Source organism: Malania oleifera, chromosome 1 (genome assembly GCF_029873635.1).
Source record: "Malania oleifera isolate guangnan ecotype guangnan chromosome 1, ASM2987363v1, whole genome shotgun sequence".
NCBI lineage: Eukaryota > Viridiplantae > Streptophyta > Magnoliopsida > Santalales > Ximeniaceae > Malania > Malania oleifera.
The window spans coordinates 134,452,317-134,524,405 of record NC_080417.1 but is presented as its reverse complement, the minus strand read 5'-3'; the positions used below and the strand labels follow the sequence as shown (position 1 = coordinate 134,524,405).

General features: G+C 33.9%; 4 protein-coding genes across 4 annotated transcripts; all 4 read right to left on the bottom strand.

The window, feature by feature from the left end:
- Positions 1-3,834: 3,834 nt before the first annotated feature.
- On the bottom strand, positions 3,835-4,302 carry LOC131149143 (protein GRIM REAPER-like). Its single transcript, XM_058099290.1, has one exon. It carries the CDS (start codon positions 4,300-4,302, stop codon positions 3,835-3,837), a length of 468 nt encoding a protein of 155 aa, XP_057955273.1.
- A 26,046-nt stretch (positions 4,303-30,348) lies between these two features.
- LOC131149138 (protein GRIM REAPER-like) lies at positions 30,349-35,591 on the bottom strand. The gene is made up of 2 exons (XM_058099276.1): positions 35,147-35,591; positions 30,349-30,419 (listed from the first exon to the last, which is right to left on the bottom strand). Exons 1-2 carry the CDS (start codon positions 35,589-35,591, stop codon positions 30,349-30,351), a joined length of 516 nt encoding a protein of 171 aa, XP_057955259.1.
- Positions 35,592-42,922: 7,331 nt separating this feature from the next.
- On the bottom strand, positions 42,923-43,390 carry LOC131149135 (protein GRIM REAPER-like). Its single transcript, XM_058099261.1, has one exon. It carries the CDS (start codon positions 43,388-43,390, stop codon positions 42,923-42,925), a length of 468 nt encoding a protein of 155 aa, XP_057955244.1.
- A 16,453-nt stretch (positions 43,391-59,843) lies between these two features.
- On the bottom strand, positions 59,844-60,311 carry LOC131149127 (protein GRIM REAPER-like). The gene has a single exon (XM_058099248.1). The coding sequence runs from the start codon at positions 60,309-60,311 to the stop codon at positions 59,844-59,846; it is 468 nt and encodes a 155-aa protein (XP_057955231.1).
- Between the last annotated feature and the right edge of the window lie 11,778 nt (positions 60,312-72,089).

Sequence of the window (72,089 nt, the reverse complement as noted above, 5' to 3'; positions counted from 1 at the left end):
TAATCGTTTTGCTACCATAGTCAACTTAGTCTTTGCTCCTACATCTTTTGTAGTGACTCAGAAAATAATAAGAATAAGAAAATAAAGAAAAGGGGATTTTTGGTTTGGTGTGGACCAAACAGTTGACGGTTTGGTGGGGGTGTAAAAAAACCGTCGACGATTTTGTTATTACCACAACTAGGTTAAGGGTAAACGATGAAAATTGGTTTGGTTAAAGACCAAACCGTCGATGGTTTCAGAGAAGCCTAAGAAAATCGTCGACTGTTTTTTCCAGGGATAGAACACTATTTAAAGGCCGCATGTCATTTTTCTTTTAAAATTACAAAAGCTCTCTCTCTCTCTCTCTCTCTCTCTCTCTCTCTCTCTCTCTCTCTCTCTCTCTCTCTCTCTCTCTCTCCCCTCATTTTCTCACCCCAAACACCCCAAATCGACGATTAGACTCCATGTGTAAGGCCTAGAGGCGATCCTCGTCATTTTAACCAGGGCAGAAATGTGTTTAGAGGATCCCGAGCACCACTCCAAAACTGAGGTAAGAGAGTTATTTTTAAGTTTAAATAGTTATTGGGATTATGTGAACCTAGGAATATTAGAGTGGTATGCATTCTGGGATTGAGCTGATAAATTGGGATTTGTGGATTACAAGGCTTTGATACGAACGCCGCAGGCACGAGTTTGGGGCTCCTGCGAGCATCTCCTCAAGGAATGAGATAAGGGTGATAAATATCTAATTGTTTGGAGTTTCATTAATAAAATAGAGTATGTAGGTCCGGGGAAAATGTAAATGTAATATTATTTTGGGGTTACATGATTTTAGGGTTTTTGAGTTTCGAACACCACGAGCGTGAATATAGAGTTTTTAGCAGACCTCTTCATAATCAGGTAAGGGGAATAAGTTAAGCCAGTTAATTTTAAGAATTTTATCAATTAAAGTATGACATGTGTTTATGAGATTTTAGCATATGATTTACTAGATATTACTGAATATAAATTCTAGAGTATAAGATTTGAATTTTGCATCTGTTATATGTTTGTGAAAATTTAGAAATTTTGGAATACATGAAAGTTTTATAAATGATATATACTATTTTTATATAGCAAGAAAATACAGTTTTACCCATATAGATTATAGTATAAGAGTTTCATTTAAATTGTGTGGCATGAAAAATATCAGATATAGTACAAAGATTTAATACAGAATTTTATACAACTATTATCGAACCATGATATTATAGCTTTTTCAGAACCATGATTTTACAATCATTACAGAACCATGACTTTTAACTTTTACAGAACCATGATATTATAGTTTGTATAGAACCATGATTTATAGTTATTACAGAACCATGATATACAATTATTATAGAATCACGGTATTACAGTTTATATAGAATCATGGTAAAACAGTAATATACAGAAATAGTATTATATAGTATTAGAACCTTGATGGACCAGAGTAGATCACAGAGCATGGTACCGTAACTAATACAGTATAGATAGTGCAACTATACATCTTAGATAGAGTATGGTTTTGACAGTCGATTGTGCCTCTATGAAGAGTAGAGTTGCTCCCTGGCAGTCCGAATCAAGTTGAGCAGGCCAATCATACTACAGACATATTGTAGTTTGACTTAACCTGTTAGGCCAGCCAAAATTAAGTCCAGCTCACGGGCCGCACAACCCAATCATGCAAAGTTAATTCATAATTACAATTATTCATTCAGGGAAGCTTTCACAATTATATAAATAAATGTATATAGTTTTACAGAGAACATGAACTATCTATTAAAGTCAAAAGTATGTTCAAATAGAAAGCTTATTTTAAAAGGTATATGTGTGAGTTATGATATATTTTATATTGAAATGTTATCACAGTTACAATTGAATTAATAATTGTGTTATTCAAGTAAAACTCATTTGCCACACACTAGTTGTAACTTATTCCGTCTTACTGAGAGGTATCTCACCCGGAATTCTAAACATTTCAGGTGATCCAGATAGGCGTGCGGAGCAAGCTCCTAGATAGAGGGGACTTTAGTACTACCCTCGCTGAAGGGTAAGTGTTGTATTAGGAGATGTATTTTGAATTGTCCCTAGGAGTTTTTGTAGATTTTTTGGGAGATGTATATGTATGTTTTGGGAAATACTAAAACTTTGGTATTGTAAATAAGGTTAAAGTATTTTTTATGTTTTCTGCTGCATAGATGGTACGTTTTATAAACAGGTATCCTCAATACCACTGTGGATCCAAGATGTTATAATGAATAGTATTATGGGTATGAGAGTAATGTTATATTGTTGCAGAATATATATATACATACATACATACATACATATATATATATATATATATAAAATACCTTGAAAATTAATTGACTTGAAGACCCAATTGATTCTCAAATTAACTAGCATATCTGGTCTAATTGTTTTAGATCAACTAATTGACATTATCATAACCAAAAAAAAAAAAAAAAATTTATTTTTTTTAAAAAAATTACTTGAAAAAATAGAAAATACTAAAAAATTATAAAAATATCTAGTAATTATAATACTACAAAATATTTACTAGATGTAATTTTTATAAAAATTTAATGACTAAATATATCATAAAACAAATAAAACATAGTTCAATATTTTTAAGTTCACGTACCTTATCAAACATGGTGTTAAAGAAAGATAAATAAACTTTAAAAATTTATTTTTTGTAAATTAAAATTATAAAGTAGGATATTAGTTCTTCTATGTGTAAAATATGAATGTTAAATAGATAAAAAAAATTCAAATTTATATTAATTGGTTTACTATGATGTGTTCACCTAACTTTTCTTGATAATTTTATTCAAATTGTTATGTTATTAAATATGGTATTCAACCAAACTCAAAAAGTAAGCCACAAATTGACCAATTGTCTAATCCAAATCAATTTTTTTAGATCAAGAAAAAAAAATAGTCATTTAATTTTGATGAAATGTATATAGAAAATTTTTTGTAGCAATATAATAATTTTAAATATTTTTTTTGAATTATTTGCATTATTTATTTATTTCTAAAGTTTTAATTTTTTAAATTAATAATTTAATTATGTTGTGATGCTTATGTCAACTTATTGACTTGGCTTAGCTGCTAGGTGTTCAATTCATTTATGAGTTTAATTCTCAAAATATATTCCAATTAATTAATCAACTTTTCCAACTTAATTTATTAAATCAAAATTTAGTAGAAGGGTAAACTTATCAATTTATTAAGGATAAAATACAATTTTTTGACCAAATTTAATGGTTGATTAATAGTCAACTAATGAAATGTTTATTTTGTCAATAAAATTAAACCTTAGGGGTTTTTTGGTAGTTTCTCAAAAGTGAGGGGGTGCTGCTGAATTTTATCCAAATAATAATAATAAAATAATAAAACTTAAAATTTCACCTTTTTAAAACAAGTTGAAGCTTACCTAATAATTTTTTAAAGTTTTTGACATAACTAATGAGGACTTTATGCAAAGACTCCTTTCTAACAATGTTATCCTAATATAAAGCACATAAAGGAAGCGAGGAAATAACTAATGAATTTACAAATGCTTATGATTTAGAATAATAATGTCTTCCATACATCAACTAATCAATCTTCGTGCATAAATATTAGTCTTACTTTCCAAATCAATACAATAATTAGACAAATCAACATATTCATATAGGCAATTAAGGAGTAACAAATAATGTACTCACTTAAATTACAAAAAAAAAAAAAAAAGAATTAATTTTTTTTTTCAAAAAAATAATAAAATTAAATATTTACACATACAAGAGTCCTAGCTTGTACATATAAATTCTTTTGGTTTCTTCATGAAGCATATCCGCACGAACCCTTCTCACATTTAACCCCCGAATCGCATGCTTTGTTGCACTTGCCACAATGAAGATCATTGAAACCGACATTGGTGCATTTACCCTCACAACAAAGTTGTCCAAAACCACATTTGTGTCCGCATATCCCACAGTTGTTCTTGTCTTGAAAGACATTCCGACAATGGTTCTTACAACAAAAAAGGCGGCTAGCACCATTATTTGCTGAAATTCCATTGCATATGTTGCTACTAACACCACAATGTGTACCTTTCTTTACAACACTTGCTAGAAACCGACCCCTCAAGGATCCGGTGTTGATAAACGGGGTATCGATTACGTACTCTTCAAAGTCTTCGGCATCATCGGCGATCAAAGAGGCCATTGGAGAGGGGGAGGCTAGTAATGATAGAGGGAGAGTAAGGGTAAGAAGGATGGCTGTGAGTTTGACGAGAGTGGCAGCCATATTCACTACTGAAGAAAGTTTAGAGTGGTGGTGAGGCTGTGGAGATGGGGGAGAATAGGTTACTGAGTATGGACCAGTTGACGGATGTAAGCCAAAGGAGGTAGTGGGTATTTAAAGCTTGAGGTTTTGGGATAAAAAAAATTCCTATTGGGAGCAATTGGGAAAGTTGCAATCCCACATGTAACAAGTTCCAATTAGACCTGAGGCCAAGTGGTCGTTGCATTAGTCCAAGTTCAGTGAGTGGGGTTGGGCAGAGCCCTTTGAGTCAAAAACTTCAGCAGCAAGAGGCAGCAGCAGCTTGGCCTACGTACGTCTGCCATGCATACGTTTGCATGTTGGGTTTGCATATCCAATTCCAACTAATCCATTTTCCAATCCATATTCTTCCAAACTACAAAAAGTTTTATGCTAAAGTTTTTGAATTCTAAATTTAATAAGTGGTAAGGAATATAGGATGGAGGAGAGGAAATGCATCAGTTATCTTTCCTTGCATAACTCAAAGACACAAAAATCTCCAATGAAGAGAAAAATGATGGGATGGAATAAAATAGAAAAAAAAAAGTATTAATATATCTACTTATAATCTAATATTTTTTTCAATTCATTAAATATTTACTGGGCAGCATCAATCACATACTACTTCATCTTGTGTTATATCCCACCCTCCAATGTATAGACCCACGAGAGTCTCCAGTGCTGCACTCATTCAATCAATCATATTAGATTGAATGGATAATTGGCTTTTATTTATAGAAAAGGCACAAAAGGAAAGAATTTATTTTTTATATAGCCCCTTATTAATATAGTTAAAAATGGAATGGAGTGTCTCCTGACTATCTATGTGAATCAAAAGACGATAAGGTAAGGATTATATCAAATGGGAAGGAAATAGAGGTATGTGTTAGATAGTGATCTATTTGGATTTTATATGTTTATATCCTTTACTTATGAAATGAAAAGCAATAAAAGAAAGATCTTATTATTCTTATATGGGTGGGCCTCCTTATGACAAATGCTTATGCAAAAGTATCATTTTGAGGCAATGCATGATTTTTGGGAAGTGGCTAGAATCAAAATTAGCCCACTCAGAAATGCCAGATTTGGAAAGATAGATTGACTTCTTACTGTGCCTAGAACACATTTTCCCTCACCCCCACAACATTTGTTGTGCCGGACACCCCACTTGTGCCAAACACTAATAATACAACTAATGCTATTGAATATATAAAAAATAAAGTAATGCAGAAACTAATATTAAAAAATAGTAAAAAGAACAAGACAATAATTTAACGAGGTTCGGTATAGAATTACCTACGTCCTCAGGCGCCAACGATCAATCCACTTCTTCTTGACAAAGTACAACTTTGAGGTGTGCTTTACAAAAGGAGAGTTGAGCTCTTTATATAGCTTCAACCTCAAGTCCAAAAAGTACTTCTCACCAATGTGGGAAAAATAAAGAAAAAATTCAAAACAACTTTTCTACCAATGTGGGAGAAAAAACAACAAATCTCAACCTTAATAATAAATTCAAAAAAAATTTTAGTCACCGACATTCTCTGGAGTTCCACATCATCGACGTCTTCCAAAAATATTCAGACTTGTAGGATATTGATCAAATCCAAACAATGTTTGAACTTGATTGTTATCACAATCTTGGTCAACATATCTGCGGGATTTTTGGCTTTAGCAATCTTCTCAAGAAGTATCTTGCCTCCATCAATAATATCCTACACAAAATGAAACCAAACGTTGATGTGCTTCGTTCGTGCATGGTAGAATTGGTTATTTTCTAAATGAATAGCACTCTAACTATCACAGAACACAACAATGTGTTTTTGAATAACTCCCAAATTTTCAAGTATACCCTGCAATCAAATAACTTCCTTAACAGCCTCTGAAACTGCTATGCACTCTACTTCTGTTGTAGACAAGGCAATGATAGACTATAAGGTAGATCTCCAACTCACTGGACCATTAACAAATGTAAAAACATATCTAGTAGTTGATCGACGTTTATCCATATTTCCTGCAAAATCAGAATCCACATATCCAACAACCCGTTGATCAATAGTATTATTTTTTCCAAATACTATACCAACATTAATTGTATTCATAATATATCTCAAAATCCATTTCACAGCTTGCTAATATCCTTTACCCGAATTATGCATATACCTGCTCACCATACTAACAACTTGTGAAATATCAGGTCTAGTACAAACCATTGCATGCATTAGACTACCAACAACACTTGCATAAGGAACATGTGATATATACTTACGTTCCTTATCTGATTTAGGAGATAAAGCTGCAGTAATTTTGAAATGAGGAGCAAGAGGAGTGCTTACTGGTTTTGACTGCTCAGACATGGCAAAACTCTGTACTACCTTCTTCAAATACTGTTTCTAAGATAAACTAACTTTTCCTCTCATTCTGTCTTCGCAAATCTCCATGTCGAGTATCTTCTTTGCTTCACCAAGATCTTTCATCTCAAACTCTTGAACATATCATAAACATACAAGAGTAAATATATAAAAGATCCATTTTATAGTCTAGGAAAATAAACACAATGATCATGTTAAGAGGAGTGCTTGATGAAATCGTTTGTACCATTGTCTTGGAGACTGTTTTAAACTATACAATGATTTACCCAGTTTACATACCCAATTTTCTTTTCTAGCAACTTGAAATCCATCTTACTGAGTCATATAGATTTCCTCTTCCAAATCACCATATAAAAATGCAGTTTTTACATCGAGTTGAACAAGTTCAAGATCAAATTGTTCTACGTGCCAACAAAATTCGAACGGAAGAATGTTTAACAACTGGACAAAATACCTCATTATAATCAATGCCTTCTGTATGTAGCCCTTAGCTACCAATCTAGTTTTGAGGCGAACATTATTTGCATCTGGAAATTATTCTTTCTTTACATAAATTGTAGTGACCCGAAGAATAATGTTACAATGAGGGTAAGCTTCGTCAACGAGAAGATACCGAGAGAGGACTATTGGGAAGTCTGAAATTCATCGACGATGGGGGTAGGTTCATCGATGAACTTTCTACAGGAATCGTCGACGAGGTGACGTGGTTCGTTGATGAATCCCGCAGTATAAATAGTGCTTAAACTTTGTTTTACGCAGAAATTTCAGCGAATTCACACACTCTCTCTCTCTCCTTTACGACCCTTCCCTCTTCTCTCTTCGATTACGGCCTCGTTAGTCACTGAATCGACTATCTGAGGCCACCACGATGCTTCTGGTAGAGTTCTCTACAAGTCTATTGGAGTAGATCGTCGGTGGGACGAAGTTGGAATTCATTCCAAATCCAGGGTAAGGTATTTTATTCGGAATTTGACTTTCCAGCAGTTGTAGGAAATGTTGTAGATGTAGAAATAATGACATTTTGTTCTAGGATATATGATTTTCAGGGTGTTGAGTGGAGAACCTTGCGGGTGTAGGGCCAATCTCAGTAGGGGGATTTCAACAGAAATTAGGTAAGGGAAATATGCTATGCTAGGTAGTTCTAAAATAATTTCCAGTATGAAATGTATATTTTACTAGGTTATTATTCACAGCAAGATTTTATACAGTTTATTAATTATGAATATTATGTATTAAATTATTGTGTGACTTGAGAATATAAATATAGTACAGAACCATGTTTTACAATATTTTAGGGGTATGTTTTACAGAATATATAGTCAGTGGTTATGTTGTATAGTAATTACAAAATACCATGATTATACAGTTTTCAGTACCATGACTTACAGATTACAGTTCAGTTCAGAAATACAGTTGAAACAGTTACAGTTTATTTCAGTGTCATGGTTATACAGTTATTACAGAATCATGGTAAAATCAAATAGTTGTATATACAGATGTATTATATAGTATCAGACCCTGTTGGACCATACAGCTTATAGAGCACGGTATCGTAACTACATATATTTAGTTATTCAGTTCAGAGTGCAACCACCTATTCAGATAATACGTGGTAGTAGGTCGATCGTGCCCAGACGTAGACAGGCTCCCCATCAGTTATGGGTTGAGGAGTGGCCGATCTGACTGAGGGAGTTTAGTGATTTACCCTGGTCGACCAACCAGTGTAGATCCCGCCTACAAGCCGCACAACCCTGTCATGAGAGGTTAAATCATGATACATAGTTATCCACAGGAAAGTTTTCAGTTATTATTATGTATATACAAATTTACAGAGACAGAGTATATACTTATATACATTAGAAGTATTTTGAATAGCAACCTAATATATAGATATGTTAAGCAACATGGGAATGGTGGTGGTTTCTATTATTTGTATTGAATTTACAAATCCAGTTATACATGATTATATAGAAATAGATTTTCATAATATTGTAACTCATTTGCCACACACTAGCAATAACATATTTCGTCTTACTGAGCGTTGGCTCATTACATTACTTTAACATTTTTCAGGTGATCCAGGTAGGCAAGCAGACCAGGCGAGCAGATAGAAGGGCCTCAGTATTGCCCTGACTGTAGAGTGAGTATTTTAGGAGCATTTTTGTATGGCCCTTGCCAATTGAGGGTATTTTGGGGAAATAGTCATATTTGTACATTTTGGGAAATATCCTAGCACTCTCGTATTGTATATAATGATATATGGTTATGTTTATTTGATTTCCGCTTCTCGCTGCTTAGGTTAATTGTTGGGTTTAATACAATTTGGTATCAGAGCATTTTAAATGTTATAGTAAATAAAAAAAAAAAAAATCTGTTAATTTAGAAGGTTGTTACATAAACTCATTTACAACCAATTGCTTTCTTACCCTTGGGCAGCTTAGCTAACTCCCAAGTTTGATTCTGATGAAGAGACTGCATTTCTTCATCCATCGCTCTTTTCCACTTGTCTGATTCAGAGTTCCTCATTACTTCTTTGAAAGTGTAAGGAACATTATCATCCACAACTGGAAGTTGCATAGGCCACCATATCAGTATACCGAGCAGGTTTTCGAATTTCTCGTCTTAGCCTCTGAGAAACAATTGATTTTTGTTGCTGGGAAGATTCTTGGATTGAAATCTCCTCTTCTTGTACACTATTCCCCACCGTAACTAGAGAGTTACCTTATGTGGTCTCATTTCTCACTGGGTTTCCCAAAATTATCTCAACCTCCGCCTGTTGTTGAGTACCACTGGTCTTCTCTTCAATTCATGACTCATTGTGTATTGTTTTCTTCATCATCACAAGTTCATCAAAAGTCACATCTCTGCTTAAAATCATTTTTTTCGTCTCTATACACCAAAGACGATATCCTTTGACTCCTGCACTTATCCCCAAGAATATTGCTTTCTTGACTCTTGGATCCAACTTAGATTCTTTAACACGATAATAAGTCATAGTACCAAGTACATGTAAATAATCATAATCACTAGTAGGCTTTCCAGACCATATCTCATAGGGTGTTTTTCATCCTATTGTAGATGATGGTAGAAGGTTGATGATATGACACACATTTCTAATGGTCTCAGTCCAAAACCTTTTGTCCAACCCAGCATTAAACAAATTGTGAAGTGTCGAGTAATACCTTCATCCTAACATGCCTTTATAAATGGGTCATTCCTGTATTCACCACCATTATCTAATCCAAGCCATTTAATCTTTCTTCTAGTTTAAGTTTCAACTAATTTTTTCCACTTAAGGAAAATATCACACACTTCATTTTTATGCTTCATAGAATACACCCAAACTCTTCTAGAAAAATCATTGTTGCGACGTGTAATAACCTGCTAAATATTTTTTTTTTAATATACATATAAACTGATATTTACACTGCTCTGTTACCTGTTGATATAAATCTAACTATAACCTAAGCAGCGAGAAGCTGAGATCACAAGAATCCACAACCACATGTATACAATACAATACCAGAGTGCTAAATACTCCCAAAATATAAATACATAACTGAACTAGGGCTACACAAAAATACCCTTTTTCCCAAAAATGCTCACCCTCCTGGCAGGGTAGCACTGTAGCCCCTCTACCTGCGAACCTGGTCTACTCGCCTAACTAGATCACCTGAAAAATGTCAATTTATTGGGATGAGACGACGCTCAGAAAGATGAAATATCCTATTGCTAGTATGTGGCAAGTGAGCTACATGCTTGTAAAATTTGATTCAGAAAAATACCATAAATAAAACAACTAAATAAAACCTGTATACCTGCTGCAAAATAAATCATACCTAGGTTGCTTAACATAAACTGATTTTTCTGAATATTATTTTCATAATACTACTAATATCTATAGGTAAGACTATTTTATGTAAAGTTGATCATAAGTATATATAATGACTAAGAAAAATCCCTAGATAGATAATTGAAAGTCATGATTTAACCCCTCATGACAAGGTTGTGCGGCCCGAAGGTGGGACCTAACCTGGCTAGCCGACCAAGGTAAGTCAACTGAACTCCGACATTCAGATCGGCCCCCTCAACCCATATCTGATGAGGAGCCTATCCACAACATAGGCACAATCGACTTTTGAATACCACATACTATCTAAGTAGTGGTTGCACTCTAAACTGAATATAGCTACGGTATCATGCTCTACTGGCTGAATATGGTCCATCAGGGTCTGATACTATATATAAATAACTGATATTTGTAAAATATTGTTTTTATTATAATTTTGTAACAACTGAAATAACCATAACATTATATAAACCAATCTGAATCAACTATAATAACTGAATATCTGCATAACTGAATAACTGAAGTATCTGATTAACTGTAGTAACTGAATATTATGGTTCTATGGTTCGTAATCATCATATTCTAAAAATACTGTAAAATACAAGTTTCTGTATGTATACTGAAAGTCAGGGTATTCTGAAAATTTTATAAACTCTGTACTGATCTAATATTAAACTCATGCCACACAACTAAATATCAATATTATCATGTTCTGAATGTAGTGACCCGAAGAATAATAGCATTTTAATAATAAGAGGGAGAGAAAATAGATACAGAAACAGAAGGAAGTCGTAGACTTTCGTTGACGACATTGCATTTTGGAGAATAAAATAAATTGAAGAAATTACAAGACTCGTCGACGAATACAGGGCTTCGTCGACGAGTGGTTAAGAAATTTCATCAACGAATATAGGGTTTCGTCGACGAGAAAATACCGAGAGAGGTTTCTGGCTGCTCTGAATTTCGTCGACGAATACAGGGCTTCATCGACGAATTTTATGAAAGACTCGTCTACGAGGTGACATGTCTCGTCGACGAATCTGGCAGTATAAAAGGAGGAAAATCAGGATATTTGTCATTTCCCACATCACTCTCTCTCTCCTCTCCCTCTCCCTACGTTTCCCTTTCCCTTCTCTCTTTGATTCTGACCCCACCACTCGTCGGATTGACGATCCGAAGCTACCACGATGCTCCTGGTGGAGTTCTCTACAAATCTACCAGAGCAGATCGTTGGGAAAACAGAGTTGGAATTCATCCCAAATCCAGGGTAAGCCTTTTTATTCAATTTTTGATTTCCTAACAGTTATAGGAAATGATGTAGACTAAGAAATACTAATATTTTGTTATGGAATATTACGTTTTCAGGATGTTGGGTTGGGAACCCTGCAGGTATAAAGCTAGAATTATATAGGGGCTTTTCAAAGCCAAGGTAAGGGAAATATGCTATGCTAAGAATTTTTATAAAGTTTTCAGAGATTTTATAAACATATATTCCTATCAGTTTATTATTTAGTTTATACAGAATATGAGTTAAATGTTTGTGTGGTCTGAGTAGATTTTCATGAAATAAAATAATTTATATAGTTTTGTGATGTATCATACTGTATTGAGTACACAGTTAATAATAGTATATACAGTTTATATAGCTCCTTCCAGTATGTGGGTTGCACAGAATATACCGATATAGATTTATATTCACAGAGAAATGTACATGCATATGCAGCTTTTATATGAATAGTTCATGAAACAGATATATACGTATATATACATATACATGTATACAGATACTCAGATCGGTATTTTATATTACAGTTTTATACAGAATAGTAATACAGAGTTATAGTATTTCATGTTTCCTATTACCATAACATATAGTGTATATAGACAGAATATATAGACAGAGTATACAGATAGATATACAGAAGTAGCATCGAGATGCTACGGATACAGTATATATAGATTACAGTATTACAGCACAAAAAGATAGAGTTATGGTAATTTTGGAAATATGATGAAGAAAACAGTAAAAGAATATATATATATATATATATGTATATAGTATCAGATCCCTGTGGAGAGATTACAGACAGATACAGTACAGATACAAATTATAGAGCACGGTACCGTTGCTTTATTCAGATAGAGTGCAAGCACGGATCTTAGATAGTGTGTGGGTACCGTCTAGCCGAGCTCGCAGAGGATGCAGCTCCCTAGTACACTGGGTAGAGGGGGCCGGTTAGACAAGGTAGTAGCCAGTCCCGCGCCTAGGAGAGGATGCAGTTTGGCCGGACTGAGGTAATGTAGAGTATATTGACTTATCTAGAGGGCCGACCAAATAGAGTCCCGCCTACGGACCGCACAACCCTATCATGAGGGGTCAAATCATGATGTACAGAGTCCCATGGAAGAAGCACAGATATGTATACGTATACAGTATTACAATATATGATGAGTATAATATGATATTACCAGTATGAAAAGTAGATAAATAGACGATAAAGTATGTTTTAAATTGTGAGAGAAAGATATGTTTTACAGATGATTTATTACATTGCAGTTCGGTTATTATTTTTAAAAAGTATCTTTAACTTAGTTGCCAGACACTAGTAATAGCATATTTCCACTTAATGAGCGACGACTCATCCCATTACTCTAACATTTTTCAGGTGAGCCAGATAGGCGAGCAGATCAGGCTCGCGGATAGAGAGAGTATTTGGTCGCCCTGGTTTAGGATGAGTTTTTGACAGAATTGGGTATATTTTTGAGTAGATGATGATAGAAGAGCATTTTTGTACGACTATAGTCTGTATATCCTAGATTCTGGTATTGTATAGTAAACATGTGCATGGTTGTATGATATATGTTTCTGCTGCTTAGGGATGGATGTGAATTCACAGATGTATATATTTATAAAAGTAGTATGAATTTTGAGGTTGTTACATTGAAAATTTTATATATGGTCTGAATAATAATTTGCTAAAACATATGATTTGTACTGAATCATAATAGAATTGCCTAGCATAGCATATTTCTCTTACCTAATTCTTGCTAAAATCCCCTACCTTGACGGGTCCTACACCTACGGGGTTCCCCACTCAACACCTTAAAAGCAACATTTACCAGAACAAAATATCACTATTTCTGCAGTTACTAGATTTCCTACAACTCCTAGAAAGCCAAATATTGTATAAAAGGCCTTACCCTGAATCTAGGATGAAATCCAACTTCGTCCCACCAATGATCCGCTCTAGCAGACTTGGAGAGAATTTTTCCAGGAGCGTCATGGTGGCCTCATATCGTTGATCTGGCGACTAATGGAGCCAGAATCGGAGAGAGAAGGAAGAGAAATCGTAAAGAAGAGAGAGAGAGAGAAGAGATTTTGCTGATAATTTGCGTAAAAATTCGAGTTTAAGACTATTTATACACTGGCCTTCGTCGACGAGTCATGTCACGTCATCGATGAGGTCAAGAAGGCAACTCGTCGATAAACTTTCCACTTCATCGAAGAAATTCAGAGTCACCTAGATATATTCTTGGTATCTACTCGTTGATGAAGGACACCCTCGTCGACGAACCCAAAGTGCAATGTCGTCAATGAACACTTCGCGTTCGTCGACGAAGTCTGCTGCCCCCTACTGTTTTTGTTTCCATTTCCCTCCCTCTTTATTATTTAAATACCATTATTCTTCGGGTCATTACATGACATCCCGAATAGAACGCAACGAATAAAAATTTAGGCGTTTTGATTTTCGAAAAAATTATAAGAATGAAGTCGCCACTAACCTTTTAGTGTGGTTAGAACACTTGATTACTACCCAATTAAGGGTAGAATCGGTTTGCGTTACCAAAGTCAAGATTGAGAGTTTAGTTACGTGAGGGGAAAGTACGAGCACCCCCTACGCACCGGTTGTTACGAATGACACCTAATTAATTACAAAATTATCCCTTAGAACTGGGGTACGTAAGGCTTAAAAAACTCGTACCCTTTTCGTTGTAATCATAGGGAAGAAAATTAAAAAAAAAAAAATACTTTACAAAATACACTCCTAAATTTTGGAAATCTTATAGGATTTTTATAAGTAATAAATTACTAGTTTGGGAGGTTTTTGGAACCCAAATGGTGTCAAAAGAATGATTTGCAAGTTTCAAACTATTTTTCTTTATTTTTTCTATTTTTTTTAAATTTTTATATTTTTCCACATTTTTTTGAATTTTGAAATAACAAAAAGACAATTAAAGAAAACAGAGAAAGTCAAGTCAAAAATATTTTTAGAATTTTCTCCTAATTTTCTATTTTTTATGATTTTCTATATTTTACCGAAATTTCAAATAGATAATAAAGAAAATAATATAATACTAATACCATAAATCATAATATGTAAATATTATATATCATAATAGTCAAAATCTCTATGATAAAACCCAAGTATTAACAATCAATCCAACCCTAATGAAATACCCTAGTATGGAAATAATTAAACCCAAGAAATTATATACAATATATAAACATGTAAAGAAAAAAGAAAGAAATTATGGAAACAATTCAAGTCATGAATCTAATATGAAATATACACAATCTCAAGAGAAACCAATATGCCATAAGATGGGAGCCTTGAAAATAAATATGGAAATAAATTGAATTCTACCTAGAAATATTAAATAATATAGGAGCCTAAAATTTAATATACATCATATGGAAACCCGTAAGATCACTATACAATGATATTAGTATACAAGTTATATGTAAGTAATTGAATCCTGAACATGGAAACCAATCAAAAACCCTATATATAATACATAATCTATATGGAAACAATTTAAACCCTGCAAGTACACAAAAATACTATGAAGTGATCAAAACCCTAATAAATGTGAATATGACATAATCCAAATCCTGAAAATAGCTAAACTATAATAAAGTGAAATAATTAAACCCTATTAAATAAAAACATTAAATAATCAAGACCCTTAGTATGTACAATATCACAACGATAATAATACAAGAACAATATAAAAAAACTAAATAGAGACTAAAAGACTAATCAATACAACTGCAACCTAAATAATACGACAATAAATCCAAAACTTTAAATAATACAACTACAATAAACATGAATATATAACAATGATAAAGACATTAAATAATGCAACAATGACAAATAATAATAATTAAAACTCTATATAATGAATAGATAACAATATTGATTATGTACAATAAACATATAACAGTATTAAAAACTTTATTATAAATACATAACAATAATAATAAAAGAAAAATCTAGTAATATACAATAATAAAAACTCCTTATAATAAATACAATGAATACATGACAATGACAAAAACATTAACAATCATATCCAACATCAAATACCACTCACACATATACAATAAAAACTTAAGCTTTAAATATTAGAACCGACATATAATCATTTTGATAATAATACAAGATAAATATATAATAAAAATAGCAATACTATAACAAATACAACATGAACATAATATTGATAAACATGTATAATAGCAATAATAATAACCATATACAAAATCAAATACCACCCACACATAAACCATAAAAACCTACCCTTAAATATTAACATCTAAATGAAATCAATATATATATATGCAGGAAAAAATAAACAAATATTACAATATCTCATAATATGCTAAAATAAACATGGATATTATTATTTAAACAAATATTACACTACAAAAAAACACACGATAAAATTGAAAAAAGGTAATACGTGCATGTGTGTTTGTTTGTTTACTCTGTGTATGTGTGTGTGTGTGTGTCTTCTGTGTGTGCATGGTGCGTGTGTGTTTTTGTGTTTGGTGTGTGTTTTTGCGGTGTGTGGGGTGTTCACAAGTAGAGAACTCATGATGGGTGCCATCGGAGCTGATGAGGGCGAAGGCTGCCGGCTGTGTGGTGTGTGGCGGAGGGCGATGGCAATGGGGTGACGATGATGGCGCTGGGGTGATGATGGTCGGAGGTGTGGTTCTGTTGTGAGGCTCGTGGCCAGGCTTGTGCGACGGCAGCAATGAATGGTGGAAAGCGACAAGTACATCACGGTTCAAGGTCGTGCGGGTGTGGCTCTGCTGGGAGGTTTGTTGCCTAAAGAACGGTTCAAGGTCATGGTCGTGGACGTGGGAATAATGGTTCGCTTTGATGCTGGCGAGGAGGAGTAGGTAATCGTGCGTGATGGTGACCGGTGCAAATCTTGAGAGTCAGAGTTCCACATTTTCTACCAATGTGAAACTTTTTTACCAATGTGGTACAAAAAACAACAAATCTTCACCTTGACGATAAATTCAACAAATTTTTCAGTCACTAACATTCTCTGGAGTTCCACATCATCGGCGCCTTTCAAAAATATTCAGACTTGCAGGATATTGATCAAGTCTGAACACTGTTTGAACTTGATTGTTGTCACAATCTTAGTTAATATATCGGCGGGATTTTCAGCTGTAGCAATATTCTGCAGAAGTATCTTACCTCCATCAATAATATCCCGCATAAAATGAAACCGAACATTGATGTGCTTCATTCATGCATGGTAGACTTAGTTCGTTACCAAATGAATAGCACTCTAGCTATCACAGAACACAACAATGTGCTTCTGAACAACTCCCAAATTTTCAAGTAAACCCTGCAACCAAATAACTTCCTTAATAGCCTCTAAAACTACTATGTACTCTGCTTCTGTTGTAGACAAGGCAATGGTAGACTGTAAGGTAGACCTCCAACTCACTGGACTATTAGAAAATGTAAAAACATATCCAGTAGTTTATCAACGTTTATCCAAATCTCCTACAAAATTAGAATCCACATATCCAACAACCCGTTGATCAATAGTATTATTTTTTCTTAAATACTATAACAACATCAATCGTATTCATAATATATCTTAAAATCCATGTCACAACTTGCCAATGTTCTTTACCAAAATCATGCATATACCTGCTCACCATACTAATAGCTTGTGAAAGATCAGGTCTAGAAAAACTGTTGCATACATCAGACTACCAATAGCACTTGCATAAGGAACTTGTGACATATACTTATGTTCCTCGTCTGATTTAGGACATAAAGCTGCACTAAGTTTGAAATAAGGAGCAAGAGGAGTGCTTACTGGTTTTGACTACTCAGACATGCCAAAACTCTTTACTACCTTCTTTAAATACTGTTTCTGATACGAACTAACTTTTCCTCTCATTCTGTCTCTGCGAATCTCCATGTCGAGCATCGTCTTTGCTTCACCAATGTCAAGGCCCAAAAAATATGCTCTATTTTTTTTTATAAATAATATGATATGTCTGCTCTTATACCAAACTATAATATACACATAATCAACCTAGACCAAAGTGGGGTATCAGGGATATATGTAACGACCCGAAGAATAATGTTATTTAAATAATAAAAAGAAAGGGAAATGGAAACTGAAAACAGAAGGAGGCAGTCGATTTCATCAACGAATGCTTTGCGTTTGTCGACGATGTTGCATTTTGGAAAGGATAATCCTGAGGAATTTTTCAGCTCCTCGTCGACGAACACAAGGGACTTGTCGACGAGGGTATAAGAGGAGCTCCTCTACAAGGATAGGATTCGTCGACGAGAAGATACTGAGAGACGATTTTGGGAATCTTGAAATTCGTCGACGCGGGTTGAAGTTCGTCGACGAACTTTCTACAGGACTCGTCGACGAGGTGACATGGCTCGTCAACGAATCTTGCAGGATAAATAGGGTTAAACATGATTTTTCAATTATTTTCCTGCGCAGAACTTCTCTCTCTCTCTTACCCTTCGGTTCCTCCTACTTCTCTCTTCAATTTCGGGCCGGATTTTCGCCGATTCGAGGATCTGAAGTTACCATGACGATCCTGGGAAAGTTCTCTGCAAATCTACTGGAGCGGATCGTCGGTGGGACTGAGGTAGAAACCATCCCAAATCTAGGGTAAGGCTTCCTACTCAATATTTGAATTCTTGATAGTTGTAGAAAGCGTAGTACGCGTAAAAATATTGAACTTTAGTTCTGGAGAATGTTGTTTTCAGGGTGTTGAGTAGGGAACCCTGCGGGTGCAGGACAAATTTTCTTAGGGGGTTTTCAAGAATCAAGTAAGGGGATAAACTAAGTTAGTATTTTATGAAAAATATGTATATTGTTATAGCATTTGATTTCATGAAAATAAATATATTTTTATATGATTTATATTTGGGAAAATGCTGTTGAAAGTGATGATATGTTAAATATACGAAAAACCTATTTAGTGTGGCATGAGTAGAAATTAATATGAAATACTGTTTCTGTGAATGTGTTAATGATATGGATTTTTATAATGGAAAATCGGCGTACGGGCCAAGATTTTGATATGTTTGTCGGCGTACGGGCTGAGCTATGTATATGATTTGTCGGCGTATGGGCCGAACTATGGAAATGATTTTCCAGTGTATGGGCTGAGCTATGTATATGATTTTCCGACGTACGGGCCGAGCTATGGATGTGATTTGCCAGCGTATGGGCAGAGCTATGGATATGATTTGCCGATGTACGGGCCGAACTATGGTAAAATGTGAAATACCGACGTACGGGACGATGATTTTCATGATATACATATATATGCAAAATGATATTATTGATTTGAAAATTAATGATATGAAATATCCATGTATCACGGTTTCAATATATGTTATATGGTATCAGAAACTGGTTGGCTTGGTCTAGACTAGCACTTACACGGTACCGTTGCTATGTGTCTATGGTCATCATGATCATGATACTTGTGTTAACGCCACTTTACGGAGTGGTGTGAGATTGGATGGTCGATGTGGTTTTTAAGAAGTGTGTGAGCACCCTTGGTGTACGGACCAGGTCAGGCAGAACCATCAGACTTACAAACTGTACTTTTGACTTTGTAGTGGTCAGCTAACCATTGTCAGGTCCCGCCTTCGAGCCACACAACCCAGTCATGTGGAGGTAATACATGACAACAACCAGCTAACCTACCAGGAATGTTTTTGTATTATTATTATATGAGATGATATATGTTTATGAAAATGCAGTATGTTCTGCCATGTTTTGGTGATATATATGTTTTCCTAGATCTAACATAACAGTTTACTGAATATGTTTTGTATGGTATATGTATAACATGGAATACTCATGTTTCCACACACTAGTATTAGCTTATTTCCCTTACTGAGAGGTGTCTCACCCCAAATTTCATAAATATTTCAGGAGCCCCTGATAGGAGAGCGAGTAAAGCCCCGCTGATCTAGTACAGTAGATCTGCCCTTCCAGAAGGGTAAGTATTTTGATAGGGTCGGATGTATTTTTTGGAAATGACCCTATGACATCTTTTTTGGTTGAGTGTTGTGTATATATATACAATGATTGTAGTAACTCTGGTATTGTGATATATGGTATAATAAGATGTATATGATTATATGTTTCCTGCTGCTTAGGCTTCTACTATATGTTCTGATATATCCCTGGTACCCACGGGTCCAGGTGGGCTATGATCTGCCGAGCTTTGTGATATCGTATTTATTGTATAAAAAAATATGGAAATTAAGCAGGTCGTCACAATATACCTATCATAAATGCTTACTATCTATGCAGCGGAAAACATAAAAATACCCAAACCTTATATATACAATACCAGATTGTTATAACCTCCATATACATATATATATATATATATATATATATATATATATATACATCCCCAACAATCCATGAAATACCCTAGGGATTATACAAAAACATATCTCCCAACTCAAACACTTACTCTGAAACCATATATCAATACCACAACCACCTCTACTTTAGAGCTCGCTCCGCCTATCTACCTGGATCTCTTGAAATGTTTGAATTCTTGAGGTGAGACATCTCTTAATAAGTGGGAATAAGTTAATATCAGTGTGTGACATATGAGTTTTATATAATCAAGACATAACTATTAATTCAACTGTAACTGTAAAGATATTTCTGTGTATACATATATCATAACTCACACCTATGTCATTTTAAATACACACTTTCTATTTGAACATACTTTTAACTATGATAAATAATTCTGCTTTTGTAAATCTATGTATATATATATAACTGTGAAAACTTCCTTGGATGGATAACTATAATCATGATTTAACCTCGTATGATCGGGTTGTGCGGCTCGTAGACTGGACTTAACCGTGGCTGGCCCACCAGGTTAAGTTAAACTATATTTGTATCTGCAACTGTAACTCTGAGTATGATTGGCCTACCCAGCCTAGTCCGGACTACAAGGGGATCCTTTACTCTCCTCTGGCCCAATCAACTGATTACCAACACTTTATGTGACTCCCCGATTTCCACAGAATTTTTTTATATATTAATTATTTATCCACACCAATCGGCCACATCATCAATCTTGATTCCATGCATATAACCCGACCCACATTGGGTACCAGGTATACCAGGTCATAACATAAATAAATCACCTAGTAGCGAAAGTCATCATATATAAACAAGCCACATAAAATACACATACTAGAGTATATTTCACCTAAATCCATACACATATCCACAGTACATTCCCAAACATAAAAACCCTAAAAATTCATCCAACCTCATCTAACACACTCACCTTGTATATCAAGGTCCCTACTCCACTCTATCTGGGAGTTCTATCACCAGCTCGATCCCGGTCTCCTGAAATGTTTAATACTTAGGTGAGACACATCTCAGTAAGATGGAATAAATTATTAATAGTGTGTGGCAATATGAGTGTAGTTGTAATAATAAATAAAAGCTCTTTCAAATTGTTAATCATTTAAGGAAATAATGGTATATACATACAATCACATAGATATTCAACATAACTTTTATAAGCTTTATCCATATTTTCAAATTCATTCATTTCTCATTTCCTTATTCTTTTTATTTTTCTTCCCTTTTTCCCTTTATTTTCCATGTTTCTTTTAATAGGCCCACGAGTATCCTTAGTACCTTGTATCATGCCATGTCTGTAACTCATGACCACTTTCCTTTCACAATCCAGCCCATGGGTATCCTCAGTTTCTTGTACCATGATGTGTCTGTAACCAATGGCTGCCTTGAGGATTTTTCTCCACGCCATGCTTCCCCCCATGGTCAGGGTTGTACGGCTCGAAGGCTGGATCTAACCATAGTTGGCCAATCCGGTTAGATCAAATAATACCATAAACATATCTGTAGTAATGAATGGCCTGCCTCATACCCTGGTTCGAAACCCAGGGGGCAATATACAAGCCTACTCTAGCCCATTCGCACTACCACCCCACACGCTCCGTGAGTCTGTGTGGTTGCACTTTTCATCTGCTAGCATCGATACCGTGCTCGATATCATACCCCATCGCTAAGGTTTACATATCCATCCATCAGGGTTTTTCCTTTTCACCATTTCACTTTCTCATATTATCATTTTCCACTTTCATATATATATATATATATATATATATATATATGCATACATTGCAGTTGTTACATTGCAATGTTTACATTTCCAATATTCACATTCATTAGTCACATGTCAATTTCCACATTTCAGTATTCCCAACATTTCACATCTTGTTTCATCTCATAACAATATATACATACAAACAAAAATATATTCCATTTCACATATTTCGTCAATTCCAGCAGACATATATCAATATTCCATATTTTCTTCATTTCATAAAATCATTCCTATATTTCACATATGTAACGAACTGCTTACTTTACCATAATCGTTTTTAAAAAAATAATATTCATAATAACTAACACCTACTAAATTGAGGTAATCATGATCATCCTGAACCCATGGGTACCAGAGATAAACCTATCATTAAACTCTGATACCTAACTAGCAGGAAACGTAATTTACAAACATATCATACAACCAACCACAATACTAGAGTTCTACTAAAACTATATATATACAATCATCCATCAAAAGATCAAAAAGTATCCTAGGGTCACTTCCCAAAAATAAATCTAACCCTAACTCATCAACTCACCCTTCTGACAGGGTAGCTCAGTCAGACTCTACTATCGTGGAGCTCTATCTGCTCCTTTACTTGGATTTCCTAAAATGTTTATATAGCTGGGGTGAGACACCTCTTAATAAGGGAAATAAACTAACATCAGTTCTGTAGCAGAACTGAGTAAAACATGATTGTCATATCATAATAAAGCATACTAGATTTTTGTACATGAAAAATAATCTTATATAGCAGTACAATACTAAAATAACACCCAGGATGGATAGCTAGTCGAAGGCGGGACCTAGCAATGGCTAGTCGACCATGCTAGATCAATCATAAGTTTGTAAGTACGATGGGCCCGTCCCTCCTGGTCCCGGACTACCAGGGGAACAACTCCACTCTACACTGAAGCCACATCGACTACCATCTCCCACACTACTGGTCATGTGGTAGCATTATCATAACTCTGAACATATAACAACAGTACCGTGCTCTTGAAAACTAAACTAAACCATCCGGGTTCTGATATCACATAATAAGTTTCATATACTGAACATAGATGTTTCATATTCGATAGCAATAACTAGCATATTACTATTTTCATAAATCTTGTCATATCATACATGATTATGGCATCTGCGCTAATATGAATCACAGCATCTGCACCGGCATAACATATCATCTAAATCATGACATCTGCTCCGGCATATCATAACATACTAAATCATGAAATCTCTGTACTGTTTAACATAATATTTTAGAACATAGTTCCTGCACTATTTTATGATTTTCCTGAAAATTAGAAATACATGATTATTTTGGGAAAACATAATATTCCATTAACTTAATTTTTGTGGTAAATGTTACTCATGCCACACAATAAGGGTAATATTCAAAACATAAAATTTGTGACAACCTGCTTAATTTTCACATTTTTTTCCATAATATAATAAAATCAAAATCACAACGCTTAGCAGATCATAATCCCCCTGGACCCATGGGTACGAGGGATACATCAAAAACACAATCAGGAAGCCTAAGCAGTAGGAAACATACAATCATACACATCTCATTACACCATATATCACAATACCAGAGTTACTACAATCACTATATATATATATATATATATATATATATATATATGTACACAATACACAACCCAAAAGATATCTAAGGTCACCCCACAAAATACATCCGACCCTATCAAAACACTTACCCTTCTGGAAGGGCAGACCAACCGTACTAGATCAGCAGGGCTTTACCTGCCTTCCTATCAGGGGCTCCTGAAATGTTTATAAAATTTGGGGTGAGACACCTCTCAGTAAGGGAAATAAAGTAATACTAGTGTATGGCAACATGAGTATTCCATATTATACATAAATCATATAGAAACATATTTAGTAAACTGTCATGTCATATATGGGAAAATGTATATATCATCATAGCACGGCAAAACATACTGTATTTTCATAATCATATTTCATATCATAAAATATAATACAAAAACATCTCTGGTAGATTACTTGGCTATTGTCATGTATTACCCCCACATGACTGGGTTGTGTGGCCCGAAGGCGGGACCTAACAATGGTTGGTCGACCACTGCCAAGTCAAAAGTACAGTCTGTAAGTCTGATGGGTCTGCCAAACCTGATCCGTACACCAGGGGCACTCACACACTTCTTAAAAATCACATCAACCATCCAATCTCACACCACTTTGTACAGCGGCGTTAACACAAATATCATGATCATGATGACCATAGACACATAGCAATGGTACTGTGCAAGTTCTAGCCTAAACCAAGTCAATCAGGTTCTCATATCATATAACATATATTGAAACTGTGATAAATGGATATCTTATATCATTAATTATCAAATCAATCGTATCATATCATTTTGTATATATACGTATATCATGAAATTCATCGACTCGTACACCGGTATTTCACATTTTACCATAACTCGGCCCGTACGCCGGCAAATCATATCCATAGCTCAGTCCATACGTTAGAAAATCACATCCATAGCTCAGCCCATACGCTCGCAAATCATATACATAGCTCAACCCGTACACTGGCAAATCATATCCATAGTTCGGCCCGTACGCCGGTAAATCATACACATAGCTTGGCCCGTACGCCAGCAAATATATCAAAATCTCGGCCCGCACACTGGTTTTCCATTATAAAAATCCATATCATTAACACATTCCCAGAAAATAGTATTTCATAATAATTTCTACTCATGCCACACTAAACAAGTTTTTCATATCTTTAACATACTATCATTTTCAGCAGTATTTTCCTAAATATAAATCATATATAAATATATTTATTTCCCTGAAATCAAATGCTATAATATTATAAATACTTTTCATAAAAATACTAGCTTAGTTTATCCCCTTACTCGTGTCCTGAAAAGCCTCTAATAGAAATACTCCTGCACCTGCAGGGTTCCCCATTCAACACCCTGAAAACGACATTTTTCAAAACTAAAGTTCAGTATTTCTACGCATACTACGCTTTCTACAACTGTCAAAAAGCCAAATATTGAGTAAAAAGTCTTACCCTAGATTTTGGATGGTTCCCAACTCAGCCCCACCAATGATCCACTCTGGCAGACTTGCAGATAACTTTCTCAGGAGCATCGTGATGGCTTTAGATCGTCGAACTTGCAGAAAATCGGCCCAAGATCTTAGAGAGAAGAGTAGGGAACCGAAGGGTAAAAGAGACAGAAGTTATGTGCAGGAAATGAACTGAAAAATCACGTTTAACCCTATTTATATTGCGGGATTCGTCGACGAGCCACGTCACCTCGTCGACAAGTCCTGTAGAAAGTTCGTCGACGAACCTCAACCCTCGTCGATGAATTTCAGACTTCCAAAAATCCTCTCTCAGTATCTTCTCGTCGACGAGATGGAACTTCGTTGACGAGATCCTGAAGAACCCTCGTCCACGAAGCCCCTGTGTTCGTTAACAAGGCTTGAAAAATTTCTTGGGATTATCCCCTCCAAAATGTAACGTCGTCGACGAAATTGACTACCTCCTTTTGTTCCTGTTTCTATTTCCCCTTTCTTTTATTATTTAAATACCATTATTCTCCGAGTCGTTACAAAATCTGTTCTAAAATCATATTTCTGGTAAAATACATTAAAATCATATCCTTGATCAACAGTAGTATTCCCAAACATAATTCTACAATATAAATATTTACCTGAAATTAAATGTTGTAAAATAATAAATATATTTTCATAAAAATGTTAACTTAGTTTATTCCCTTATTTGACTTATTAAAAATCCTACAAATTAACATATCTTGCACCTGTGGTGTTCATAGCTCAACACCCTGAAATTTACATTTCCCCTAATAAAACTTCAGTATAAACTCATCTAATACCTTTTCTCAGCCTAAAAATATCAAATACTTAAATAAATATTAAAATAATCAACTTACCCAAATTTTGGGATGGCGCCCAAGTTGGCCCAACCAACGATCTACTCCTCCAGAAATGAAGAGAAACTTCTCAGGAGTAATGTGGCGGCTTTGGATCGTTGATCCGGTGAAGAACCGGGCCGGAAAGCTAGAGAGAAGGTGAGGAGGGCATATTTTCTAGAGAGAGAAAAATTTGTCGCTGCAAATCCAAGTTTAGCATATTTATAAAGTGCAGACGACGAGCCACATCATCTCATCGACAAGCACAAGAAGGCGGTTCGTTGATGAGCACTTACTCCTCGTCGACGAATTTCAGGCCCTACACACCTCTCTTGGTAATCCCTCGTCAACGAGACACATGTCCCCGTCGACATGCCCCAAAAGGCTCCTCGTCGATGAACGATCTGGCCTCACTGACGAGGCCTGCTGAACACCCTTCGAAAACTTATTTTCTCCCCTCTCTTTTAATACTTAATTCGGTAAAATTCTCCAAATCTCTACAACATATCTCTATATATATACATATACTAACATATCATGATTTCCTTGTTTCCATAAAATCTTTTTAACATCCATTTATCCTCTTCCCATTATTTTTCAGAAAATCGCGTTAATATTTCAAGTTTCAACTATTTTCCAAGGATATTAATTATCATAACAATTTTCCCAATTTTTTCACATTTCAAGTCACAGGCCACAATATTCATTTCACCATTTTTCCAAAATCATATGCCACACAGTATTTCATTTATCAATTATATAATAATAATAATAATAATAATAATAATAATAATAATTAAGGAAATTATAATAATTCATTTCACAACTAAATTAACCAGTATTTCACGAAAATTCTGCTATAATTTATTTCTCTTACCTATCTTACTGAGATGCTCACACAGTTCAATCTTGAGTCCAGGACATTTCTAACACAAAAACCTACAATTTTCATTTCCCTAGAACTTTCAACAGAATTTCAACATAATTTCCATAAAACATTTCTTAAGCTTTCAATAACCTAAATAAATTGTTATACTCCAAGATAATCAACTTACCTCGGTTTTCCTGAACTATGCCCGTAGGGTTCCAAAATTTCACCCGCGGCGCTTACCTGAGCCCTGAATTCAATAACTCTAATTCAACCTTAATATTTAACATTTTCAAATCTACAATAATTAAATAATAATTAGTCCCTTAATAACCTCTTTAACTTAATTTTGGGATTATGTCTACGACGGCCTCATGAAAAATCTGTTCTGCTAGACTTGTAAAAAATCATTCCTAAATTCTCATGGTGGTGTCCGATCGTCAATTGGGCTTAAGATTTACGAGAAATGGAGGTAAAAGTGAGAATTGAGCTTACCCTAGGAGATATGTGTACACTACTCCTATGATAAATCTGTTCCAGTAGAAATGTCGGTGGCGGAGAATGGAGTCCAGCGGTATTTTCTAATTTTCAATCAAGTGAAAATTATTTGAGAAATTGAAGGAAGTGTGAGAGAGAGAGAGAGAGACGGAGGAGACGAAGTGGGGGGGGGGTGTATTGCTTCCCTTTGAAAATTTCTTCAGAGGAAGCTTTACCTTTATAATAATAATAATAATAATAATATATTTAATTAATAAAATTAAAATTAAAATTTAATTATTATTTATTATATTTTTTAAAATTTAATTTAATTAATTTTTTTTTTAAATCAGTCCACTAATCTTGTATAACCATTTTTAGGGTTATTACACTTTAGCCCACTCAAAAATGCCAGATATGGAAAACATATATTGGCTTCTTACTATGCCTAGAACACATTTTCCCTCTCCTCCACAACATTGATGTCTACAAAGAAGAAAAACGTTTTGGAAAATTTCATTTACAAAGAATCCAAGAAACTTCTTACTCTGCTTGCATCAACTCTGGAATTTTAGACTCCACATCTTTGCCATTTTTCAAGAATGACTCCTCAGTTAAGGTCGTATATTCCCTCCTCAAATGACCCCCTCGATGCCTCCATTTTGCTTTGGTTAAGTTCCTTGGATAAAATTCTAACTCTTGAAAATCTCAAAAAGAAAGGTGGATGGTAGATAACTATTGCTATCCGTACAAATGCAACAAAAGAGTCCCCAAGCTATATCTTGTTGCATTGCAAGTTCAACTAGAAGGTCCAGACTATGCAAAGAAAGAACCAAGAGAATCCTTGGCATAGCCAAAGTAACTTTTTTTAGTAGAGCAAAACTTCACCGGGTTTGTCAAGCAAGTCTAAACACTGCTAACTACAAATTTAACTGTATAATCCTTTTGCTGCCGTAAATTCTGGTATTACTCGCTCTAAGCAGGAGACTTAATTTTAGTCTTTGCTGATCTTGCATCTTTATATATTCTTAGCTCATATAGCTTCTTTAAATAAAATGCTTAACTTTTCAAAAAAAATCATTATATAATGACCTAGTTTTTTTTTTTTTTTTGCTTTTCAATATTTGGGTGTTGAACCTTGTACATAAATTACCTGTTAATTATCAGCAACTTCAATTACCCAAAAATTTCAACAACTACAAAAGATTAATAAAAATTTCCTTTTATTTAAGCAAGTTGGAGCAAACAATTTCCTCCTCTTTAACAATGTTATCCTTATAAGGCACATCAATCATATTATAATGAAGAAAACGTAAGGAGCTAATGAATTTAAAAATGCTTATGATTGTTTTATTATTTAGAATAATAAAAATGCCTTCCATACATCTAGTAATTAATCAATCTTCATGCATTAACATTAGTTTTATTTTCTAAATCAAGACAGTAATTAAACTAATCAACATTTTCATGTAAGTAGTTAAGGTGTAACAAATACTGTACCGACTAAAATTACAAAAAAGAATCAATTTTTTTTATAAAAAAAAACAATAAAATTAAATCTCTATACACGCAAGACTCCTAGCTTGTACATATAAATCCTTTTGGTTTACTCATGAGGCATATCCGCATGAACCATTCTCGCATTTAACCCCCGAATCGCATGCTTTGTTGCACTTGCCACAATGAAGATCATTGAAACCGACATTGATGCATTTACCCCCACAACAAAGTTGTCCAAAACCACACTTATGTCCGCATATCCCACAGTTATTCCTGTCTCGAAGGACATTCCGGCAATGTTTCTTACAGCAAAAGAGGTGAATAGCACCATTATTTGCCAAAATTCCATTGCATATGTTGTTACTAACATCACAGTGTGCACCTTTCTTTACAACACCTGCCAAAAACCGACCCCTCAAGGATCTGGTATTGAGAAATGGGGTGTCAATTACGTACTCCTCATAGTCTTCAGCATCGGCAGCAATCAGAGAGGCCATTGGAGAGGGGAGGCTAGTGATGATGATGATAGAGCGAGAGTAAGGGTGAGAAAGATGGCTGTGAGTTGGAAGACAGTGGCAGCCATATTCAATTCGCTACTGAAAGTTTTGAGTGGTGATGAGGCTGAGGAGATTGGAGGAGAATGGATTATTGTGTATGTCCAGTTGGTGGGTATAAGCCCAAGGAGATGGTGGGTATTTAAAGCTTGAGGTTTCGGGATAAAAAAGTTCCCTCTTGGGAGGGAATGGGAAAGTTGAAAACCCACAAATAACAAGTTCCAATTGTGCCCGAGGCCAAGTGGCCGTTGCATTAGTCCAAGTTTACTGATGAGTGGGGTTGGTAGAGCTCCAGGGATCAAAAACTTCGGCAGCAGCTTGGCCTACGCACGTCTGCCATGCGAATGTTTGCATATTGGGTTTACGTATCCAATTCCAATTAATCCATTTTGGTGCATTAGGCACCACGTTTGGGCTAGCTTGCCTCTTTTCCATTAATTCATAAAATTAAATGCAGAACTGGACGCAAGGCTGGTATGCAAACAATCTTATTTAGTGTTTAGAGCATAAATTTTATATCTTGAATTTAAATTTGAGTGAATTTAAATAAAATTTATTTAAATTTTATATTACATATTTAAGATCTCTTCCAAACATATTTATGCCACCTCTTAATAAGTGACGCACGATTCGCCAGAGAGCTGCTCGCCGCCCGCCCTGTCGTAGTCATAGCTGGTTGCCCATCCCTTAAGATCCCGCACATCGCAACCCTCTCTCCCTCTTGCATCCCACATCCCCAGCCTCCTCCTACTGTGCGTGATTCACCTGAGAGCTGTGTAACTGGCCGCAACCACAGCCGGTCGCTCATCTCACCACCTACCGAATCTCCAGGACATTGAATTCGGCAAGTCATTTTGTCAAATTTCCACCTCACTGCCTCTACCGATACTCGAAACATCCTCAATCAGGTATGTCTCTCTTCAACTACTTCGTAGTAGGGGCTCTGGGTTAAAGCATTTGGGCAGAAGAGGAATTTTGTGTTTGTTGCTACTTTCCTGGGTTGGCTATGGCGGCAACCGTTGCACCGGTGACTCCCTCACCAGTGGGGATTTTTGAACCTGGAGATACCAACAAAAGACGTATTCTCATATGGTAACAAACACGGTGGTGTCTACGTTCAAAATGCCAATGCGTTATCCTATAGATATCAATGGAAAGAAGGGCTTCATTTTTACAGAGATGGAGATGACAAAGGCAGTTGAGGAATTGCGGTTTGCTTTGATCTTGAAATTTACACGCTCAAGACCTTCAATAGATGTCGTCAGAATTACAGTGATTATGTAATGACCTGAAATTTTTATCCATTTTTTTTTTCTCTTCTATATTAATATATATAATTTCTGATGCCTTGCATGAGCATAGCTATCATCATCACAGCCCAGAGTGGGACCATGGTATCCTGTGCATTTCATATAATACCTAAGTAGCAGAAGTACATATATATCCAGCATATTCCAAAACTACAATACTAGAGTACTATATACCTCACTGTACACATACACACCTATACATAACATTTCCCAAAAATCTCAGAATATTGTGGGCTCCATAGACCAGCTCAAAACTCACCCCAAAAACTATGCTGACTCTACACCACCTCTACTTCTTAGCTAGCCCTATTTGCCTCTCTGGATTACCTGAAATGTTTCATAATGTTGGGGTGAGACACCTCTCAAGAAGGAGAAACATGTTATCACCAGTATATGACATATGAGTTAATTGGCAACATATCATTTAATTAATGTTATATACGATATACATCAAGAAAAATATTTGTATAACACATGCTTATATCATATAAAATATGAAACTTTCTGAGTTATCTATTCAAAAGTACTTCTATCTATAATACGTAATCTTTGCTTTTTGAGTGTACTATACATGACCATATATCTGTAAACTTCCCCTTGGATTGTTATATGTCATGACTTACCCCCTCATAACTGGGTTGTGTGGCCCGTAGGCGAGGCTAAACACTGGTTGGCCCTCCAGTGCTAGCCTAACTGTATACATATCTAGATGCTTATAGCATGAAAGGTCTGCTCCACCTGGTCCGGACGCCAGAGAGCTCATAACTCTGCCTGAGGGCACAATCGGCTATACCATACTCTATTTGAGATGTATAGTTGCATTGTCTATACTGTATCGCAACGGTACCGTACTCTGTAAACTGCTGTATTCCATTGGGATCTGATACTGTATAATAATATTTCTATATAAGTCTATCTATTTTACCATGATTCTGTATTTCTGTAATAATCATGATTACGAATCAACTGTATAGTCATGACGCTATAATCACTGTAATAACCACGATTCTGTATCCCGCGCGTTCTCCAAGCGCCTGCCTGTAGATGTCATCATCTGTGGGTTCAATGAGCGAAGTGGCCACTTCTAGACTGTTCGATCTGTGTTTTCTAAGGATGGTCAGACTTTTGCCAAGTCATCGATCCATGTTTTAAGTTTCAAGCCCAACTGTTGGTGACACGTGTTAGGGTGACATCATGCTGAGGTCACCATAATTCAAAAATTAAAAAAAGAAAAAAAGAAAAAAGAAGTAACCAAATAGTGACACGTGTCAGGGTGACATCATGTTGATGTCACCCTGCTACAGTGATAAATATATATATATATATATATATATATATATATGAATAAAAATTGTTGCCACATCTCACCTCTCAGGGTTGACACGTGGCCCCCACTTTTGAACCGAACCAAATCGATTCAAACCGGTCTGTTTCTTAACCGCTTATTTTATTTTATTTATTTATTTATTCATTTATTTCTTTATTATAGTTTTTTCATTAGTTTTCTAAATTGGAAAGAAAAAAAAAACTTAGGAAAATATTTGCAAAAAATCAAGAAAAATTGGGGAATAACCAGAAAAACAATTTGAAGGTCAATATATATATATGGGCTATTTTGAGCCAAAATAATTGAGGAAGAGTCTTTAAAAACCTTAGAAAATTTTGAAAAAATGTTTAAAAATTCTAGAAAATTTCTACAAAAAATTTGAAAATTTTGGGAATGTTTTTAAAGATTCTTTTGCTTCTAAATTGATATTTTTTTCCCCCAATTTTTGCCTAGGTGTGTCTATTATTTTAAAAGGGCAATGAGGTATTTTACACCACACTTGTATTAGCTCTGAGGGAGTTTTTCTAACAAGACCCTCTCATTTGGAGATCTTATTAAACATTCTTAAATCACATTGAGATTTTTTAAATTTCTTGTTAATTTTGTACATTTATTTATTTATTTATTTATTTATTTATTTATTTTAAAACTAGTTAATTAAATATTATTAAATTTAATTTAGGGATAATTCATAATTAATTAGGGATCATTCGCCAAACGGGTGTGTAGGAGGTGCGAATATCTTCCCCTCGCATAACTATACCCCCAATCCCAACTCTAGTATAAGCAAACCGAGACTACTAGTTCCTTGACCTAGGTTTAGTCTAGTGACCAATCAAATGAGTAGTAAATAGGTGTTCTAACTGCACCTAGGTAGGTAAATAATAGGTTAGTGGCGACTCCAAATTCAAAATTTTCAAAAATCATATATATTTATTCTCTCACCTCCCTGAGGCCCCTGCTCCCGAGACATGACGACAATATTTCATTTTATCTAAATCCAATACAATTCCAATTAATTCAAGACTTCTCCAAACATGGGGTTATTGTTGCTTTACTATTATTAAGATGGCTTAATTAGTATCAAATTTTCAAAAACAACAACTCAAAGCTTATTAGTCAAAATTACATTTTACCAATTAGTTGTTGAGTGGATATATGAATGTCTATATGCATGGTTGAACCCAAAACCTAATGACTTAAGCTTTTAGGTCAAAGTTGGGGCTCAACAATGTAAATCAAGCTCGTGTGAAGACCCTCCCGACGCTAACAACTGGTATCAAAACTTATGATTCAAATTAGGCTCAAGTGTTCGTGCATCTGCTCCCCTGAATGTAGACCTTATGGGAAAAAAAGTAGAGGATCCTACAAATGCTAATCCCATAGATGAATAAACTTTCATGGTTTCGCACCCTTTTTTATGTTTGAGTGATGGTTCTTAATTGGTTACATGACATGGAATGATCAAGAATGATTCATGTTTTAGGATGAGTACTACGCATGTCAAGGTCATGAGTTAGGTAATGTTTGAACTAGGGCAATCAATGTATCAGCTCAATATGATGAACAAACATGGAATAACCGTTTCTTTTAATGGTAAGGGAACTATACTAAAAAATGAAAAAATAAAAAAGAAAGAGGGTAGTTGGAGGATAATTGGAAAGGAGGAAGAAAAACCTAGTTTAAAAAACAACCCCCAAATCAAATACCAGCAACCCCTTTAACAAATAAAAGAGAGGCGAGAAAATTAAACCATGAAGTAGAATCATGGACTACTAACACCTTCAATCCAAGTGGAAACATGACATAAAGAAGAAAAAAAATATTGTAGTTGGTCCTTTGCATAAATTTTGACAAGTTTAGTAGTTTTATTTCTTCCAAATTTTCTATAAGACTATAGCTAGGATAGCCTTCTTTCAACATTCAAGGTGTGAATGCAATTACTAGCAATATGTAAAATGAGTAATAGTGGGCAATAAGTAGTGCAAAGAGCATACACTAAAATGAATAGAGAAGCATGTAACTTACGAATAGTTAAAAAATCACCAATGAACACTAATTTAACGTTTAACAGTTTGGAATTTAGATTTAAATTTAGACTTACGTAAACTTGAACAAACAACAACATTAAATTATATTAAGCTTCACATAAACTAACACAAAATTAAATTTAAGACCGAAATTCATGCTCAACCAAAATTTACTCAATTCCTCCCCATGTCATAAAGATATTGAATTGGAATGTAATTTACTAATTTATCATCAAGTTGGTACTTGAATAAGTACCAAGCACTTAAAAGTTTTAAACTCAATGGCCTTGTTTATTATAACTAGTAATACTGTGTAATGTTTGTTGAGTGATTCTATGGCGTAGAATGGATAACAAACCAAATGTGGAGTCGAAACTATTTTACAACTAGCCATATCCTAAATAAATTAAACGTGGACATTATCCAACATCTACTGTTTAAGAAATATGAAAGCAAACAAACAACAGAATCTTTGAAATCAAAAAATTGGAAGCAACAATTGTATCTCTCCGGGCTCAAATTAAAGTAACATTTTTTGAATTCCCTTTTACCGGCTAATTTTGTCGCTCCTTCTCAATAAAAGATCTTTAGCATTTGCTCCTATTTCTATATTCTTCCTTTGCTTAGTTTTTCTAAATAATAAGTTTCTTAACCTTTTAAAAGAAATGGTTATTCATTGCATAATGACCTAGTCTTTTTCTTTCGTTGTTTGTACATGCACTCTCCTTATAATATTAACCACGTCGATCATATAAGAAAATCACCACCAAGCTAAATCTAGGAATTTTATTTTCAAGGTAAAAATAAATAAAAAAAGGAACCAAAGATAGAAGAACTTAGGAATTTATAAATGCTTATGATTATTTTATAATTTAAAATAATTATAAATCTTCATGCATATACATTTCTCTTATTTCCCTAATCAATACAACAATTCAACTAATCAATATGTTTATTGAAGCAATTAGGGTGTGATAAATTAACATCATACCCGTTAAAATTACAAAAGAAAAAAATAATTTAAAAAATAAGACAATAAAATTAAATCTCTATGCATGGACTCCTAGCTCCTACATTGTAATTCTTTTGGTTGATTCAAGATGCATATCCACATGAACCGTTCTCACATTTAACTCCCGAGCCACAAGCTTTGTTGCACTTGCCACAATGAAGATCGTTGAAACCAACATTGATGCATTTGCCACCACAACAAAGTTGACCAAAACGACACTTGTGCCCGCACATCCCACAGTTGTTTCTATCTCGTAGGACATTCCGGCAATGACTCTTACAGCAAAAGAGACGGCTAGCACCATTGTTCGCAGAAACCCCATTGCATATGTTGCTACTAAGCTCACAATGTGTACCTTTCTTTACAACACTCGCCAAAAGCCGACCCCTCAAGGATCCAGTGTTGTGGAATAGGGTATCAATTACGTAGTCTTCATAGTCTTCTACGTCCTCGGCGATGAAAGAGGCCATTGGAGAGGGGGAGGCTAGGAATGTTAGAGGGAGGGTGAGGGTAAAAAGGATGGTTGTAAGTTGGATGAGAGTGGCAGCCATATTCACTATTGAAAGTCTTTGAGTTGCTGAAGGGTTGAGGAAATGGAGGAGATGGAATGTTTGTGTATGTTCCGGTTGGTGGGTACTAGCCAAGGTAAGTGATGGGTATTTAAAGCTTTAGGTTGGGAATAAAAAAATTCTTCTTGGGAAGGAATGGGAAGTTGTAATCCCACAAAGTTGTGAGGCCAAGTTGTTGTTGCATTGGACAAAATATTTACTGAGTGGGGTTTGGCACAGCCCTATGGTCAAAGTCTTTGGCAACAGAGGTAAGACCTACATATATACATTTGGAATGGAAATGCTGATTTTGGTCAATTTTTGTTTTGGTACGGTTCATTAGGCATCATTTTTAATTATAAGAAGAGTGACTTCTCCTAGCATTTTCTGGAAATTCTTTCAATGAAGCTTTTTAGTAGTTAAAATTTTATATTTTCAAATAAGTTGAAAATTGGAGTTCTAATTTAGAAAGATCAGGAGAACGTGTGAAATGAAAGTTGACTTACCTCATCATCCCTTGTATGGCTCTAGCATTATTAATGAGCCTTCACTAGTGGACCAAAAACAATGATGGACGGATGTAAGATATTTAAAAAAATATGAAGATATATATTTTAATATTTTTTTATCAGTTCATCGAGAATTTATTATGCTTAGACTAGACAATGTGGGATATACAATGAAAGTAACCACATGCTACTTTAACCGCCTCATATCATTTCCCACCTAAAGAACTTAAAGACCTTTAAATAGAAGTTTGGTTCAAAAGAGTGGGTGATATATCATTCATTCAATTGATTTTGTTACTAATGCAACGATCTTATTTTGAGTAATATTTGTACAAGTGTCTTTTAAGTGAAAAAAATTAAATCAAAATCTTATTTTCATACATTTTTGGTATTTTAATTAGAATATAAATGGATTATTGTGAGGAAATTGAGGTGGCAATAATGAAATTTCTAAAATTTTTAGTATTTTTTTTTGTATTTCTAAAACTGGACAATAGCAATCATTAAAAAATAAGTTTGAGGTTGAAGCAGAATCCAATTGGCATTTATAAGATTAGGAATTACAGTGAAAGCTAACAATTTCAATAGTTTTGGGCATATTTTGAAGAGGTAAACAAGAAATGATAGAAAAAAGAAAAATACATGAAACTAAAACCAAAAAAAATATTTGCATTACATTTGGGAACATGGGTTTCGTAGCTTGCTTTTTATACTGTGCGGATTAAAAAGAAATTCAATATAATTTTGTATAACATTTTACTCCATACCACAAAATACAAATCCAAGCCACAAAAATTAGGCTCCTAAATACCACATTAGGTTTTTCATAATCTAATGAAGCAAAACAATAAAATTTTGTTCAATTTTGTCGATATTTTCAAGCATGGTACATTTTCACATCTCCTATTATTACAACATTCTTGTCAACTTGCATTCTTCAAACATATGAAGATATTATTCATATTTATTGGAGTGTATTTCCATACGTCATGTATCGGAAATGATAGGTGTGTGACTTAATGGATTTATTTGATATGGCAATTACATAAAATAATAAAAAATAAAAAATAAAAATAAAAACAATAACACTTTTACACAATATATCATTACGAGTGTCACAATCAAATCTTGATTAATTATTGAACAGAATTAATTGCAACTTGCATGTGTGCACACACGTATTACTTTAACAAAGATATTACAGATATGATTTACTTTTACAGATTGCAAAAGATTCCTATCACTAGTTATTTTCAAAACATCTTCACTTGAAAATTTTTTCCTTAAAATGATCAATTTTTATATATAAAGAACACATCAAATGATTAAAAACAACTCAACTAATGAGCCCCCTCCCCTTTTAAAGCATCAAACTCTTAGTCGATGTTAAACACTTTTGTAGTGAAAAGAGAGCATTTTTCTCCTTCTTGATCAATTGAGAGGCTTGTTGGGCATAGGATGGACAAAGGGACAGTCCCTCTCCTGAACTCCTTCCTACTAATATAAAAATCTCACTCTAAAACTTAAATTTTTATCTTCTAAAAAAGTAAAATAAGATTTCTCCCTAAAGGCATGCATGCATGCTCATCAATTCATATTACTTCTCATAATATTAATTTCAGTATCATCAAAAATCAATTTTAGGCCCAACAAAATTTATATAGCAAATTTAATGAATAGGCTAAATTACATAAACTTGCCTAGCAAGTTTTCTTACAATGGTAAAAGCTTAAATTTTCTTTTAAAATGATGAATTATACTTCTACAAGATTCATTATAACTTGTGTTCATATATATCCTTGGGCTGCATGTGGGAGCATGGATTTCAAAATTTGGATTTGAATTTAAGTGGACTTGAAACATATTTCAATACAATTTTATATTATATTTTACCTAAATCCAATACAAATCCACTAAATTCATGACTTCTCCAAACATAAAATTAATGTTGTTTAATTTATTATTATTAAGATGGCTTAATTAGTATCAAATTATCAAAAACAACAACTCAAAGCTTAGTAGTCGAAAATAAATGTAACCAATTGGTTGTTGAGAAATTTATTTGTGAGTTTGTCCCACATTGAAAAAAAAATAAAATAAAATGGAGGATGAGTGTCTATATGCATGCATGGTTGAACCCAAAACCTAATGACTTAAGCTTTTAGGTCAAAGTTAGTGGTCAACAATGTAAATCAAGCTCGTGTGAAGACTCTCCCGATGCTAACAACTGGTATCAAAACCAATGATTCAAATTGAGCTCAAGTATTCATGCATGTGTTCTTCTGAATATAGACCTTATGGAAAAGGTGTAGAGTATCCTACATATGCTAATCCCATAGACGAATATACTTTCATGGCTTCACACCCTTTCTTATGTTTGAGTGATGGTTCTTAATAATGATTAAAAATGATTTATGTTCTTGGGAGAATATTAAGCATGTCAAGGTCATGAGTTAGGCAAGATTTGAACTAAGGGCATCAATGTATCAGCTCATTCTTTTAACGGTTAAGGGAACTATACTAAAAAAAAAAAAAAAAGGAGGGGAATTGGAGAATAATTGTCCCTAAAGGAAAGGAGGACGAAAAACCTAGTTGATAAAATAACCCCCAAATCAAATAAGAGCAACCCCTTTAACAAACAAGAGAGGCGAGAAAATTAAACCATGAAGTAGAATCATGGACTCCTAACACCTTCACTCCAAGTGGAAACATTACATTAAGAAGAAAAGAATATTTTAGTTGGTTCTCTGCATAAATATTGAGAAGTTTAGTAGTTTTATTTCTTCCAAATTTTCCATAAGACTACAGCTAGGATAGCCTTCTTTCAACATTCAAGATGTGAATGCAATTGCTAGCAATATGTGCAATGAGTAATAGTGAGCAACATGTAGTGCAAAGAGCATACACAAATGAATAGAGAAGCATGTTGTAACGATCCAAAAAATAATTATATTTAAATAATAAAGAGAAAGAGAAATGGAAACAGAAACAGAATGAGGCAGCAGGCTTCGTCGATGACATTGCACTTTGAATTTAATGACTTGAAAATTTTTACACAGTGTCTCATCGACGAACACAGGGAGTTCATCGACGAGTGCATAAGTAGGCCTCGTCGACAAGAAAATATCGAGAGAGGTTTTGGGGGCAGTCTCGCATTCGTCGATGGGGGAGGAAGATTCGTCGACAAAATTACTTAAAGACTCATCGACGAGATGACGTGTCTTGTCGACGAATTCAGGGCTATAATTTGCCAAAACCCAGATTTTTCAGCACAATTCTGGGGCAAAAGGGGTCTTTCTCTCTCTAAAAAAGCCTCTCCCTCTATCTCTCTTCGATCGCTGCCCCGTTTCACGCCAGATCGACGATCTAAAGCCACCACGACACTCCTAGCGAAGTTCTCTGCAAGTCTGCCGGAGCGGATTGTCAGTGGAAGAGATTTGAAATTCGTCCCAAATTCAAGGTAAGGTATTTTGTTTAGAATATGTTTCCCCTACAGTTATAAGAAATGTTGTAGGCAAGAAAATGCTAATATTTTGTTTTAAGGAATGTCGTTTTCAAGATGTTGAATGGAGAACCCTACGGGTGTAGGGCTAGAGTATAGTAGGAACTTTTCAGATTTAAGGTAAGGGAAATATGCTATGCTAGGAATTTTTATAATGTTATCAGAGATTTTACACATATGTATATACCAGCTTATTACCCAATTTTACAGAATATGAGTTTTAAATGCTTGTGTGGCCTGAGTAGGTATTTATGTGATGAAGAACTTATATAGTTTTTACAGTATATCATACTATACTGAATACACAGATATAGACATTATATTACAGTTATTTATCTAGAATAGTATATTACAGTTTTACTCAGATCAGTATATTACAACTTTATTCAGAACAGTATATACAGTATTTATAGTATGTCATGTTTCCTACTACCATAACATACAGAGTATACAGACAGAGTGCATAGACAGAATATACAAACTGATATGCAGAGATAGCATCAAGATGCTACAGATACAGCATACAGAGATTACAGTACAAAAGATAGTATTATGATAATTTTGGAAACATGATGAAAACAGTAAAAGAGTATATATATATAGTATCAGATCCCCGAGGAATGATTACTAGACAAATATAGATAAAGAATACAGATCACAATATCATTGCTAGATACAGATAAAGTGCAAATCACATATCTCAGATAGTGTGTGGGTATCGTTAACCGTGCTTGGAGAGTATGCAGCTCCCTAGTTCACTAGGTAAAAGGGGCCGATTTGACGAGGTAGCAGCCAGTCCCGAGCCTGGGAGTGGATGCAGTTTGGTCAGGCTGAAGTAGTGTAGAGTATGATGCCTTATCTAGAGGGCCAACTAGATTAAGTCCTGCTAACGGGCCACACAACCCTGTCATGAGGGGTCAAATCATGACGTACAGAGTTCCAAGGATAAAACACAGTTATATATATGTATACAATTTTACAGTATATGATGAGTATAGTATGATATTAGCAGTATGAAAAGTAGAAAATACAGATGATACAGTTATATTTTAAATTGTGAAAATAAAAGACATACTTTACAGATTACTATCTTATTACAGTTCAATTGTTATTTTAACAGTATGCAACTTAGTCTCCACACATTAGTAATAGCATATTTCCACTTACTAAGCGTCAACTCGCCCCATTACTTTATCATTTTTCAGGTGAGCCAGTTAAGCGAGCAGATCAGGCTCGCGGATAGTGAGTTTATTTGATTACCCTAGTTATAAGGTGAGTTTTTGACAGAGTTCTGTATTTTTGGGGTAGATGGTACTGGAGGAAATTATTTTGTATGACAATGGTCAGTAAATACTGAATTCTGTATTATATAGTATATATATGGTTATATGATTTATGTTTCCGCTGCGTAGGTATGTTTATTGTATACAGGAATACCTCAGTGTCCTTTGGGGTCTGAGATCTCATAGTAGGGATATCAGAGCAATTTATGTGGGAAAAAAAATGTCTTAATTTTGAGGTCGTTACATATGTAACTTGTGAATAGTTAAAAATTCACTAATGAACACTAATTTTGTAACGCCCCAACCTGGATCTGTCAGGAAGCACTGCATCTCTCCTCCTCCACCAGAACTAGACAACAGGGGGCGGGTCTTATCGGATTAATGACTGAACCCACAGACCAACACGTGTCCTTTTCAGTGTGTTTTATCCTCATTCATACGCTTCCTAAAAAAACTTTCTAGGAGGTCACCCATCCCAAGATTGCTCCAAGTCAAGCACGCTTAACCAAAAAGTTCTTATGGGAAGGCTCCCGAAAAGAAAGGTACACCTTATTGATATGGGTAGTAACATCTAATCCTTTTAAACCTTTCTTTCACGGGATATCACATATTTAATGTTTAAAAGTTTGGAATTTAGATCTTAAATTTAGACATATATAAACTTAAAGAAAATACAACATTAAATTATATCAAGTTTCATATAAACTTACACATTCAAATTTAATACTGAAATTCATGCTCAACCTAAATTCCCTCAATTCCTCCCATGTCATGAAGATATTGAATTGGAAAGTAATTTACAAATTTATCATAGCAAGAACTTAAAAGCTTTAAACTCAATGGTGCATTTCCATCCTACCTTGTTTATTATAACATGTAATACTATTTAATGATTAGTAAGTGTGGAGTAGTGGATGGACTACTCCTACCAAAGCAAATGTGGAGTTGAATATTTGAATATTTGATAGATGCCTCCCTATTGCTCTTATTTTAATTGAACTCGCACAAAGTTAGGTCTTAATTGAGCTGGACCAAAAGTCCCCCTATTTCAAAGCCCACTAACTTGACCCATGCAGTGGAATTGCTGACAAACAGACATAGATAGATAGATAGAGTCTACTGCTAACAAATCCAACAAAACAAATTGGCCATTTGGGTGCCACGAAAATTGAAACCTAAGGAAGAAAGTAAGAAACTATTTTACAACTAGGCATATCATAAATAAACATGCACCTTACCCAACATCTACTATTCATGAAATATGAAAGGAAACAAACAACAGAATCTTTGCAATCAAAAAATTGGAAACAACAATTGTTTCTCTCCAGGCCCAAGATAAAGTAATATAATTTCAATTCTCTTTTACCGGCTAAATTTATTGCTCCTTCTCAATAAAAGATCTTTAGCAGTTGCTCCTATGTCTATATTCTTCTTAGCCTTTTAAAAGAAATGGTTATTCATTGCATAATGACCTAGTTTTTTTCTTTCCTGGTTTGGGTGTTGATCCTATCATATAAGAACATACTAATCAATTATCAGCTACTTCAGCTATCCAAAATGTGGACAGCTTCATAAAAATTCCACTTATTTAAGCAAGTTGAAACAAACAATATACCCAATAATTCTTTTTTTATTATTATTTCTAAAGTAAAAGAGCTTTGTACATACACTCTCCTTATAATATTAAGCACATCAATCATAAAAGAAAATTACCACCAAACTAAATTTAGGAACTCTATTTTCAAGGTAAAAATAAATAAACAAGGGAACCAAAGATAGAAGAACTTAGAAATTTATAAATGCTTATGATTATTTTATTATTTAAAATAATTATAAATCTTCATGCATATACATTTCTCTTATTTCCCTAATCAATACAACAATTCAACTAATCCAAATGTTCATTGAAGTAATTAGGGTGTGACAAACATCATACCCATTAAAATTACAAAACAAAAAAATAATTTAAAAAATAAGACAATGAAATTAAATCTCTATGCATGGACTCCTAGCTCCTACATAGTAATTCCTTTGGTTCATTCAAGATGCATATCCGCAAGAACCGTTCTCACATTTAACTCCTGAGCCACAAGCTTTGTTGCACTTGCCACAATGAAGATCGTTGAAACCAACATTGATGCATTTGCCACCACAACAAAGTTGACCAAAACGACACTTGTGCCCGCACATCCCACAGTTGTTTCTATCTCGTAGGACATTTCGGCAATGACTCTTACAGCAAAAGAGACGGCTAGCACCATTGTTCGCAGAAACCCCATTGCATATGTTGCTACTAACCTCACAATGTGTACCTTTCTTCGCAACACTCGCCAAAAGCCGACCCCTCAAGGATCCAGTGCTGTGGAACGGGGTATCGATTATGTACTCTTCATAGTCTTCTACTTCCTCGGCGATGAAAGAGGCCATTGGAGAGGGGGAGGCTAGGAATGTTAGAGGGAGGGTGAGGGTAAAAAGGATGGTTGTAAGTTGGATGAGAGTGGCAGCCATATTCACTACTGAAAGTTTTTGAGTTGCTGCAAGGTTGAGGGAATGGAGGAGATGGAATGTTTGTGTATGTTCCGGTTGGTGGGTACTAGCCAAGGGAAGTGATGGGTATTTAAAGCTTTAGGTTGGGAATAAAAAATTGCTCTTGGGAGGGAATGGGAAGTTGTAATCCCACAAAGTTGTGAGGCCAAGTTGTTGTTGCATTGGAAAAAATATTTACTGAGTGGGGTTTGGCAAAGCCCTAGGGTCAAAGTCTTTGGCAGCAGAGCTAAGACCTACATATATACGTTTGGAATGGAAATGATGATTTTGGTCAATTTTTGTTTTGGTACGTCCATTAGGCATCATATTTTTTCTCCTAGCATTTTCTTGAAATACTTTCAACGGAAGCATCTTAGTAGTTAAAATTTTATATTTTCAAATAAGTTGAAAATTGGAGTTCTAATTCAGAAGGGTCAGGAGAACGTGTGAAATGAAAGTTGAAGATATATCTTTTAATTTTTTTTTTATTACTTCATCGAGAATTTATTACGCTTAGACTAGACAATGTGGGATATACAATGAAAGTAACCACATGTTACTTTATCGACCTCATATCCTTTCCCACCGAAAGACCTTAAAAACTTTCGAAATAGAAGTTTGATTCAAAAGAGTGGTGATATATCATTCATTCAATTGATTTTGTTATTAATGCAACGATCTTATTTTGAGTAATATTTGTACAAGTGTCTTTTAAGTGAAAAAAATAAAATCAAAATCTTATTTTCATACATTTTTGGTATTTTAATTAGAATATAAATGGATTATTGTGAGGAAATTGAGGTGACAATAATGAAATTTCTAAAACAATTTTTTTTTTTTTTTTTTTTTTTTGTATTTTTAAAACTGGACAACAGCAATCTTTAAAAAATAAGTTTGAGGTTGAAGCAAAATTCAAATGGCATTTATAAGATTAGCAATTATGGTGAAAGCTAACATTTTCAGTAGTTTTGGATGTATTTTGAAGACGTAAACAAGAAATGATAGAAAAAAGAAAAATATATGAAACTAAAACCAAACAAAATATTCGCCTTACGTTTGGGTTTCATAGATTGTTTTTTATTCTGTGTAGATTTAAAAGAAATTCAGTATAATTTTGTATTACATTTTACTCCATACTACAAAATACAAATCCGAGCCCCAAAAATTAGGCTCCTAAATACCACATTAGGTTTTTTAGAATCTAATGAAACAAAACAATAAAAAAAATTTCGATTTTGTTGATATTTTCAAGCATGGTACATTTTCGCATCTCCTATTATTACAACATTCATGTCAACTTGCATTCTTCAAACATATGAAGATATTATTCATATTGGTTGGAGTATATTTCCATACATAAGTGTGTGACTTAATGGATTTATTTGATATGGCAATTACATTAAAAAAATAAAAAATAAATAAAAAAATAAAAATAACACTTGTGTAAATTTACAAAATATATCATTATGAGTGTCACAATCAGATCTTGATTAATTATTAAATAGAATTAATTGCCACTTGCATGTGTGCACACACGTATTACTTTAACAAAGATATTACAGATATAATTTACTTTTACAGATTGTGAAAGATTCCTATCACTAGTTATTTTCAAAAATCTTCACTTGAATAATTTTTCCTTAAAATGATCAATTTTTATATATAAACACATCAAATGATTAAAAACAACTCAACTAATGAGCCTCCTCCCCTTTTAAAGCATCAAACTCTTGGTCAATGTTAAACACTTTTACAGAGAAAAGAGAGCATTTTTCCCCTTCTTGATCAATTGAGAGGCTTGTTGGGCATAGGATGGACAAAGGGATAGTCCCTCTCCTGAACTCCTTCCTACTAGTATAAAAATCTCACTCTATAACTAAAATTTTTATCTTCTAAAAAAATAAAATAAGATTTCTCCCAAAAGGCATGCATGCATGCTCATCAATTCATATTACTTCTCATAATATTAATTTCAGTATCATCAAAAATAAATTATAGGCCCAACAAAATTTTTATAGCAAATTTAATGAATAGGCTAAATTACATAAACTTGCCTAGCAAGTTTTCTTACAATGGTAAAAGCTTAAATTTTCTTTTAAAATAATGAATTATACTTCTACAAGGTTCATTATAACTTGTCTTCATATATATCCTTGCGCTGCATGTGGAAGCATAGATTTCAAAATTTGGATTTGGATTTAAGTGGACTTGAACAAATTTCAATACAATTTTATATTATATTTTATATAAATCCAATACAAATTCAATTAATTCGTGACTTCTCCAAACATAAGGTTAATATTGTTTAATTTACTATTATTAAGATGGCTTAATTAGTATCAAATTATCAAAAACAACAACTCAAAGCTTATTAGTCGAAAATAAATGTTACCAATTAGTTGTTGAGAAACTCATTTGTGAGTTTGTCCCACAATGAAAAAAAAATAAAATAAAATGGAGGATGAGTGTCTATATGCATGCATGGTTGAACCCAAAGCCTAATGACTTAAGCTTTTAGGTCAAAGTTGGTGGTCAACAATATAAATCAAGCCCGTGTGAAGACTCTCCCGGCGCTAACAACTGGTATCAAAACCGATGATTCAAATTGAGCTCAAGTATTAATGCATGTGTTCATCATAATATAGACTATTAGCTTTAGTGGCTACACCATCATTGTTTAATGTGTTTTGATGATATTAACCTATATGTTATTCCTAGTGTTTTCCTATCATTGCAGATCATGTTTACTACAAGTACTCGTACATGAAGTACCGGATCGAAGGAAAAGATCGGACCGCGTAGACATCAAGAAAGAAAGATCAAATTGACACGTACTCAGAAGGACCCAAACACAATCAAAGGAAGCTTAATTGTAGAATTATTTGTAATAAGGGTTGTGTGAGGTAGTATGTTTTGTAACTCTTGCTGGTTTTGTTTCTACATGATTTCTAAGTAAGAGTTGAGCAATGCACATACATACTAGGACAAATGAGTTTATAGGATTGCATTAAAGTCACAAACTCATATTCATGGTTTTCAAAGTTAAATTAAAGAGTTTGTCAAATAAATCCTAAACTCAAATATGTTTTCTAAAGGGACAAGTTTTTAAACATCTTGGTTTTAAGAAAGTCAAATATATTTTCATAAAGGACATACTAAGCATATAAGATATCGAAACAAGCTTTCAAATGTGTTTTCATAAACTAGATATCTTATATTTAAAAGAAAACTGTTTTGGACAAGTATTAATCTTCATTAGAATTAATATCTTTTATATACTTTTATCCAAAAATGTTTTAGGTGATTAAAAGGCTTTTTGGTTGAGTTTAAAACCTCAGTTATGCACCTATTAAATTTCCTGAACACCCTTTGGTATTTGGGGCATAACTTTTACTAGAAGAGTCCAAAAAGCACAATCTTAGTGTCCCTGGAAAGTTAAGAAAAAATTCCACAACTTTTATGTTGATGACTTTTTTTTATTCAGGGCACTGGTCAACCAGAATAGGGGAATGGTCGACCAGACTAAGTCAGTAGCCAAAAGATCCTCACTGATTAGGCAACTGGTCAACCATTGCCCTAGGGTGAATGGTCGACCAGAGAAGGTGAATGGTCGACCAGAGGTCTCGTGAATAGCGTTGTATCAACTAGAAAATGGCTAGTTTTGCTTAGGAATTGCTCCCAACAGCTAGTTAATGGCTATAAGGGATTTTTTGCTATATATACAACTTCATAAACTTGTTTAGTATGGTTTTTGATTATTATTGATCATTATTGTGAAAAATATATTTGAATCCAAAACCTAACACTTTGCACTTGCATTTTAATTATTCATTCACAAAGTGCTCAATCCTCTCTTGCTCATTGATCTTATGTGAATCATTCCTTGAGAAATAAGAGTGAGGATTTGATTGTATTTCATATCAGCTCATTTGAGGAGCGTTTCTTTGTATATCATCTTCGTTGTAATAGGTTCTTTGTGAACCGCTTGGTGAAGGTTTTGTGTAAACCGAAATGAAGGCTCTTTGTGAGCGAGTAGGGATTTGTTCCCGAGTATAGGGTTGTGTATCCGAGTTGTAAGGCTTGCTCCGCCAAGGAAGGAGTGTTTATAGTAGATTGTGGAATCATTGACTTGGTGTTAAGGCGTGGACATAGGCTTGGTGATGAACCACGTTAAAACCCGGTGTTAAACTTTTCTCTCCCTACTCTTTATTTACTTATATTGTGCATATTTTATATTTTATCTATTGTGATATAATTGTTTGCTTCTTGCAAAGACATTTATTTTGTAGAGAAATTTTAAATATGTGAAATGAGTCATTCACCCCCATCCCCCCTCTGACACTATATTGTATATCCACAGAGGGGCTCATGTATATACTGCACGAGCTATGGCCGTTTAACATAGACCTTATGAAAAAGGAGTAGAGGATCCTACAGATGCTAATCCCATAGATGAATATACTTTCACGGCTTCATAGCCATTTTTATGTTTGAGTGATGCTTCTTAATTGGTTACATGACATGGAATGATAAAATTAAAAAAATGAGTTATGTTCTTGGGTGAGTATTACACATGTCAAGGTCATGAGTTAGGCAAACCATCAACTAGGGGCATCAATGTATCAGCTCAATCTGATGAATAGAAAATGGTAAGGGAGTTATACTAAAAATAATAAAAAAAAATAAAAAAAAAATAAAAAAAAAAAACGAGGGGAGTAGGAGAATAGTTGTCCCTATATGAAAGGATGAAGAAAAACCTAGTTGATAAAATAACCCCCAAATCAAATAAGAGGAACCCCTTTAACAAACAAGAGAGGCAAGAAAATTAAACCATGAAGTAGAATCATGGACTCCCAACACCTTCACTCCAAGTGGAAACATTACATAAACAAGAAAAAAATATTTTAGTTGGTTCTCTCCATAGATTTTGAGAAGTATAGTAGTTTTATTTCTTCCAAATTTTCCATAAGACTAGCTAGGATAGCCTTCTTTCAACATTCAAGATGTGAATGCAATTGCTAGCAATATGTGCAATGAGTAATAGTGAGCAACATGTAGTGCAAAGAGCATACACTAAAATGAATAGAGAAACATGTAACTTGTGAATAGTTAAAAACTCACCAATGAGCACTAATTTAATGTTTAAAAGTTTGGAATTTAGATCTTAAATTTAGACTTACATAAACTTGAACAAAATACAACATTAAATGGTATAAAGCTTCATATAAACTTATATAAATTCAAATTTAAGACTGAAATTCATGCTCAACCTAAATTCCCTCGTTTCCTCCCACGTCATGAAGATATTGAATTGTAATGTAATTACTAATTTATCTTTCGCATTGATACTTGAATAAGTAGCAAGAACTTAAAAGCTTTAAACGCAATGGTGCATTTGCATGTTACCTTGTTTATTATAACATGTAATACTGTGTAATGATTAGTGAGTGATTCTGTGGAGTAGTGGATGGACTACTCCTAACGAAGCAAATGTGGAGTTGAATATTTGAAGCACAGTTGAGAAGTGGTCCGGGCCAAGGCACATGATAGACACCTCCCTTTTGCTCTTATTTTAATTGAACTCACACAAAGCTAGTTCTTAATTGAGCTAGACCAAAAGTCCCCCTATTTCAAAGCCCACTAACTTGACCCTTGCAGTGGAATTGTTGATAGGTAGACATAGATAGATAGATAGAGTCTACTGCTAACAAATCCAACAAAACAAATTGGCCATTTGGGTGCCATGAAAATTGAAACCTAAGGAAAAAAGTGAGAAACTATTTTACAGCTAGGCATATCATAAATAAACATGCACCTTACCTAACATCTACTATTCATGAAATAGGAAAGGAAACAAACAACTGAATCCTGAAATCATAAAATTGGAAACAACAATTATATCTCTCTAGGCTCAAGATAAAGTAACACTTTTTTGAATTCTCTTCTACTGGCTAAATTTATTGCTCCTTCTCAATAAAAGATTTTTAGCATTTGCTCCTATTTCTATATTCTTCCTTTGTTTAGTTTTTCTAAATAATAAGTTTCTTAGCCTTTTAAAAAAATGGTTATTCATTGCATAATGACCTAGTTTTTTTCTTTCGTGGCTTGGGTGTTGATCCTACCATATAAAAACATACTAATCAATTATCAGCTACTTCAGCTATCCAAAATGCAGACTGCTTCATAAAAATTCCACTTATTTAAGCAAGTTGAAACAAACAGTATACCCAATAATTCTTTTTTCATTATTATTTTCTAAAGTAAAATAGCTTTGTACATACACTCTCCTTATAATATTAAGCACATCAATCATAAAAGAAAATTACCACCAAACTAAATTTAGGAACTCTATTTTAAAGGTAAAAATAAATAAAAAAAGGAACCAAAATAGAAGAACTTAGAAATTTATAAATGCTTATGATTATTTTGTTATTTAAAATAATTATAAATCTTCATGCTTATACATTTCTCTTTTTTCCCTAATCAATACAACAATTCAACTAATCAATATGTTCACTAAAGTAATTAGGGTGTGACAAACATCATACCCATTAAAATTACAAAACAAAAAAATAATTTAAAAAATAAGACAATGAAATTAAATCTCTATGCATGGACTCCTAGCTCCTACACAGTAATTCTTTTGGTTGATTCAAGATGCATATCCGCATGAACCGTTCTCACATTTAACCCCCGAGTCACATGCTTTGTTGCACTTGCCACAATGAAGATCGTTGAAACCAACATTGATGCATTTTCCACCACAACAAAGTTGACCAAAATGACACTTGTGCCCGCACATCCCACAGTTGTTTCTATCTCGTAGGACATTCCGGCAATGACTCTTACAGCAAAAGAGACGGCTCGCACCATTGTTCGCAGAAACCCCATTGCATATGTTGCTACTAATCTCACAATGTGTACCTTTCTTTACAACACTCGCCAAAAGCCGACCCCTCAAGGATCCACTGCTGTGGAACGGGGTATCGATTACGTACTCTTCATAGTCTTCTGCGTCCTCGGCGATGAAAGAGGCCATTGGAGAGGGGGAGGCTAGGAATGTTAGAGGGAGGGTGAGGGTAAAAAGGATGGTTGTAAGTTGGATGAGAGTGGCAGCCATATTCACTACTGAAAGTTTTTGAGTTGCTGCAAGGTTGAGGAAATGGAGGAGATGGAATATTTGTGTAGGTTCCGTTTGGTGGGTACTAGCCAAGGGAAGTGATGGGTATTTAAAGCTTTAGGTTGGGAATAAAAAATTCCTCCTGGGAAGGAATGGGAAGTTGTAATCCCACAAAGTTCTGTGGCCAAGTTATTGTTGCATTGGCCAAAATATTTACTGAGTGGGGTTTGGCAGAGCCCTATGGTCAAAGTCTTTGGCAGAGCAAAGACCTATAGATATACGTTTGGAATGGAAATCCTGATTTTGGTCAATTTTTGTTTTGGTACGTTCATTAGGCATCATTTTTAATTATAAGAAGAGTGACTTCTCGTAGCATTTTCTTGAAATACTTTCAATGAAGCTTAGTTAAAATTTTATATTTTCAAAAAAGTTGAAAATTGGAGTTCTAATTTAGAAGGGTCAGGAGAACGTGTGAAATAAAAGTTGACTTACCTCATCACCCCTTGAATGGCTCTAACATTATTAACGAGCCTTCACTAGTGGAGCAAAAACAATGATGGAGGGATGTAAGATATTTAAAAAAATAAGAAGATATATCTTTTAATTTCTTGTTTTATCAGTTCATCGAGAATTTATTATGCTTAGACTAGACAATGTGGGATATACAATGAAAGTAACCACATGCTACTTTAACGACCTCATATCATTTCCCGCCTAAAGAACTTAAAGACCATCGAAATAGAAGTTTGGTTCAAAAGAGTGGTGATATATCATTCATTCAATTGATTTTGTTATTAATGTGACGATCTTATTTTGAGTAATATTTGTACAAGTGTCTTTTAAGTGAAAAAAATAAAATCAAAATCTTATTTTCATACATTTTTGGTATTTTAATTAGAATATAAATGGATTATTGTGAGGAAATTGAGATGACAATGATGAAATTTCTAAAATTTTTAGTATTTTTTTGTATTTTTAAAATGGACAATAGCAATCATTAAAAAATAAGTTTGAGGTTGAAGCAGAATCCAAATGGCATTTATAAGATTAGGAATTACAGTGAATGCTAACATTTTCAATAGTTTTGGGCATATTTTGAAGAGGTAAACAGGAAATGATAGAAAAAAGAAAAATATATGAAACTAAAACCAAACAAAATATTTGTGTTACGTTTGGGAACATGGGTTTCATAGCTTGCTTTTTATACTATGTGGATTTAAAAGAAATTCAATATAATTTTGTATTATATTTTACTCCATACCACAAAATACAACCTCAAGCCCCAAAAATTAGGCTCCTAAATACCACGTTAGGTTTTTCAGAATCTAATGAAGCAAAACAATAAGATTTTGTTCGATTTTGTCGAGATTTTCAAGCATGGTAAATTTTCACATCTCCTGTTATTACAACATTCTTGTCAACTTGCGTTCTTCAAACAAATGAAGATATTATTCATATTGGTTGGAGTATATTTCCATACGTCATGTATTGGCAATGATAAGTGTTTGACTTAAATGGATTTATTTGATATGGCAATTACATTAAAAAAATAAAAAATAAAAAATAAAAGTAAAAAAATAACACTTGTGTAAATTTACAAAATATATCATTACAAAATATGATTTACTTACACAGATTGTGAAAGATTCTTATCACTAGTTATTTTCAAAACATCTTTACTTTGAAAATTTTTTCCTTAATACACATCAAATGATTAAAAACAACTCAACTAATGAGCCTCCTCCCCTTTTAAAGCATCAAACTCTTAATCGATGTTAAACACTTTTGTAGTGAAAAGAGTGCATTTTTCTCCTTCTTGATCAATTGAGAGGCTTGTTGGTCACAGGATGGACAAAGGGATGGTCCCTCTCCTGAACTCCTTCCTACTAATATAAAAATCTCACTCTATAACTAAAATTTTTATCTTCTAAAAAAATAAAATAAGATTTCTCCCAAAAGGCATGCATGCATGCTCATCAATTCATATTAGCTCTCATAATATTAATTTCAGTATCATCAAAAGTCAATTATAGGCCCAACAAAATTTATATAGAAAATTTAATGAATAGGCTAAATTACATAAACTTCCCTAGCAAGTTTTCTTACAATGGTAAAAGCTTAAATTTTCTTTTAAAATAATGATTTATACTCCTACAAGGTTCATTATAACTTGTGTTCATATATATCCTTAGGCTGCATGTGGGAGCATGGATTTCAAATTTTCGATTTGGATTTAAGTGGACTTGAACAAATTTCAATACAATTTTATATTATATATTATCTAAATCCAATACAAATCCAATTAATTCATGACTTCTCTAAACATAGGGTTAACGTTGTTTAGTTTACTATTATTAAGATTGTCGCAACGTCCCGGAGCGCGTGTGCCCCGGGGTAGCGAAATAAAAATCATTTTAGATTTTCGGGGAAAATAAGGAATGTCGGAGTCGCCACTAACCTTTAGTGTGGTTAGAACACATAATTACTACCCCGTTAGGGGTAAAATGGGTCTACGTTACCAGAGTTGGGGTCAGAAGTTCGGTTAAGCGAGGGGAAGGTACGAGCACCCCCTATGCGCCCGTTCTTACGAAAGGTACCTAATTAATTCAAAATTATCCCTAAGTTAATCTAATAAGTCTTTCAAATTACTCATCTATTAGTGGATTTACAAATATACATGTAGTATAAATAAATAAATAATACAAAAATATATGTACTATATATATTCCCTCAGAACTAAAGGTATGTGAAACCCAAAGGCTAATACCCTACCATTAAAATCATAGGGATAAATATACACGAAAATAAATAATACTATAAAATAATAAAAATAAATATCATAATACATGATACAAAATATAAATATACCCAAGGAACAAAAATACTAAAAATATTTAACATTAATAATAATTAAAAATAGTGACAATATTGACAATAATAAAAACATATTACTATAATAATAGTCCTATACTAGTAATATCATATTAATATTGCGACGTTACACTATAATAGTAGTATATAAAATCATAATAATACCATACTAATATACATATTAAATATGATAATAATAACAACGAATAAATAATAATAGTAAATAATAAATATGATAATAATAGTAAGTAATAAATGATAAGGATAATAATAATTAATGATAGGAATAATAACAATATTTATGGTAATAATAATATACATATTTTATTTACCTTAATATTGACACCCAATTAAAGCTTTTAATACACGCGTATATAAGCAATTAATTAATGAAACAAATCAAATTAAAGACAAACAAATAATGAACTTATAGAAATTTATTCAAGCTATTACTAATATGTAAACAATGAGTATGGTAACTTCTAGACTTATAGTAATAAATCAAATCAAATTCGATATACAATCATAAACTGTTAACATGATAATAATACAATATTACATAGTCAACCATTATATTACGTACAATACAAAATAATGAATTATATCATATACATGATAATAGAAACAATATAATAAACTCTAATATACCTAAATTATATTGCATAACAACCTTATAACCTAATAAACCATAATAATAAAAATAATATGAAATAATATATTACCATATTACCTAAATATATACATAACAAAAATATCAATAAACAACGATATTACAACATACCCTAAAGAGCTATGACTTAAATATCACAAATTCAATAATAATATTTAAACATCAAGCAAATATCTAATATGAACAAAAATCCTGCATCCAAGAAAAATAAATCAATTAGTATTTAATATGCATAAAAAAAATAATAAATATTTAAATATGAACAAAAATCCTGCATCCAAAAGAATAAATCAATTAGTATTTAATATGCATAAACAAAAATAATTAAAATTTAAATATGAACAAAAATCCTACACCCAAGAAGTATAAATCAATTAGCATTTAATATGCATAAATATAAACAATAAAAATTTAAATATGAACAAAAATCCTCAACAAGAAGAATAAAATCAATTAGTATTTACCATTTTAAAAAAAGAGAATGTTAAACATTAAAGATAATATTAATATATTGATTATCTAACAAGTATAGTAATAACAAGTGAAATTAAATAAATACATAATAAGAAAACTTAAATAAATAAAAGTATACACAGCATGTAAAAATTAAAAAATTTATGTCATAAAATGCAAACTGAACCCATATATATATATATATTCGTGTGTGTGTGTGTGTGCAGGTACAGTAGAGGGAGGCAAAGGACTCACCGGGGGTGCGGCTGAAGGGACTAATCAGTGGTGGCTGGAGTTCAACATAAAGGGAGCAGCAGCAGCAGCAATTGCAGAGGTGGGCTTGGTGGTTGCTGTTCCGAGCTTTCTGCTGGAGTGGGCTTCGGCTGGAGATGCTCTGCTCGTGATCTACAGAGGCTGCTGCGGTGGTGCTCTGTTCTGCTGTGGAGGAGTGGCTCAGGCTCGTGCAGTGCTTGAAGTGGTGGTTCACGGCGGCAGCAGCAGGGACGTCGGGGTGCTGGAACTGGCGAAAGTGGAGAGATTCGACAGAGCAGGCTGAGGGGCTAATGCCAGAGCTGATGGTGAGGTCATGAGGGTTGATGGAGAGGGAAGCTGGAAGATGGTGGGAGAGATGGGAGAAGGAGGAAGAAGCTTATGGGAGATATGGGAGAGATGGTTGCGGATGGAGAAGTTGTGCGAAGCAGCAGGGGAACAGAAAGACAAAGGGAGAGAATGAGAGCAGGGGACTGAACTATAGCAAGATTGAGTTTTTTTTTTTTTTTTTTTTTTTTGTGTGCCCCCCCTGGCTCCTTTAATTGCGAGCCCCCTCTTTTTATAAAAAATTTTGGAAAACCCTAGCTCTTCTCCTTTTCTTTTCTTTTTTTTTATTTTTCTTTTTTTTTTGTCTCCTTTTTTATAGCTTTATGGTAACAAAATATATGGGAATAATAATAATACTAATATGGTAATAATAATAATAATAATAATAATAATAATAATAATAATAAAGATGGAAATAGCAAAAATAATCATAGTAAGGTAATAATAAGAATGATAAAAATAATGAAAATAGTAATAATAAAGTAACAATAATAAAATAATAATAATAACAATAACAATAATGAAAATACTAAAAATAATACTGACAATAATAAAAATAATAATAATAATAATGGTGGTAATAATAAGAATAATAATGAAAATAATCATAGTAAAATAGTAATAATAATATTAATAATTATATTTAAAGTTAAAGATAATAATAATAATAATAATAATAATAATAATAATAATAATAATAAAAGAGTAATAAATAGTGATAATAGTAATAAAAAAATAATAAAAATAATGGTAATATCAATTTTAATATAAATTTTGTTATATTGGGCCTGGGAAAAAATGGGTGTCTACAAAGATGGCTTAATAAGTATCAAATTATCAAAAACAACTCAAAGCTTATTAGTCGAAAATAAATGTTACCAATTAGTTGTTGAGAAATTCATTTGTGAGTTTGTCCCACATTGAAAAATAAAAAATTACATGGAGGATAAGTGTCTATATGTATGCATGGCTGAACCCAAGACCTAATGACTTAAGTTTCTAGGTCAAAGTTGGTGGTAAACAATATAAATCAAGCCCGTGTGAAGACTCTCTCGACGCTAACAACTAGTATCAAAACCGATGATTCAAATTGAGCTCAAGTATTAATGCATGTGTTCCTCTTAATATAGACTGTTAGCTTTAGTTGCTACACCATCATTGTTTAATTTGTTTTGATAATATTAACCCATATGTTGTTCCTAATGTTTTCCTATCATTGCAGATCATGTTTAGTACAGGTACTCATACATGAAGTACTAGATCGAAGGAAAAGATCGGACCGCGTAGACGTCAAGAAGGAAAGATCAAATTGACACCTACTCGGAAGGACCCAAACACAACCAAAGGAAGCTTAATTGTAGAATTATTTGTAATAAGGATTGTGTGAGGTAGTATATTTTGTAACTCTTGCTGGTTTTGTTTCTACATGATTTCTAAGTAAGAGTTGAGTAATGCACATAATAGGACACATGAATTTATAGGATTACATTAAAGTCACAAACTCACATTCATGGTTTTCAAAGTTAAATTAAAGAGTTTGTCAAATAAATCCTAAACTCAAATATTTTTTCTAAAGGGACAAGTTTTTAAACATCTTGGTTTTAAGAAAGTCAAATATATTTTCATAAAGGACATACTAAGCATATAAGATATCGAAACAAGCTTTCAAATGTGTTTTCATAAACTAGATATCTTATATTTAAAGGAAAACTCTTTTGGACAAGTATTAATCTTCATTAGAATTAATATCTTTTATATAATTTTATCCAAAAATGTTTTAAGTGATTAAAAGGCTTTTTGGTTAAATTTAAAACCTCGGTTATGCACCTATCAAATTTCCTAAATACCCTTTGGTATTTGGGGCATAACTTTTACTAGAAGAGTCCAAAAAGCACGATCTTGGTGTCCTTAGAAAGTTAAGAAAAAATTCCACAACTTTTATGTTGATGACTATTTTTTATTCAGGACACTGGTCAACCAGAATAGGGGAATGGTCGACCAAACTAAGTCAGTAGCCAAAAGATCCTCACAGATCAGGCAACTGGTCGACCATTGCCCTAGGGTAATGGTCGACTAGAGAAGGTGAATGGTCGACCAGAGGTCTCGCGAATAGCGTTGTAACGACTACAAAATGGCTAGTTTTGCTTAGGAGTTGCTCTCAACAGCTAGTTAATGGCTATAAGGAATTTTTTGCTATATATACAACTTCATAGACTTGTTTAGTATGGTTTTTTATTATTGTTGATCATTATTGTGAAAAATATCTTTGAATCCAAAACCTAACACTTTGCACTTGCATTTTAATTATTCATTCACAAAGTGCTCAATCCTCTCTTGCTCATTGATCTTATGTGAATCATTCCTTAAGAGATAAGAGTGAGGATTTGATTGTATTTCATATCAGCTCATTTGAGGAGTGTTTCTTTGTATATCATCTTCGTTGTAATAGGTTCTTTGTGAACCGCTTGGTGAAGGTTTTGTGTAAACTGAAGTGAAGGCTCTTTGTGAGCGGGTAGGGATTTGTTCCCGAGTATAGGGTTGTGTATCCGAGTTGTAAGGCTTGCTCCGTTGGGGAAGGAGTGTTTGTAGTAGATTGTGGAATCATTGGCTTGGTGCTTAAGCGTGGACATAGGCTTGGTGCCGAACCACATTAAAACTCGGTGTTAAAATGTTCTCTCCCTACTCTTTATTTACTTATCTTGTGCATGTTTTATATATTATCTATTGTGATATAATTGTTTGCTTCTTACAAAGACATTTATTTTGTAGAGAAATTTTAAATATGCAAAACGAGTCATTCACCCCCCCCCCCTCCCCCCTCTGACTCTATATTGTATATCCATAGATGGGCTCACGTATATACTCCACGAGCTACGACAGTTTAACATAGACCTTATGAAAAAGGAGTAGAGGATCCTACGGATGCTAATCCCATAGATGAATATACTTTCACGGCTTCACACCCATTTTTATGTTTGAGTAATACTTCTTAATTGGTTACATGACATGGAATGATAAAAAAAAAATGAGTTATGTTCTTGGGTGAGTATTACGCATGTCAAGGTCATGAGTTAGGCAATGCTTGAACTAGGGGCATCAATGTATCAGCTCAATCTGATGAATAGAAATGGAATAACCCTTTCCTTTAATGGTAAGGGAACTATACTAAAAAATGAAAAAAGAAAAGAAAAAAAAAAAAAAACATAGATAGAAGAATATAAGCACCACACTTGGTGGTCATCCCACACTCGGCTTACCCTCAACAAGCAATAAAGATCCGTAAGAAACTAGAGAAGTTTGGAAAATGTTGCAAAAGCTTTCTTTAAAAAGTCATTCGCAATTGCCAATTGGCAATTCCATCTGGTCGTCTCGCTCACTGAATGGTTTGCAAATGACACTTTGGCATCCACCATTAGTGCTTTACATGTTCTTTTCACAATAGCAACTTTAGGTAGATCCCAATTTGATCCATTAAGTCTCGAGTTTATCTATGCACATAAATGTGTAAATTACTTTTTTTTTTTCGTGGTTATTTTCTCTTTTTTAATCTGTGATAATTCTCCTAATTGAAAATTTTTAATCGAAATTCTGATTGATTGCATCATAAATATAATAGCTACAAACTATGTTTGATAGTTTCGATTTTTGATTTATCTCAATTATTAATTTATATTTTCTATTTTTGATGCTTATTACATTCACTGCCTTTAAAAGTATAAATTATGAACCCTAAATTTACATGGAATTGCAGGCAGACATAGATACATAGATAGATAGATAGATAGATAGATAGATAGAGTCTACTACTAACAAATCCAACAAAACAACATGGCCATTTGAGCGCCATGAAAATTGAAACCTAAGGAAGAAAGTGAGAAACTAATTTACAATTAGGCATATCGTAAATAAACTTGCACCTTACACAACATCTACTGTTCAGGAAATATGAAAGGAAACAAATAACAGAATCTTTGAAATCAAAAAATTGGAAACAACAATTGTTTCTCTCCAGGCCCAAGATAAAGTAATATAATTTCAATTCTCTTTTACCGGCTAAATTTATTGCTCCTTCTCAATAAAAGATCTTTAGCAGTTGCTCCTATGTCTATATTCTTCTTAGCCATTTAAAAGAAATGGTTATTCATTGCATAATGACCTAGTTTCTTTCTTTCGTGGTTTGGGTGTTGATCCTATCATATAAGAACATACTAATCAATTATCAGCTACTTCAACTATCCAAAATGTGGACAGCTTCATAAAAATTCCACTTATTTAAGCAAGTTGAAACAAACAATATACCCAATAATTCTTTTTTTATTATTATTTCTAAAGTAAAAGAGCTTTGTACATACACTCTCCTTATAATATTAAGCACATCAATCATAAAAGAAAATTACCACCAAACTAAATTTAGGAACTCTATTTTCAAGGTAAAAATAAATAAACAAGGGAACCAAAGATAGAAGAACTTAGAAATTTATAAATGCTTATGATTATTTTATTATTTAAAATAATTATAAATCTTCATGCATATACATTTCTCTTATTTCCCCAATCAATACAACAATTCAACTAATCCATATGTTCACTGAAGTAATTAGGGTGTGACAAACATCATACCCATTAAAATTACAAAACAAAAAAATAATTTAAAAAATAAGACAATGAAATTAAATCTCTATGCATGGACTCCTAGCTCCTACATAGTAATTCTTTTGGTTGATTCAAGATGCATATCCGCATGAACCGTTCTCACATTTAACCCCCGAGTCACATGCTTTGTTACACTTGCCACAATGAAGATCATTGAAACCAACATTGACACATTTACCGCCACAACAAAGCTGACCAAAACGACACTTGTGCCCGCACATCCCACAGTTGTTTCTATCTCGCAGGACATTTCGGCAATGACTCTTACAGCAAAAGAGACGGCTAGCACCATTGTTCGCAGAAACCCCATTGCATATGTTGCTACTAACCTCGCAATGTGTACCTTTCTTTACAACACTCGCCAAAAGCCGACCCCTCAAGGATCCAGTGCTGTGGAATGGGGTATCGATTACGTACTCTTCATAGTCTTCTGCGTCCTCGGCGATGAAAGAGGCCATTGGAGACGGGGAGGCTAGGAATGTTAGAGGGAGGGTGAGGGTAAAAAGGATGGTCGTAAGTTGGATGAGAGTGGCAGCCATATTCACTACTGAAAGTTTTTGAGTTGCTGCAAGGTTGAGGAAATGGAGGAGATGGAATATTTGTGTAGGTTCCGTTTGGTGGGTACTAGCCAAGGGAAGTGATGGGTATTTAAAGCTTTAGGTTGGGAATAAAAAATTCCTCCTGGGAAGGAATGGGAAGTTGTAATCCCACAAAGTTCTGTGGCCAAGTTATTGTTGCATTGGCCAAAATATTTACTGAGTGGGGTTTGGCAGAGCCCTATGGTCAAAGTCTTTGGCAGCAGAGCTAAGACCTACATATATACGATTGGAATATGCTGATTTTGGTCAATTTTTGTTTTGGCACGTCCATTAGGCATCATTTTTATTCTCTTAGCATTTTCTTGAAATACTTTCAATGGAAGCTTCTTAGTAGTTAACATTTTATATTTTCAAATAAGTTGAAAATTGGAGTTCTAATTTAGAAGGGTCAGGAGAACATGTGAAATGAAAGTTGAAGATTTATCTTTTAATTTTTTTTTTTATTAGTTCATCGAGAATTTATTACGCTTATACTAGACAATGTGGGATATACAATGAAAGTAACCACATGCTACTTTATCAACCTCATATCCTTTCCCACCTAAAGACCTTAAAGACCTTTGAAATCGAAGTTTGGTTCAAGTGTCTTTTAACTGAAAAAAATAAAATCAAAATCTTATTTTCATACATTTTTGGTATTTTAATTAGAATATAAATGGATTATTGTGAGGAAATTGAGGTGACAATAATGAAATTTCTAAAAAAATTTGAATTTTTTTTTTCTTTTTGTATTTTTGAAACTGGACAATAGCAATCATTAAAAAATAAGTTTGAGCTTGAAGCAGAATCCAAATGGCATTTATAAGATTAGGAATTACGATGAAAGCTAACATTTTCAATAGTTTTGGGCGTATTTTGAAGACGTAAACAAGAAATGATAGAAAAAAGAAAAATATATGAAACTAAAATCAAACAAAATATTTGCCTTACGTTTGGGTTTCATAGATTGCTTTTTATACTATGCAGATTTAAAAGAAATTCAAAATAATTTTGTATTACATTTTACTCCATACCACAAAATACAAATCTTACCCTCAAAAATTAGGCTCCTAAATACCACAATAGGTTTTTCAGAATCTAATGAAACAAAACAATAAAATTTTGTTTGATTTTGTCAATATTTTCAAGCATGGTACATTTTCACATCTCCAATTATTACAACATTCTTGTCAACTTGCATTCTTCAAACATATGAAGATATTACTCATATTTGTTGGAGTATATTTCCATAGTTCATGTATCAGCAATGATAAGTGTGTGACTTAATGGAATTATTTGATATGGCAATTATATTAAAAAAAATTAAAAAAATAAAAATAATAACACTTGTGTAGATTTACAAAATATATCATTACGAGTGTCACAATCAGATCTTGATTAATTATTGAATAAAATTAATTGCCACTTGCATGTGCACACACACGTATTACTTTAACAAAGATATTACAAATATGATTTACTTATACAGATTGCGAAAGATTCCTATCACTAGTTATTTTCAAAACATCTTCACTTGAAATTTTTTTTCCTTAAAATGATTAATTTTTATATATAAAGAACACATCAAATGATTAAAAACAACTCAACTAATGAGCCTCCTCCCCTTTTAAAGCATCAAACTCTTTGTCGATGTTAAACACTTTTGTAGTGAAAAGAGAGCATTTTTCTCCATTTTGATCAATTGAGAGGCTGGTTGGGCATAGGATGGACAAAAGGATAGTCCCTCTCCTGAACTCCTTCCTTCTAATATAAAAATCTCACTCTATGACTAAAATTTTTATCTTCTAAAAAAATAAAATAAGATTACTCCCAAAAGGCATGCATGCATGCTCATCAATTCATATTACTTCTCATAATATTAATTTTAGTATCATCAAAAATCAATTATAGGCCCAACAAAATTTATATAGCAAATTTAATGAATAGGCTAAATTACATAAACTCCCCTAGCAAGTTTTCTTACAATGGTAAAAGCTTAAATTTTCTTTTAAAATAATGAATTATACTTCTACAAGGTTCATTACAACTTGTGTTCATATATATCCTTACGCTGCATGTAGGAGCATGGATTTCAAAATTTGGATTTGGATTTAAGTGGACCTTTTCTTTATTTTATTTTATTTTATATAAATGAGGGTGGCACCTCCATTTATTTATTAATAAACCCTCACTTTTGGCAAAGGAATACCATGGTTATAAGTTAACACCAACCAAACAAATTAGGACAAACAAAATTAAACATAACTAGCAAAGGAGAAAAAAACATAAAAACAACTAAAAACAAAACGAAATACACCAAACGAAACTCTAGAGATGAACTAATGACGAACGGAAACAAGACCCCACCTATCCATCCGAAGGATACCTTTCAAATAACGTGGTAGAAGGTGTTGTTCTTCGTAGATTACATTATTTCTCATTTCTCCTTCTTTAGCAAGAAAATCAGCAACACTATTGTCTTCCCTATATTGATGCATCACCATGACATTCACTCATTCTAACTCTGCCACGAGCTCCTTCCAAAATTCTCAAAGATACCACAAAGTACATCTACATTTCTAAAGCCAATCAACTACAATTCGCGAGTCACTTTCAATAATCACATTAACATAATGCAAACATTTACACAAACGAATTCCTTCCCTGATTGCTTTTAATTCTGCACTATTATCCATACCATTGCCAAAATAACTTGAAAAAATCGCTTTTACCATGTCATGGCAATCCCGAATAATTCCTCCACCTGGTGAAGTACCTAGATTGCCCCTACAACTCCCATCACAATTAAGTTTTATCCACCCTACTGGAGGTTTAACTCATGAAACAATTTTTCCAGACCTATCGCAAACTCCCTGATGCTTAATTTGAAACTCATTCAAAATCTTAATGTCCGACTTCTTCAATTTTTGAAAAGAAATGGTGCTCTCAGCAATAAAACTAACCCAGAATCGAACACTTCTCCACATCTAATCTACACTTTGATAAACTTCTTCCATTCTCGCTTTACATCTTCGATTCCAGAGGCACCACGTAATCAAACATGGAATCAGCCCGATTAAAATACCTTTAGTAGACGATTTTTTTGCACAGTGGAACCAATTTGCCATTTTATTTTTCCAAGGAAGAAATCGTAGGAAAGGAATCCCCAAAGTCACACTAGCCCGACTCCAAACCTCTGAAGCCACCTCTCCTAAAGAAAGAATATAATCAATGTTTTCTTGGCTTCTCTGAACGCAGCAATCACAAGCCGAAGCCATCAATATTCCTTTGACCTGAATTCTATCATCTACAGTCAAACATCTAAACCAGGCTCTCCATAAACACATTGAGATTCTTCTGGGCAATAAAGAATGCCAAAACTAGTCATTCCACAAAAAATTATCACTTCTGCTCCTCACTGCCTCCCAAGCCGTTTTTGTAGAAAAATTACCGTCCGGAGCAGGCTTCCAAACAAAAATATCCTGCCCACTTTTACCCGCTGGCACCTGTTGCAAAATTTCCCTTGTTTTATTAGCACCAACCAATTCCCGTACTAAATCAGATTTCCAATTATTATTTAGCCAGCAATCCTTAATACACAGTTTCTTGTTCAAAATATTCTCAGTGCTCATAGATAACGGGCCTGATGACAGCCACCTGTTGAACCAAAAAGAAGAGTTCCCACCTCTCACCAAAATTTTAACATTATCCATAACTTCAGGAATGATGGTCATAATTGATTTCCAAAACCGAGGGTCATTTGGTCTCCCCTTCCTTATTAGTAAATGATCATTTCTGAAATATTTAGTTCTGAAAAAATCTGCCTACAAATTGTTAGAAGAGAGCAATCTGAAGGCAAATTTCAAGAGAAGAGATTTCTGAACTTCCTTAAGATCTCTCAGGCCCAGACCCCCTTCCAAGGTAGGTTTACAAATTTTCCCCCAAGAGTGTCAATGTATCTTCCTTTTATCTTTCACCTCTTCCCATAAAAAATTTGAAAGAAGAGAGTTAATGCGAGAATATGTGACCTGCGAAATCTTAATAACAGACATCAAATGGATAGGCATGCTAGACAACACATGTCTTAATAAAATCAATCTTCCACCTTGCGAGAGTAACTTAGATTTCCACCCTATAATTTTCTTTCTAATCTTCTCCACAAGAGGCTCCAATGTCCTGGAAGACAATTTTCCAAACACCAAAGGCGCACCCAAATATGAAATAGGGAATTTACCTTCCATGAAACCCGTGATTCTCAATAAACCACGCTTCCTAACAGGAGTGATGTATTTTGAAAGAAATAACACTGACTTAGTCTTGCTGATTTTTTTACTCGACCACTTCTCATACCTTTCCAGAGCGTAAACTAAATTTCTCATAGACCTCTTCCCACCATTCGCAAAAATAAGAATATCATCCGCATATAACAAATGCGAAACTAATGAGGTCCCAATCGGATGATTAAATTTACCAATCCGACCAGTCTCATAGTTTTTCCTAAGCAACCTTGTCAAAACCTCCTCCATTATGATGAATAAATAAGGAGATAGTGGATCCCCTTGCCGCAAGCCTCTCGTAGATTGAAAAAACCCCTTAAAGGTTCCATTCATCAAAACAGAAAATCATGGAGACTCCACACAATTTTTTATGAGTTTGCAAAACATCTCAGAGAAACCAAAAGTCTTAAGTACCTCCAGAAGAAAATTCCAATTCACTCTATCGTAAGCCTTGACCATATCTAGTTTTATCATCACATTACCGCCAGCTGTTTTTTCGTGCAAAGACTAAACCATTTCTTAAGCCAGTGTAATATTTTCAAAAATACTTCGCCTAGGAATAAAAGCGTCTTGTTCATGCGAGACCAACTTATCAATAACCTCGGTTAGTCTAAAAACAAGAATTTTGGAAAAAAATTAAAAGCCACAGAGCATAAACTAATAGGCCGGAATTTATCGAAGCTAGAAGGATTATCCACCTTTGGAATTAAAACAATAAATGAAGATGAGAAAAACTTGGAAAGAGTAGTGCCCTAAAAAAAATTCATTGCTGCATCCAAGAGATCTTTTTTTACAATGTCTCAGTAATATTTATAAAATTCATATCCAAATCCATCCTGTCCCGGACTGCTTTCTTTGGGAATAGAGAACACCGCTTTTTTAACTTCTTCTTCTGCCGGATCAACGTAGAGTAAATTATTATCAACATCTGAAATTTGCCTTTGAATTAACTCAGAGAGATCGCATGATTCAACCGCTGAAAACTCTGAAAGGAAATTTTGAAAAAAAAAAAAAAACAGTTGCCTCATTATGAATTGCTTCCGCACCCTCCAATATCCTCCCATCCTTCAGAACCATACGGTCTATACGACTCTTATTCCGCTTTTGATTGATAACTGAATGAAAGAATTTAGAGTTTTGATCCCCCTCAGTTAACCATTTTTTTTTTTTCGCCATTTGTCCTAAGCGAGATGCTTCCCTCTTCTCCCACACCTGAATCTCCACCTTAGTAGTCAAGTAATCAGTTTCGACGTCCTCAAAAAAACTTGCGCGTAGTTGATTTTCTAGATATTCCATCCTTTCCTCAAGAGCTTTTAAATTTTCTTCCACTCTCCCAAAGACATTTTTATTCCATGCACGTAATGCAACTTTAGTTCTCTTAAGGCGAATAGCAAGTTTCAGAAGACCTGACGCCGAGTCATTCCTGATCCAGACATATTTAACGTATTACAAAAACATTCATGCGAGCTTCACATATTTAAGAACTGAAATAGGGTAGGGTCATACCAAGAGAAAGACGTATTTGTATACACCACCATAGGGTTATGATCTGATGATTTTCGACTCAGATATTTGAATTAAGTCGAACCATATAGGTTGGAAAAACCATTATTAATAAGAACATGATCAAGCTTAGCCCAACTACAAGCCACCCCTTCATGGCCATTGCACCACGACATTCGTGAGTCTGTGTTTGATAAATCAAAGAGACCACAATGATGTAAGCAGTCATTAAACTCCATCATAGGTAACAATGGTCTTGGATTTCCACCAATTCTTTCAGTATCCATTCGAATCACATTAAAATCACTCATGACCAACCAAGGAAAATCTGATTGACACTCCTCCAGTTGCCGTCATAACTCTCTTCTTTCAACATAAGAACATTTGGCATAAACAAAACTCACCAAAATTATTTGTCCATCCTTAAAAAACCACCCAGAAATCTTCTGAGTCGTGATTGAAATCACCTCAAAGGCATCTATATCCTTCCAAAATAGCCACAATTTACCACCCTGATTTTCATTAGATATAAAATGGTGATAATTCAAAAAATTACCCAGCATTACCATCCGCTCCTCAGTAGCGAACGGTTCTAAAATAGCAAACAACCCAACATTAAATTTTTTAATTAGCATCTTTAGCCTGCCTCTAGACCTGCCCAAACCCCTAATATTCCATAAAATAATTGTATTCGTCATAAATTTAATTTATGCGGTCGAATGAGAACCCTTTGAGATTTCCTCACTGAATTTTTTACGAAAATTCATCCCTGCTCTATATCAGACTCATACATTTTTTCTTTGCCCTTTAAAACTGATATTTCACCTTCCTCCCTCTCAGACGAATAACCTCAACCCAAATCCTCCTGTTGCAAACCTTGGTCCCGACCTTCAGTCAGTTTAGAACTATCCACATGATCCACTTCCTCTTGAGATAAAGGTTCATCGTTTGAAACTCGAGGATCATCATCACATCTGACTTCTTCACACTCCCCTTCATTCCTCTCTATTGAATCTTCATTCCCATTATTTTCTAATGCTTTCTTCAGTATATCAAAGTTTTGCCTTGCATGATCCCCATTTTCTTGAACTATAGGAGTTTCCGCTATTTCAGGGCCCCTATCATTAATCTGCTTCATCATATGCACATTACTAGGTCCTGCTTCTTACACCACCTTCTTTGCTCCTTTATCCACTTCAGAATTGGTTTCTATTACACCGTCATTAGTCTTTGGTTTCCATATCTTTTTTTCTTTATATTTTTCCTCCTCCCTTCGCTTCTCTCCCACCCTACAAACAATCAAGGTATGTCCTTGCCGGCAAGATTTAGAGTAGAAAAAACTCATCTTTTCATATTTGGCCTCTTGCCAAATACATTGTTTCGAAGATAAGATAAGAGGAAATCCCTTTACCGGCTCCATTGTTAGGTCAACTTCCACGCAAATACGTGCCCCCGATGCTCTCGTACGATTAATTGTTGCATTATCAGTTCCAAGATAACGACCAAAACGAGTCGCTATAGTTTGAAGAAAATTCGTTCGGTAAAGATGCATTGGTAACCCCGGTAAGAAAATCCATTGAGGAGCCAATGGGGATTTATTTTTTTAGTATCAAAATCCTTCGTCCACTTGAACATCCAAAAAGAATTGTTTTCCATAGTTCTACCTTCCCTTACCCAACCATGCAGAAAGTCACGTTCGTTTTTCATGTGAATTAACACGTGATAATCATCCATAACACTGATCGTTGGAATTTCTGTAAAACCCCACGTTTTCACAATCAAAAGCCGAATTTTATCAATAGATGGCCGATTTCTCAAAAATTTCATTACTAATGCAAAACAAAATTCTTCCTCAACCTTAACCATCTCTGCTTCTGAGAAAATAAATCCCAATTCCCCATTGATATTAACAGGCAATCTCGTGGGAATTTTGAACGCAGGCATCTCCACTTTTTTACTCACAGTTTGCGCATATGACTGCACCCCGGGACTAGCCTGGATGGCATTCCCCGCCGACGGTGTGGCCATCGGCGGGGGACGACACTGTATTGTAATATATTGAGATTAAAGCCAAACTTTTCTAAATGGAAAATAAACTGACCTGCATTGTTTGGCGACTCCCTAAGCAGCGATGGCTTGTAATTTCCGTGATCTGTCCTCGACGGCGACAGCTCACAATTTTTGGCTCAGATCGCTGTTCTGTGTTACCCCTAGTGTGTCTCCTCAAAAAAACAACAAACCTTGAGTCTTAGCGTTCGCTTCGTAGGGAAAAGTGGTGACGACAACGAGAGAAACGCAGCGGTGGCCCTGGGAAGCGGCTAGCCGAGCTTGAGAGCGAAGGTCCTTGAAGGTGTGTGTTAGGTGCCGGTGAAACAGTTGCCGTCGGCAGATGATCCTTCTCCGAGTGCCTCCTCCCCTGACCCATATGATGCTTCAATGGATTTCGACGAACTGCTAGAAACCCCAAGTTACTTAATGGAGTAAAGATGAAGCGAATATGGAGTAGAGCACTTGTTGTGGAGTCGACGGCGGGAATTTGAGATCAGACTCCACGACGCAAGATAGGAAAGCTTCTGCACAAACCAGAGAAAGATAGGGTCTGCAACGACGGCGACCGGAGGAGATGAGGAAAGTACTTGCGATGGCCGGAGAAGAGGAAACATGACGAGATGCTCCTCCTTTTGAACAGAGGCTACTAGCTACTGGCTAGGGCTTTCGAACGAAGGGGCATTTGTGAGCATGTAGGGCGACGAATCCAACGCGTGCAGCCAGAGAAGACAACTCTTGTCGTTCACAATAGCGGCTAGACTCGTGGATCATCCTTTCCTCATCTCTAAACTCTCCAACTCTGTCGTCGTTCGCGACGGCGGGAACTCGCGGCGACAGTGACGCCCGAGAAGGAAAAGCGCTCCAGGCCGTCGTCATAGAACAGCGCTCCAGGCCGTCGTCGTCTTCCTTCGCAGTGGCGGCTAGGGTTTTACAAACCTAATAGCTTAAACTCTTCGGTAAAGCGGTTGCTTAACATGGTATCGGGGGATTTAAGTGGACTTGAACAAATTTCAATAAAATTTTATATTATATTTTATCTAAATCCAATACAAATCCAATTAATTCATGACTTCTCCAAACATAAGGTTAATGTTGTTTAATTTACTATTATTAAGATGGCTTAGTTAGTATCAGATTATCAAAAACAACAACTCAAAGCTTATTAGTCGAAAATAAAGTTTACCAATTAGTTGTTGAGAAATTCATTTGTGAGTTTGTCCCACATTGAAAAAAAAAATAAACTAAAATGGAGGATGAGTGTCTATATGCATGCATGGTTGAACCCAAAACCTAATGACTTAAGCTTTTTGGTCAAAGTTGGTGGTCAACAATATAAATCAAGCCCATGTGAAGACTCTCGACACTAACAACTGGTATCAAAACAGATGATTCAAATTGAGCTCAAGTATTCATGCCTATGTTCTTCTGAATATAGACCTTATGGAAAAGGTGTAGAGGATCCTACAGATGCTAATCCCATAGATGAATATACTTTCACGGCTTCACACCCTTTTTTATGTTTGAGTGATGGTTCTTAATTGGTTACATGACATGGAATGATTAAAAGTGATTTATGTTCTTGGGAGAATATTAAGCATGTCCAAGTCATGAGTTAGGCACGATTTGAAGTAAAGGCATCAATGTATCAGCACATTCATGTAACGATTAAGGGAACTCTCCTTAAAAATGAAAAAAAAAAAATGGAGTGGAATTGGAGAATAATTGTCCCTAAAGGAGATGAGGAAGAAAAACCTAGCTGATAAATTAACCCCCAAATCAAATAAGAGCAACCCCTTTAACAAACAAGTGAGGCGAGAAAAATAAACCATGAAGTAGAATCATGGACTCCTAACACCTTCACTCCAAGTGGAAACATAACATAAACAAGAAAAGAATATTTTAGTTGGTTCTCTGCATAAATATTGAGAAGTTTCGTAGTTTTATTTCTTCCAAATTTTCCATAAGACTATAGCTAGGATAGCCTTCTTTCAACATTCAAGATGTGAATGCAATTGCTAGCAATATGTGCAATGAGTAATAGTGAGCAACATGCAGTGCAAAGAGCATACACTAAAATGAATAGAGAAGCATGTAACTTGTGAATAGTTAAAAATTCACTAATGAACACTAATTTAATGTTCAAAAGTTTGAAATTTAGATCTTAAATTTGGACATACATAAACTTGAAGAAAATACAACATTAAATTATATCAAGCTTCATATATACTTACACAAATTCAAATTTAAGACTGAAATTCATGCTCAACCTAAATTCCCTCTGTCGCGGCGTCCCGGGAGCGCGTGTGCCCCGGGCGGCAAAATTAAAATTATTTTAATATTTTCAGGAAAAATATGGTGTAGGAGTCGCCACTAACCTTTAGTGCGGTTAGAACACATGATCACTACCCCGTTAGGGGTAGAATCGGTCTACATTACCAGAGTTGGGGTCTGGAGTTCGGTTACGCGAGGGGAAGGTACGAGCACCCCCTACGCGCCCGTTCTTAAGAACGGCACCTAATTAATTTAAAATTATCCTTAAGTTAATCTAATAAATCTTTACATTACTCCTTTTTATGAATTTATAAATACATAGGAAAATAAATAAATATATACATATATTCCCTCAGAGCTTAGGGTACGTGATGCCCAAAGGCTAATACCCCTTGCAATTAAATCATAGGGATAATAATTAAGAAAATACACTCCCAAAATTTTGAAATTATATGTAAAATTTTATAGGAAAATATTAGTATGGGAGGTTTTAATATATATATTAATAAGATAATAAACTAAGAAATTAAATTACCATAATACGTGTAATAATAATAGGGATATAATAATAAATTGCTATAATACCTAATGACATGTCCTAATAATAAACCCACCTAATAGATAGTAATGATATACACACAAAAATAAGAATGATAATATAATACTAAACTTATAACAATAACGATAACAATAATAACAATAATAATAATACTAATAACAGTAATACTAATAATGACATACTACACGTAATAATAATAATAATAATAATAATAATAATAATAATAATAATAATAATAATAATAATAATAATAATACACAAGCATATAGTAAGATATTAACATTCTATAAATATAATGATACTCACTTATAAATAATCAAAACCTCAATATATGCACATATGTAAACAATTAATTCCCAAGATAAATAACGATATATACAATAGTCATTATGGAAACAATTAATCCCTAGAATAAATATAGGATGTATACTATAAAAGTTATGGAAACAATCGTAGTCTTACCATTAATATACAATGACAATGTGGGAACAAATTAAACCCTAGAAATTATATACTTTTATAAACATGTAAGGGAAAGAAATTAATTATGGAAACAATTCAAGTTATGAATCTAATAGGAAGTATATACAAACTCTAGAGAAATCAATATGCCACAAGAGGGGAACCCTAAAAATAAATATGGAAATAAATTTAGTTTTATCAAGGAGTGTTCAATAATATGAAAATACTAGAAATTGATATGCAATGATGTGGACGAAAATTAATGTGCAATAATAAGACTAATAATAATAAGCAAATAACTCAAACCCTAAAACAATACTTAAACATAAAATTATCAACCTTCTAAAAACGTGAAAACTACCAAAATCCTAAACAAACCTACACATAAAATATGAAATGATTTAAATAATAAACAATCATAACCAAAACCGTGAACGAATTTAAATAACGCAAATAAACTACAAGAAAAATTAAACTGTATTAACATGATAAACCTAACCTTAAAAAACATAAATACTAACATATAAAACAAAATGTAAAATAACACTAAACAATATAAATTGTTAAATAATACAACATCGATTAAAAATACATGCTAAATAATACAAAATCACTTAC

Excerpts from the sequence above, each read along its gene's own strand:
- LOC131149127 (XM_058099248.1), bottom strand. The coding sequence starts at position 60,311 with ATGGCTGCCACTCTCATCCAACTTACGACCATCCTTTTTACCCTCACC.
- LOC131149135 (XM_058099261.1), bottom strand. The coding sequence starts at position 43,390 with ATGGCTGCCACTCTCATCCAACTTACAACCATCCTTTTTACCCTCACC.
- LOC131149143 (XM_058099290.1), bottom strand. The coding sequence starts at position 4,302 with ATGGCTGCCACTCTCGTCAAACTCACAGCCATCCTTCTTACCCTTACT.
- LOC131149138 (XM_058099276.1), bottom strand. The coding sequence starts at position 35,591 with ATGGCTGCCACTCTCATCCAACTTACAACCATCCTTTTTACCCTCACC. Across the intron at positions 30,420-35,146 it reads GGGAGTTAAATGTGAGAACG|GTTCAAAAATCCCCACTGGT; the intron begins GTTCATGTGGAT and ends TGGTATCTCCAG.